Genomic DNA, 61,882 nt, shown 5'->3' on the forward strand with positions numbered 1-61,882 from the left:
TGATCCAACACACTTGAATCAAATTGCTGAATTACCTCCTCAGTATGCAGTCAAGTTCTCCAGAGTCCTGCTAATGACTTCTATATTTGACTCAGGTGTGTTGAAGCAGAGACACATCTAAAACCTGCATGACACCTGCATGACATGAGGCCTGGAGTTGAGGATCCCTGCTGTACACCATCACAATCAAAAAACCTCCAAGGGCGGCACGGCTCGAGCGCACCATGGGTCGACGCGCACCGGGTGCGAGGGCCCAATCATCGCTGCTTGCCACTTTAATTTCTTAAGTTTCTGAGTCAGCAACTGGTAAAAGTGAGATTCTGTTGGTTTAAGGAATTTTATGTCTAAATTTTCCATGACTGAATAACAAAGCAAGTATTCAGCTACTGAAGTTGTTAGTGTCAAGTCTAAACTTTCATTTGATGAATCATACAGGTCTGATCTGGTTCACCTTAAGACTGTGTTTGCCCCAGCTAAGGACCTCCAGCTCAAGACTGAACTGTGCTTTTATGAACCAACTCAAGGCAATGCTGAGTTTTGTTAGTTTGTTTGTTTAAAAAAACTGAAAATGAACTTTGTGTTTCCCAGTCTACCCAGTTAGAGACTATCTCGTATGTTTCTCAGCCAGCTTTGTTAAAGACTGGCTTTTGTTTTGTTCAACACGAAATAACAAGTTCTGCTGATGCTGCTAAGGTGGACTCTAATGCCGCATTTCAATTAGTACCTACTCAGCACAGCTCAACTCGATTTGGCACAGTTTGTAGGCATTTCTATTGGTACCTGGTAGCAGGTACTTTTTTAGTACCCACTCACATAGGGTTCCAAGTGATCCGAGGCAATCCAAAAATGTGACACGGGAGAACAGCATGCCACTGGTTGGCCAGGGAGTGTCATCACTAGCTGAGTCATGAGAGCAACTCCTTCACCAGAATCAACTGCGCCATTTTTAAAACCCGACACCAAGAAAATGGAGGCACGCAAAGCACGGGAAGGCTCGGTTGAATGCTGGGGATTATTTTTTACTCAAAGAATAAAATGACAAATGGTTAAAAGTAAACTCCACTAAATTAATAAACAGTGACTGAACCAAATAATAGACAATTAAATAATACATTAGACAGAGAGTAACAGAACGATAGTGCCGGACCAACTGGTGTTGCTTCTCTTGTCCTTTTAGATTTAGTTCAGCTGTGCACATGATTTCAATTGTGTATTCTGATTGATGGTACTGTGAACATAGTGGCTTTTTCTGACAAGAGACTGAGGTTTCTGCCAACAAAAAAATGGAAAGCTCTCACACACTGACAGCTTTCACTGATATAGTGATATAGTTCGCTCAAATCTTCATGTTTGTCTTGAATAAATATACACTGCTCAAGAAATTTAAGGGAACACTTAAACACTGGCTCCTGATGAATTAAACATTAACATTCATGTACATTACTTTAGTTATTGCCATACATTAGTTACTGATATACATTGTGTAAATCATTGAAAACTGAATCATGTAAAAACAATCAGCATAAACCATAATTGACCTTTTATGGTCTAGATTCAAAATCACACCAAAAAGCTAAAAATTAAATTACACGTAAATTAAAGTTAAAAATTAAAATCACAGGCTCATTCAACTTGTGTCATAATGTTGCTCAGTAGTGTGTATCGCCCCAACATGTATGTATACTCCCAACAATGCCTGGGCATGCTGGGCAGATGGTGTCTTGAGGGATCTCCTATCAAACCTAGATCAGGGCATCAGATGTGACAGAATTGTATGCATGATACATAACATCTGGGAGAACAAGCGGCCCAGTCAATGGCATGTTTGTGCATGTCCGTCTGTCTGTCTAGTTAGTGTAAGATTTCCCAATTTGTGCTGCTGGCCCCATCCAGCTCTGTATACCTTGTTTTCTATCAGCAAATAAACAACGCAACAAGAAACTGACATGAACAAAGAGAATATATACACACCAGGGAATGAGACAATTGGAAACAGCTCGGAAGGAAACACAGGAAGCAAAACTAGACCCAAAGCACAAGAACCAAAGATGCTATCAAAATAAAACAGGAAGTGGCAACACAGAGACCAAGGATAAGACATGTGAACTTGACACAAGACAGGGGGAGATGGATACAAACACACAGAGACCAAGACAAGACATCTAAATAGGAAACAGAGACAGATAATACTCAAAACTGAAACCATGTAAGAATAAGAGCTATAAAACCTACAATAAACTCAAAACGATGGGCAAAAGGCTCAGGGCCATGACTGTTTGGCTACCTTTTGCGTTTGTGCTCTGGCATTTTGTTGTGAAGCACTTTGTGATGTTTACCTTGAAAGGTGATATACAATTAAAATGTTATTTGCATACTTATTTATCCTCTATAATGATTGAACAGCAGTATTCATTCTTTCTTTATATTGGCTGAAAACTAGATGAAAGATGAAATTAACAAAACACACAAAATTTGGGTTTTTGTTGACAACTTAATGCGTTACGCAAGTAAAAAATAGGTTCTTGTTGGCCACTAGTTCATTCGCAGTATTACCAAAGTCTTTCCTGGATACAATAGCAGTCTGACATGAAATGTATTTTAGGCCCTGCCCCTGCTCCCTTTTTTTCCCTGATGGATGGTGTGTAAGATTAATCAACACAGTTAAATAAAAGATGGCAGAGTCATAAAACCAAGTGACTGTGCTCAGAAAATCAGAAAGCTGTCATGTGGTCATTGTTACAAACCAATTTCCTCTTGCTCATTTTGTTGTATTCCTACTTTTCTTCTGCTGTATTCACTTCTTTGTTTCCCTCCTCCTGTCAGTTACAGGGACAATTTCACCTAAATGGGATGCACAAGAGTGGAGATGTCATTCTGGGTGGACTGTTTCCAGTTCATCTTTTTTCAAGTGTTCCTGACCTGTCATTTACCTCAGAACCACAACAGCCTACATGCCAAGGGTAAGTATACAATAGGGAAAAAACTGGGTCAAATCAATGCCAATATGAATGTGTATTTTATATGTAAAATAATTAAAGTTGTTGCATTAATACCATTTCAAAAAATGCATTTATTTTGAATGAAGCATCTTCTTGGTTATTGTTGCATTCAAATATTTGTTTAATTGTTCAGGTTCTTTAATTGTATCACTATTAACTTTGCAACATGTTTTCCAAGTATCCTGTTGTATTTTTAAATAGAACTCTTTTTTTTTTGTTAGTTTTTATGTTCTAGGATTTAAGCTTGCTCAAACCATGGCATTTGCTATTAATGAAATCAACAGAAACTCCAACCTACTGCCTAATGTGACTCTGGGATACACTCTATATGATAACTGTGTCAACCTCGGAATTGGATTCCGTGCAGCATTGTCAATAGCAAGTGGTCGAGAGGAGCAAATTATATTAGATGATACATGTGTTGGAAATCCTCCAGTCCTAGCAATTGTGGGGGATTCTTCCTCTACACCTTCTATTGCTATCTCTAACATCTTAGGTTTGTACAGAGTACCTATGGTAAGTTTTCTGCTTAACCATGTAATAGTCTTCTTGTATTATTTTAATTGCAAATACAATGTAAAAATATACTACAGTCAACTTGAAAAGATTAAAACAGAGAGTAAAGGCTTTGAATATTTGTACAATATTCAGTCTGTATTTTTCACAGGTCAGTTATTTTGCCACATGTTCCTGCCTGAGTGACCGTCAAAAGTATCCATCCTTCTTTAGGACGATCCCAAGTGATGCTTTCCAGGTGAATATGTATCAACAAAATTAAAATGTAAAAGTTAAGGAAGAAAAAAACAATTTTACAACTAAATTCTTAATGATATGAAAATATTAACAAATGTATATTTTGTGTTTTTATACTTTATTTAATTATATATGGTCTCAGAGACCAAAGTTAAATTACAGTGATATTGACATGGTGGGCTGTAAAAGCTGATGAACAGATAATTCAGTGAAGGATTTTTCAAGTCTATACCTTTACCCATTAATCTGTATTCACTTAGGTACGTGCTATGATTCAGATACTAAAACATTTTGGCTGGACTTGGGCAGGGCTGCTCATCAGTGATGATGATTATGGACTTCACGCAACCAGATCATTACAGTCTGAGCTGAATCTGTCTGGTGAAGGTTGCCTGGCTTATGTTGAGGTTTTGCCCTGGGAAAAAAACACTGATGAATTCAGGAGGATTGTGAATGTGATGAGAAAATCCACAGCTCGAGTTGTCATTGTTTTTGCACATGAGAGTCACATGATAAATCTTATGGAAGAGGTTTGGCTTTAAAACAAATTGATTATTACTTCTAGTAGTAAAGATCTGGATCACTATACTTTGTAAAGCATGCTTTTTGTCTCTGTGTGAATGGGTACAGAAAAATAATCATGTACAATTATGTTACAAATTGAGAAACTTGCAATGTAAAAACGGCATCATAATGTCACTAAAGTTGATGCTAGTTATAATGTCACTTTGTACATTTGTTATAATACAATGTACAGGTAGTGAGGCAAAATATAACAGGTCTGCAGTGGATGGCCAGTGAAGCCTGGACAGCAGCTGCTGTACTGCAAACACCTCAGCTTATGCCATACCTGGGTGGTACACTGGGCTTTGCCATTCGTCGAGGAGAAATACCAGGGCTCAGGGAATTCCTGATACAAATACGTCCAATCCTACATCACAACAGTAGCTCTGGAAATAGCATGGTGAGACTTTAGCCTTTTATTATGGTAGCTGCAAGAACATTTTAATTTCTTGTGTAAACACACAAAAAAATATTTTCAATATATTTTAGGTAAATCAGTTTTGGGAATTCACATTTCAGTGCAGATTTGCACCAGCTCCAGCAGGCTGGGTGGAAGGTGGAGGTGCACTATGCACTGGACAGGAAGATCTAGAAAATGTGAACAGTGAGTACTTGGACATTTCCAACCTCCGGCCTGAGTACAATGTGTACAAAGCTGTGTATGCTCTGGCATATTCCCTTGATGACATGCTGCAGTGTAAGCCAGGAAGAGGGCCTTTCAGTGGGAACAGCTGTGCCACTTTGCTAATGCTGGAGCCATGGCAGGTGTGATATCAGTTTGCACTCCTTCTGTGTCTAAATTTTTTCCACTACAACTTTATTCAGAACAGAATTTAGAGTATTATTATTGATGTAGCTTGTTTAAATTTAATGATTTTTTATATTCAGGGATAATACATGTAATATTATGTTTGATTATTTGTTTACACTGTGAAAAGTAATTGTAATTTTTACAATAACTGTAATTTATTTCTTATTTATTCCTTCTGAACAGCTTGTTTATTACTTGGAAAGGGTGAACTTCACCACTCCATTTGGCGATCAAGTGTCATTTGATGAGAATGGTGATGCATTGCCAATTTACGATGTGATGAACTGGTTGTGGCTCCCTGATGGAAGCACTAAAGTTCAGAATGTGGGTGAGGTTAAGAGGTCAGCTTTCAAAGGTGAAGAACTCATACTTGATGAAGACAAAATCTTCTGGAACTTTGAATTCAAGAAGGTTATATATGGTTTTTCAGACTTTTACCTTTGTGACATGTTCAGTATATGTCATTTTAGCAGGTAATATGTAGTTTTGTCCTATAGCCACCTCGATCAGTATGCAGTGAGAGCTGTCCTCCTGGTACCCACATGGTTAGAAAGAAAGGGGAACCTGAATGCTGTTTTGACTGCATTCCTTGTTCAGAGGGGAAAATCACTAATAAAAGCAGTAAGTAATTATGTTTCAGCATGCCATATTTAATTTTGTTTATATTAAATATGTATGTATTTCACCATCTTCCCCCTTTTGTCAGACTCCTTGGAGTGCAACGGTTGTCCAGAAGATTTTTGGTCAAATCCCCAGCGTGACCACTGTGTTCCAAAGAAAATAGAGTTCCTCTCCTACCATGAGCCTCTGGGTATCTGTTTGACAGCAACCTCATTGCTGGGCACATTTATATGTGCTGTTGTTCTTGGGATCTTTATCTACCATCGCAGAACACCCATAATACGTGCCAACAATTCAGAACTTAGTTTCCAGTTATTGCTCTCACTTAAGTTGTGTTTCCTGTGTTCACTGCTGTTCATTGGACGACCCAGGCTGTGGACATGCCAACTCAGACATGCAGCATTTGGGATCAGCTTTGTGCTTTGTGTCTCGTGCATTCTGGTAAAAACCATTGTTGTTCTGGCTGTGTTCAAAGCCTCCAAGCCAGGAGGGGGAGCTAGTCTGAAGTGGTTTGGTGCTATGCAGCAGAGAGCAACAGTTCTGGTTCTTACATCTATTCAGGCAGCCATCTGCACATCCTGGCTTGTCTCATCCTCTCCAGTTCCACATAAAAACACCCAATATCACAATGATAAAATAGTTTATGAGTGTGCAGTTGGGTCCACTGTTGGTTTTGCAGTCTTATTGGGTTATATTGGTTTGCTGGCTTTCCTCAGTTTTCTAATTGCATTCCTGGCAAGGAATCTTCCTGATAGCTTTAATGAGGCCAAGCTCATCACATTCAGCATGCTGATCTTCTGTGCTGTGTGGGTGGCCTTTGTTCCTGTTTATATCAGCTCACCAGGAAACCATGCAGATGCAGTGGAGGTATTTGCCATCCTGGCCTCAAGTTTTGGCCTTCTGGTCACACTGTTTGGACCCAAATGTTACATAATCCTGCTGAGACCAGAGATGAACACAAAGAAGGCCATTATGGGTCGTGGCATCGAATCATAAAAAACATTTACAGCAGAAAACTACATGCAGAAAAATATATAAATATAAATAATGAATGTAAACAACTATATTGAAATTGAAATATTAGCATTGACTGTGTAAGACTTCATGGTGAAATTTTACCTTATATATGATTTAACTATAAAGCACATTGTCTAAATAAACTAACCATTAAATATGGATTAAGCCAGTTCTCTGCATATCCATGTATATTTGGCCTTTCTGGAACTGATGTGTACTGAGAAACATAGTGGCCAGTGTTTATAATGCTTCCACATTTCATAGCCAAGTATACATTTTAAACTATCAAAATAGTACAAAAATGGATGATACTCTTTAAAGGAGGCATTAAGCCATATTTTTAATATAAATGAATTCTATGCAAGATTGTAAAAGAATAAGTATAGAACCAATACAAATGCTGGATGTGATCATAAATGAGACTGAAATTCAGGCATATTTTATTATTGTTGAGCAACCTTTTTAGATCATTACTACACTGTAAAAAAAAAAAAACGTAGATTCTACGGTAAAACGCTGGTAGCTGAGGTTGTCAGAACACCACGTAAAATTACGGGTAAAATGTTTTTTTCTTTCACGGTTGGAAGGCATTGTCACCGTTGTTTTTACGGTTAAAATTGGTGATGGAGTCATTGTTTTATTGTAAAAGCAAAATGTTTTAACTTAAAGAAAAAACAATGTTTTTCTCTAAAACGAACATGAAAACAACCTATAAAACTAAGTTTGTGCCACAAACATCTTTTCCCTGTAAAATTAACTAGTAAAAATAATAAAATACAATTTTATTTGGTAAAAATTCCCAGAATTTATGTGAAAAGTGATTTGCAGTTCCCCTTTTTATTAATAATTATGATTAATAATAATTTAAGATGACATGAAAAACTATCATGAGCTTTTATCAAAGGGTTCACCTGATGAAATATGATCACCTTTTGCTGGTTATTTCACAATGAATTATCAACTACTACCTCATTTCATGCATACAAATAATTTTTAAGTAAAATATTCAGCCTGCTTCGTAGTTCAGTTGCTGTTATCAGATACACTTTTTCAGACTAGAGTTCTTTTAATCAGTCTATTCTGTAAGCTTAATACACAAAGCATTAATTTATTAAAATTTCTAAATGCAACACAAATGTCCACCTTATATTTCCAATAAAGTATTTTATTTACCATCTTTGAAGTTGTGAACATCAATTATTAACATTTTCACTCAAACTACCAAGGATTTTCTCAATGACAGCCAAAGTAAATCAAAGAAGAAATGCTTACAAGTTTTCTTTAAATTGTGCAAAACTAGTATTATAAGCTGAGCATACATTATATTTTACATTAACTGTGGCAGAAAATTTACAAACACCATTACCATAGTGTTATTGGCACTGTTATAACTACAAACATGTTAAAACATGTAAAATGTTCCTTTTCTTTTTTTACATATGCAAATGCAGTTATAGGAAAAGAAACAATTTTTCTATTTCAATAAAATCTGAATTCAAGAAATTCCAGGAACAAGTTTCTATCAACTTATTTTACACACAGAACTGTGCAGTAAAGCTTAAACTGTACATCTTCGAACTGCATCATGTAATAAAAAAAAAATTATTTACACTTCTTTTGAAATCCTTTTGATTGACAAAATGCTAACTAGCGATGTGTATGCAGTGTACCTTTTTACATCATTAGAATGCACAAATCTTTAAAAAGTAGGCAAATTAAAATCAAAGAAACTCCTGGAACTAACAGTGAAGCGAAAAAAATTGAACCGGTACTTTAACAAATCTGATTTAGTAAAACTTCAAATTGTTAAAAACTTTTCGCTGACATTCAGAAATGTAACAATTGTTTCAACAACAAAAACATCTGTAGAATATGTAACACACCTTTATCATCCAAAACAAGAGGGGTAGGACTAGATCCACTCATAGTCAGCAATGTCTGAGATGAGAGTGAGGACTCTGGGATTGACTGAGAACACTTTTTTCTTCTTGGATTCAACCTTGGTGCCTCTCTCAGGATTTAAGGAAAAGAAACACCTTTATGACAAAAAAAAAAAAGAGTGAGAGCGATTGAGAAAATTAATCTTAGATGGGATATCAAATTGATAAATACAAAAAAGAATCCATAAAAACATAAATTTTACCATTGGAGGAACTCCAGTGTTGATCGTAGTTCCACAGGGTAGTGTATGTTAAAGCAGTAATAACTGCCAAACTTCAGGCAGATGGCGGAGGTGAAGGTTGTGATGCGGTCGTTAACGATCTTCTTGTCGATGCTCAACATGAATGTCTCAGCAGCGAAGCAGGAGGAACCTGAGAATAATAATAAAAAGAATAATAATTCAAACGTTTTATTAACAAGGGCTTCAATGTCAGTTATATATACAAATACAGAGATAGTTGAAACAAATTGGAGGCTGGATCCTGCCAACATTGGTAGTAAATACAGAAATTTGAAAAATGGCTTGATAAAGTAATTTCTGTGCCAAATAAGAAAAATATGACATAAGAAGGAAAGTAATTAATAAACAATAGGATTGGAAATACAATGACAGCAATAATAGTGATCATTTTAAATTAAAACTGAAAATGATAAATATTAAATCATGTCAATGTATAATGAAATACATTGGAAAAAAATTTTGGATGCTATATTTGGCACAATCATTTATCAAGCCATTTATTTCTATTTTTATTACCAATTTAGGCAGGATCGGTCTTCAACAGTTGCATCATAGGATGAATTATCTTATCTCTCTGACTGAGTATCTTTGAACCGCAAATGACATTTTCTAAACATTTGTGTTTTCTAGACATATGAGAGATAAATGTAGATTTTACAGAGAACACACTTTGACATCCTATCACTGGGCAACTCACAGGGCGTCCCTCATCTAGGTGTTCCTTTAAGTGAGCAATCAAAGCTGTAGTTCCCTCACACTGGTGTGCACAATGTGAGGCGGTGCAATTTAATACCATAACTGTACTATCATGAGAGACGGCTGCGGTACCAGTGTGGCGGCGGTAGAAGTGAGACTTTAAAGCGGCATATCCAGAAAACACCTGCTTACAACTTGTTTCAACACATTTAAAAATAAACCGGGGTTCATTACGATGCAGTCTGCAATGAAAAACATAGGCTTTCACAGAGTGAACCGATTCTCCACAAATGCTGCAAGAATACATCTTCAAAATGACGCAGCTGTGAAGATAGCTAACTTAAAGCTCCAGCCTGGTATCAAAAATGGCAGGACTATCCAGGCCGCCTTTACTGAGAGGATTAAAATGGAGCTACACTTATAAGACGATTTATATGAACGCACACGTCTCTGAAACATGCAGTACAGGCGTTAGCATGCTGTTTTTAAGTCTAAAGTGGCTAACGTTAATGCTAGGCGGGAGCTAAAGCTAACACAACTTTATCATTTGCTCCTTCGCTGTCTGCAACACAACACTGTTAATAAAAAAGCAACTTAGATTATTTTCTTACCGTAGTAACTGAAGATGGGCTGTGGTTGAAGTTAAATCTATGAAAATAGAAACAACTTAGTGAAAACAAAGATAGCTTGATGCCATATAGTCTGAAGTCAAAATAGTGTGGAGTTGCTGTACAGACATCGTCTGCTTTGGAGCCTGATGCAGTGCGCTGATTGGCCCATTCGAATTCAGGCGCCTTGATGTATGATGCTCCAGACTTCAGGGGGGGGAGCAGTTTTTAGATGAGATACTTTTAAAATCATTCAATTTTATTTTCCATGAAAAACAGATATAATGCTATTTAAGTACAAATAATTAAAACAGATTATTATTTAATGTTTTGGGATCATGATTTCACTCAATAATGTAGTGTGTTTATCATTAGCTGTAGGTCTATCAAGTTGTTGGTTTTGAAATTTAAAGCTAATGGATTTATGAGGTAAACAGAATGTATATTTGAAAGCTACACATCGTGTTCTTTACAAAAAATACATCCAAAACATTGTTTCAAGTATAAAGAAGAAGAATATGCTGTATTAAAAATCACAAAACAAAAGGAAACTGATAAAGACATGAAAAAAATTGAATTTTACTCAAATATGACACTTGAAAAAAAAACTGAAAACATTGTACACTGCTTATTCACAGGTCAACATGAAAATGTGTTAAGGTAGAGTGAATAAAGAATGGATTCAGTGTAAAGTGCTTTTGGTTTCTTGAATAATGCTATTTAATCCATTATTATGTTAACATACTTGCATTCAGCAATTAAAATCTGTATTTTTTCAACAAATAAATGTAAAAATTATAGTGTTTGACTGTTATAAACTTTATGAAAAATTTCCGTTAAAAAAAAACACTCCAAGAGTGCTTCACGGTAGTGTTAAGTATTTTTTTCTGAGAAAAAATGTACAAATTACAGTTTTCACAGATTAATTTATTTACGGCGCATTCAAATCAAATCAACAGTTTTAAATTATTTTATAGTTTACAGATTTTTCCTGTCACAGTTTTACTGTTTATCACTGTTAAATATGCAGATATTTTTTTACAGTGTAAGCGAGACAATGTACATTCAGAATTAGGCTTTTAGATTTTTTTCTTTCTTTCTTTGAATAGTGGTTGGGAAACAAAGCAACACATGCATGCACAGATGATGAAAGCATAATTCAGAATGAAAGACTGAACAAACTAATCAGCAATAACAACACAGTGCAACCACATTTGTACACTTCCCAGAAAATTAAAGGAACACCTTTAAAACACACCAGACCTCTGCACTCTTGTACACATCTGGCTGCAGAACTCCACTCACTACATTATAATAGTTCATCCATATAATATCACAGGTTCTGTGAACAGGCAGTCTGTGCAGTGTGCAGGAGAAGAGGCTGTGTTTGTATAACATAATATGACAGCAATAAGTAGCTCATTGGTCTGATCTGAACCAGTGCCTGATAAAACAGTGATGATTGTTTCTATCATTTTGTGTGAATCTAAATGTTCTTATAACTACAATACACATCATCCTTGTAGCTGCTGTGTGCTCGGTATGCTAAGTTTTTATGGACTGTAGTTATTTCAGTGCAGGTGATTAGCTTTAGTTATGTCTGCTGTAGATCCATCACTGCAGTCATCACACATTTATCTGTCATCCGTTATCGCTGCTAAAACATTTCTTGTACAACATTCTTAATTTTTTGTATTTTAGTTTAATAAGTATATTAAACTACATATATTTGTTTATTTAATTCAATTCAATTCAATTTTATTTATATAGCGCCAAATCACAACAAACTGTCGCCTCAAGGCGCTTTGTACTGTGGGTAAAGACCCTACAATAATACAGAGAAAACCCAACAGTCAAAACGACCCCCTATGAGCAAGCACTTGGCGACAGTGGAAAGGAAAAACTCCCTTTTAACAGGAAGAAACCTCCAGCAGAACCCGGCTCAGGGAGGGGCAGTCATCTGCCGCGACCGGTTGGGCTGAGGGGAGAGAAAAACATGCTGTGGAAGAGAGCCAGAGATTAATATCAATTAATGATTAAATGCAGAGTGGAGTATAAACAAAGTAAATAAGGTGAATGAGAAGAAACAGTGCATTATGTGAACACCCCAGCAGACTAGGCCTATAGAAGCATAACTAAGGGATGGTTCAGGGTCACCTGATCCAGCCCTAACTATAAGCTTTATCATTAAGGAAAGTTTTAAGCCTAATCTTAAAAATAGAGAATCCAAGCTGGAAGCTGGTTCCACAGAAGAGGCGCCTGAAAGCTGAAGGCTCTGCCTCCCATTCTACTCTTAAGTATCCTAGGAACCACAAGTAAGCCAGCAGTCTGAGAGTGAAGTGCTCTATTGGGGTGATATGGTACTATGAGGTCTTTGAGATAAGATGGTGCCTGATTATTCAAGGAGAAGAATTTTAAATTCTATTCTAGATTTAACAGGGAGCCAATGAAGAGAAGCCAATATGGGAGAAATATGCTCTCTCTTTCTAGTCCCTGTCAGTACTCTAGCTGCAGCATTTTGGATCAGCTGAAGGCTTTTCAGGGAGCTTTTAGGACAGCCTGATAATAATGAATTACAATCGTCCACCCTAGAAGTAATAAATGCATGAATTAGCTTTTAAGCATCACTCTGAGAAAGGATGTACAAGGAAATATTGCGCAAATGCAAAAAAGCGGTCCTACATATTTGTTTAATATGTGCATTGAAGGACATATCGTGGTCAAAAATGACTCCAAGATTTCTCACAGTGTTACTGGAGGTCAAAGTAATGCCATCCAGAGTAAGTATCTGGTTAGACACCATGTTTCTAAGATTTGTGGGGCCGAGAACAAGAATTTCAGTTTTATCTGAATTTAGAAGCAGGAAATTACACGTCCTCCAGGCCTTAATATCTTTAAGACATTCCTGCAGTTTAACTAATTGATGTGTGTCATCTGGCTTCATTGATAGGTAAAGCTGAGTATCATCTGCATAACAATGAAAATTGATGCAGTGCTTTCTAATAATACTGCCTAAGGGAAGCATGTATAATGTAAATAAAATTGGTCCTAGCACAGAACCCTGTGGAACTCCATAATTAACCTTAGTGTGTGAAGAAGACTCCCCATTTACATGAACAAATTGGAGTCTATGAGATAAATATGATTCAAACCACTGCAGTGCAGTACCTTTAGTACCTATAGCAAGCTCTAATCTCTGTAATAAAATGTTATGGTCAAGAGTATCAAAAGCTGCACTGAGGTCCAACAGGACAAGTACAGAGATGAGTCCACTGTCAGAGGCTCTAAGAAGATCATTGTAACCTTCACTAATGCTGTTTCTGTACTGTGATGAATTCTGAAACCTGACTGAAACTCTTCAAATAAACCGTCCTCTGCAGATGATCAGTTAGCTGTTTTACAACTACTCTTTCAAGAATCTTTGAGAGAAAAGAAGGTTGGAGATTGGCCTATAATTAGCTAAGACAGCTGGGTCAAGTGATGGCTTTTTACCAACCTAGTGTTCATAAGAGACTAGCAGACCTGGTAGATATTTAGATAAGTGATTATTAGAAAAATGACTGTTTACTGTTTCCAATAAGCAATGAACAAATGAGCTGATCAAATGCTGATTATCAGCTTTTTACAGTTGTGGAGGAAGTATCCTATTCTAAATCCTATACTATATAAATGTAGTAATATTACAGTATAAGTACATTCTATAAAAAATAAACCTTTACTGAAGTAAAAGTACAAATGTTCCGCGTTAAAATATACTTCAAACTCTATATAATTGTTGAATCATTTAAGTGTACACCGCAGCTCGTGCTAATTCACTGTAGCTAAATCAACTATAATTTTACAAAGTAAAACATCACAAAAGATTCCTCACATCCAGCAAATGGACTTATCCATTCATATGAATGTGAAAGTGTGTTCAGAATTTTTTCTGGTACTGTACTTTTATGTAGACACTATTACATAACCTGTGTACATGCTGTATCATATACTCTTTTTTTTATCAGTGCTCAAGCACTTTGGTTAGATGCAATCTGGATTTCGCTGTGCTGTACTTGTGACATATGCAATGACAATGAATTTATTCTAATCTATTTTATTAGTTTATTCATATTTTATATTAATCTAATTCTGCTAAGTAGGATTAATTGCGTTAAATGGAGTTCAAAGTAAAATATTTGCCTTTCTGAGAACTTCAGCATTTTTCCCAGTATTAAGTGAAAGGTAGTTAGCAGCCAACTAGTTCTTATAGCCTCAACACAGTTCTGAAGAATCACTGCCAATTCTTCCAATGTTATTTTTTTTTAACATTCTGTGGAGGAAACGACATATACAGCTGAGTATCATCAGCATAACAATGATATGACACTTTAAATGTGCCCAAAATGTCTCTGAAAGGTAATAAATACAGAGTAAACAAAATAGGTCCCAAGACAGAACCTTGGGGCAAACCACAGGACAAAGCGGCAGATGAGGATGCAAAACTATCAGCAGCAACTGAGAAACTTCTGTTTGAGAGTTAAGAGCAAAATCAATCTAAGGCTGACCCAGAGATGCCCACCCATGTCCTTAACCTGTTAGTTAAAATGTTATAATGACTGTGTCAAACCCTGCCATTAAGTCCAGGAGTACAACAACAGAGTATTCACCTGCATCTCTTTTCATTAAAATATCGTTAGACACTCTAAGAACAGCAGTTTCAGTGGAGTGAACTGGTGTGTATGCGAGTATGTTATATTTAGCTAAAATAACATTTAGCTGTTTGGCCACAACTTTTTCTAGGATTTTTGATATAAAAGGCAACTTTTATATCCAAACACCTTATTGTGGTGGAGGGGTTTGTGTGTCACAGTGATCCCAGGAGCTATGTTGCCTGGGGGCTTGTCCCCCTGGTAGAGTCTCCCATGGCAAACGGGTCCTGGGTGAGGGCCCAGACAAAGAGCGTTTCAGAAGACCCCTATGTGTGTAACAGCAAGGGAACAGTTTACCCTGCCTGGGATAGGGTTACTGGGGCCCCACCCTGGAGCCAGGCCTGGGGAGGGAGCTCGAGGGAGAGGGTCTGGTGGCTGGACATTAGCCTGTGGTGTTTGGCCGGGCACAGCCCAAAGAGATTACATGGGCCCGCCTTCCAGTAGGCCCACCACCCGCAGGAGGCGTCATAGGGGTCGGGTGCAGTGTGTGTGGGCGGTGGCCAAGGGCAGAGGCCCTGGCGGACTGATCCCCGGCTATCGAGACTGGCTATTGGGACATGGAATGTCACCTCTCTGGTGGGGAAGGAGCCTGAATTAGTGTGTGAGGTTGAAAGATACCAGCTAGATATAGTTGGGCTCACCTCAACGCATGGCCCGGGCTCTGGAACCAGTCTTTTCTACTTCCGGCGCCGCGCGAGCAGGCAGCCAGTTTCAGCAGCTCCGCACTAATTCCGTGTTTTTTCTCATTTTGTTAGTATCAGATGTGTTTTGTGTTTCTGTATCTTCTGCTCTTTTTCCTCATGATGGAGCAGACTTTTTTCTGGAAAACTTTGTTTTTTCATTTACCCTTTTTTATGGTGTTTATGTTTGGAGACTGCGAGAGTGGCCACGCTCCTATTGTTTACTCTCGGGACCAGCTGATCTCCATCGGGAGCTCTGCTGTGCCTACTCCTGCTGAACGACTCGATATTCCCCGCGAACTGAGAAGGAAGAGACGCGGGAGACGTGCGGGCATAGGTCGTCGTTGCCAGGGGAGAAGGTACAGCCCGTCATCCCGTCCATCATCATGGGAAACGTGAGATCTCTTCCCAACAAAGTGGACGAGCTGGCGGCGCTAACGCGACATCAAAGGAGCTACCGGGAGAGCAGCCTCATGTGCCTGACGGAGACGTGGCTAACCGAGCTAACCCCGGACTCACACATAAACATGGACGGCTTTCATTTGATCCGTGCCGACAGAACCAAGGAGAGTGGTAAGAAGAGGGGCGGGGGTCTGGCTGTGTTTGTAAACGATAGATGGTGCAACTCCAGACATCTAACCATCAAAGAGACGCTCTGCAGTAAGGACATTGAACTGCTCGCTGTTAGTATGAGACCGCACTATCTTCCTCGGGAGTTTTCACATGTTATTGTGATAACTGTGTATGTGCCGCCCTCTGCTAACGCTGCTGCAGCCTGCGATGTCCTCCATGCTACTACCAGCAGACTCCAAACACAGCACCCACAGGCCCTCTTTCTGATCTCAGGGGACTTTAACCACGTCTCCCTGTCCTCCACTCTCCCCACCTTCACCCGGTATGTCACCTGCCACACCAGGAATACCAACACACTGGATCTACTGTATGCCAACATCAAGGAGGCATACAGCTCATCACCTCTGCCTCCCCTGGGGGGCTCAGATCACAACCTGGTTCATCTCCAGCCTGTGTACAAATCCTTGGTACACAGAGAACCAGTTGTGACACACACAGTGAAGAAATGGTCTGAGGAGACTGAAGAAGCTCTGAGAGACTGCTTTAGCTCCACTGTGTGGGAAGAGCTTTGTGCCCCTCATGGGGAGGACATCGACAGCATCACGGACTGCATCACTGAGTACATAAATTTCTGCGTGGAAAACACTGTGCCCACCAGGAGGGTACGGTGTTTTTCAAACAACAAACCCTGGATCAACTCTGAAATAAAGGCTCTCCTGAAGGAGAAGAAGAGAGCCTTTAGATCAGGAAATAAGGAGGAGCTGAGAGCCGTGCAGAAGGATCTGAGAAGGAAAATCAGGGATGGAAAAAACATCTACAGGAAGAAGATGGAGGACCAGCTACAGCAGAGCAACATCAGTGGGGTTTGGAGGAGTTTGAACTCAATTTCAGGCCACAAACCAAGCCCTAGGGTTGTGGGAGACTTAGAGTGGGTTAACAACCTGAACCAGTTCTTTAACAGGTTTGACCAGCCACCCACCCCTCCCCCAGCCCAGTCCCCCCTGCTGTCAGCCCCACCATCTTTAATGACTGCCAACCTTTCTTCTTCTTGGGACCTCACACCTCTCAGCTCTCAGCCATCACCCACCCCCTTCACTTCTGAGGACTCCATCACAACCCCCATCCTTCACTTCTGAGGACTCCATCTCACAACCCCCATCCCCCACCTCCATCTTGTCCCTCTCAACTCATCATGCGAGGAAGGAGCTACGTAAGATCAAGGTGCGAAAGGCTGCTGGTCCAGACGGCATCAGCTCCAGGCTCCTGAGTGCTGCGCAGATCAGCTGTGTGGCATCATGGGATACATGTTCAACCTGAGCTTGAAGCTGGGGAAAGTACCACAACTGTGGAAGACCTCCTGTGTGGTACCGGTACCAAAGACCAAACATCCAAAGGATCTTAGCAGCTACAGGCCGGTAGCCCTGACATCGCATCTAATGAAGACCCTCGAGAGGCTGGTCCTCAACCATCTACGCCTCATGGTGTCGTCTTCGTTGGACCCGCTGCAGTTCGCCTACCGGCCTGGCATCGGGGTGGATGACGCCATCATCTACCTCCTGCACCGAGCTCTGACCCACCTGGAGAAGCCTGGAAGCACTGTGAGGATCATGTTCTTTGATTTCTCCAGTGCTTTTAACACCATCCAGCCAGGACTTCTGAGAGACAAGCTGGAACTGTCAGGAGTGGACCACCACATCTCCGAGTGGATACTGGACTACCTCACTGACCGCCCACAGTACGTGAGGACACAGGGCTGTGTCTCTGACAGGCTGGTCTGCAGTACGGGGGCCCCACAGGGAACTGTGCTGGCACCGTTCCTCTTCACCCTCTACACTGCAGACTTCTCCATCAACTCCCCACGCTGCCATCCATGCAGAGTTCTCTGACGACTCTGCCATAGTTGGCCCCATCACAGGTGAGGATGACTCAGAGTACAGCCAGTGGACTCAGGACTTTGTGGACTGGTGCCAGCGGAACCACCTCCTGATCAACGCCGCTAAAACCAAGGAGCTGGTGGTGGATTTCCGCAGGTGCAGACCCACCACACGGACACCGGTGAACATCCAGGGAGTGGACATTGAGATAGTGGACTCTTATAAGTACCTGGGTGTTCACCTAAACAATAAACTGGACTGGACTCATAACACTGATGCGCTCTACAGGAAGGGTCAGAGCAGACTCTACCTGCTGAGAAGGCTGAGGTCTTTTGGAGTGCAGGGGACACTCCTGAAGACCTTCTATGACTCTGTGGTGGCATCAGCCATCTTCTATGCAGCAGTATGTTGGAGCAGCAGCTTGTCTACAGCTGAGAGGAAGAGGATAGACAAGCTCATCAGGAAAGCCAGCTCTGTCCTAGGATGTCCTCTCGACTCAGTGCAGGTGGTGGGAGACAGAAGGACTCTGACCAAAATAACATCACTGATGGACAAGGTCTCCCATCCCATGCATGAAACTGTTGCTGAGCTGGAGAGCTCCTTCAGTGACAGACTGCTGCATCCTAAATGCACAAAGGAGCGTTACCGCAGATCCTTCCTCCCAGCAGCTGTAAGACTTTATAACCATCACTGCTCCCAACAAAAAACACAATAGCCTACACAATGTAGGACAATATAATATACTGTAAATAGTCCGGCCTGTTAAGGTTCAACACACAGGCACATCATGTACATTGTATATAGTGTTATTATTAGTAGTATTAAGGTTAATATTGTTGTTGATTTTATATATATTCTTTTCTTAATAGTGTGAATTATTATATCTTTATTTATATTTATGATAACTGCGGCTGCTGTTACACCCAAATTTCCCCTCTGTGGGACAATAAAGGCTGTTTCTTCTTCTTCTTCTTCTTCTTCTTCTCCTGGAGAAGGGCTGGACTCCTTCCAGTCTGGAGTTGCCCTCGTGAGAGGCGGCGAGCTGGGGTGGGTATTCTTGTATCCCCCCGGCTTGCTGCCTGTACGTCGGAGTTTTCACCGATGGACGAGAGGGTTGTTTCCCTGCGCCTTCAGGCTGAGGAATGGGTCCTGACTGTTGTTTGAGCTTATGTGCCGAATGATAGTTCAGACTTCAATGCTCACGTGGGCAATGACAGTGAAACCTGGAGAGGCATGATTGGGAGGAACGGCCTGCCCAATCTGAACATGAATGGTGTTTCGTTATTGGACTTCTGTGCAAACTACAGTTTATCCATAACGAACATCATGTTCGAACATAAGGATGTCCATAAGTGGCACCAGGACACCCTAGGTCGCAGGTCGATAATCGATTTTGGAATCGTATCATCAGATCTGCGGCCATATGTTCTGGACACTCAGGTGAAGAGAGGAGCTGAGCTGTCAACTGATCACCACCTGGTAGTGAGTTGGATCAGGTGGCGGGGGAAGATGCTGGACAGACCTGGCGCACCTAAACGTATTGTGAGGGTGCGCTGGGAACGCCTGGCAGAGCCCCAGTCCGGGGGATCTTCAACTCCCGCCTCCGGCAGAACTTCGACAGCATTCCGAGGGAGGCTGAGGACATTGATTCCGAATGGACCATGTTCCGCACCTCCATTGTTGTGGCTGCTGCTCAGAGCTGTGGCTGCAAGGTGGTTGGTGCCTGTCGTGGTGGTAACCCTCGAACCAGATGGTGGTCACCGGAGGTGAAGGGAACCATCAAGCTGAAGAAAGTCCTATCGGGCTTGGTTAGCCTGTGGGACTCTGGAGGCAGCTGACAAGTAGGCTTCATTCCGCTTGGCAGGCCAAGCGGAATGAAGCTTGGGCAGTGGCCGAAGCAAAAACTCGGGTGTGGGAGGAGTTCAGTGAGGCCATGGAAAAAGACTTTAGGATGGCATCAAAACGAGTCTGGCAAACCGTCAGGCGACTCAGGAGGGGAAAGCAGTGCTCCACTCACATGGTTCATAGTGCGGGTGGGGTGCTGCTGACTTCAACTGAGGCTATAGTCAGACGGTGGAAGGAATACTTCGAGGACCTCCTGAATCCCACTGACATGCCTTCTGTAGTGGAAGCAGAGTCTGGGGACAAGGGAGATGACTTGACCATCACTGGGGGTGAGGTCACTGAGGCAGTTAAACAACTCCTTGGTGGAAGGGCCCCTGGGGTGGACAAGATTCGCCCTGAGTTCCTGAAGGCTCTGGATGTTGTAAGGCTGTCTTGGTTGACACGCCTCTGCAACATCGCGTGGAGATCTGGGGCAGTGCCATTGGATTGGCAGACCAGGGTGGTGGTCCCCATCTTCAAGAAGGGAGACCGGAGGGTGTGGTCCAACTTTCGGGGGATCACACTCCTCAGCCTCCCCGGTAAGGTCTATGCCAGGGTGCTGGAAAGGAGGGTCCGTCCGTTAGTCGAACCTTGGATTCAGGAGGAACAATGTGGTTTTCGTCCTGGTCGCGGAACGCTGGACCAGCTCTTTATCCTCTCAAGGAAGTGTGCGTGGAAGTTTGCCCAACCAGTCTACATGTGCTTTGTGGACTTGGAGAAGGCATTTGACTGTGTCCCTCGGGGTATCCTTTGGGAGGTCCTGCGGGAGTATGGGGTGTCTGGCCCGTTGTTGCGGGCCATTCAGTCTCTGTACAACCGCAGTGAGAGCTTGGTCCGTATAGCCAGTAATAAGTCGGATTCATTTCCTGTGGGTGTTGGACTCTGTCAGGGCTGCCCTTTGTCACCGATTCTGTTCATGATTTTTATGGACAGAATTTCTAGGCATAGCCAGGTGGCGGAAGGCTTCTTCCTTGGTGGCCTCAGAGTCTCATCTCTGCTATTTGCAGATGATGTGGTCCTGTTGGCTTCATCAGGGGGTGGCCTCCAGCTCACAGTGGAACGGTTTGCAGCCGAGTGTGAAGCGGACGGCATGAGAATCAGCACCTCTAAGTCTGAGGCCATAGTCCACAGCCAGAAAAGGGTGGAGTGCCCTCTCCGGCTCAGGAACGAATCCTTGCCCCAAGTGGAGGAGTTCAAGTATCTCGGGGTCTTGTTCACGAGTGACGGGAGAAGGGAGCGGGAGATCGACAGACAGATCGGGGCTGCTTCTGCAGTGATGCGGACGCTGCATCGGTCTGTTGTGGTGAAGAGAGAGCTTAGTGTAAAAGCGAAGCTCTCGATTTACCGGTCGATCTACGTTCCTACCCTCACCTATGGTCACGAGCTTTGGGTAGTGACCAAAAGAATAAGATCGCGAATACAAGCGGCAGAGATGAGTTTCCTTCGAAGGGTGGCTGGCCTCTCCCTTAGAGATAAGGTGAGGAGTGCGCCTATCCGGCAGGGGCTCAGAGTAGAGCTGCTGCTCCTCCACATCGAAAGGAGCCAGTTGAGGTGGCTCGGGCATCTGATTAGGATGCCTCCTGGCCACCTCTTGGGTGAGGTTTCTGGGCATGTCCCACTGGGAGGAGGCCCCGTGGTGACCAGGACACGCTAGAGAGATTTATATCTCTCGGCTGGCCTGGGAACACCTTGGGGTCCCTCCTGATGAGCTGGAGGAGGTGGCTGGGGAGAGGGAAGCCTGGGCTTCTCTGCTTAGGCTCCTACCTCCGCGACCCGGCCCCGGATAAGGGGAAGAGAATTGATGGATGGATGGATGGATGGATGGATGGATGGATGGATGGATGGATGGATGGATGGATTGAGTTTAATATATTTCAAGCCTAGAGAGTCTTGCATAAGGGTTCTCTGCCTGCCACAGCAGATCGTGACACACTGTCACCAAGTGCTATCTCAAAGGGGCTCCTTTGATTGTTGGATTCTTTACCTTAGAACAGGGGTATTCAACTCCAGGCCTCGAGGGTCAGTGTCCTGCAGGTTTTAGATGTGTCCCTGATCCAACACACCTGAATCAAATGGCTGAATTACCTCTTCAGTATACAGTCAAGTTCTCCAGAGTCCTGCTAATGACTTCTATATTTGACTTGGGTGTGTTGAAGCAGAGACACATCTAAAACCTGCAGGACACCGGCCATCGAGGCCTGGAGTTGAATACCCTTGCTTTCGAATATAAAGTGTCTTGAGGCAACTGTTGCTTTGATTTGGTGATGTGTAAAGAAAACAAAATAGAAATGAACTGAATTGAATGTATTCAACTTTTAAACTGAAATTACAAAGCTGAAAGAAAATGTACAGGGAAAATGGGAACAGATACTTTAACACATGCACACTGAAGTCCAAAGAGTGTGGCATTCAGAATATGGAAACTTTACAGTCAGAGTCGGTGAGATTTTGACTCAAAACCGTTTCACCTTGTGCATTGGTTGAATTAAAAGAATATTTATTCTTCATATATATGGGTTTAAAGATATAAAACAAGAAATTAAGAAAACATAAAATACTGACTTCTTGTTGATAACCAATTCAAGCAGAATAAAATGGTTGGATGCCCTGCTTCTACTTTTTCCCTGATGGGTGGTGTGCAAGAATAAGCACCACAACATGTCAATAAAAAGGAATGGCAAAGCAATTAAACCCAATGAGTAGGCTCAGAAAATCAGAAAGTTGTCATGTGGTCATTGTTACAAACCAATTTCCTCTTGCTCATTTTGCTGTATTCCTACTTTTCTTCTGCAGTATTCACTTTATTGTTTCCCTCCTCTTGTCAGTTACAGGGACAATTTCACCTAAATGGGATGCACAAGAGTGGAGATGTCATTCTGGGTGGACTGTTTCCATTCCATCTTTTTTCAGCTGTTCCTGATCTGTCATTTACCTCAGAACCACAACAGTCTACATGCCAAGGGTGAGTATACAATAGGGAAAAGGCAGAAAAAACTGGGTCAAATCAATGCCAATATAAATATGTATTTTATATAATAAAATAATTACAGTTGCTGCATTAATACCATTTCAAAAAATGCATTATCTTGAATGAAACATCTTCTTGATTATTGTTGCATCTAAATATTTCTTTAATTGTTGTTCAGTTTACTTAATTGTTTGTATCACTAGTAACTTTGCAACATTTTCCAAGTATCTTGTTGTATTTTTAAAATTAAGCACTTTTGTTTTTTAGTTTTTATGTTCTAGGATTTAAGCTCGCTCAAACCATGGCCTTTGCTATTAATGAGATCAACAGAAACTCCAACCTACTGCCTAATGTGACTCTGGGATACACTGTATATGATAACTGTGTCAACCTCGGAATTGGATTACGTGCAGCATTGTCATTAGCAAGTGGTCAAGAGGAACAAATTATATTAGATAATACATGTCTTGGAAATCCTCCAATCATAGGAATTGTGGGTGACTCTTATTCTACATCTTCTATTGCTATCTCTAACATCTTAGGTTTGTACAGAGTACCTATGGTAAGTTTTCTGCATAATCATGTAATAGTCTGCCTGTATTATTTTAATTGCAAATATAGTGTAAAAAAACACTACAATCAATCTGAAAAGGTTAAAACACAGAGCAAAGGCTTTGAATATTCATACAATATTCAGTCAGTATTTTTCACAGGTGAGTTACTTTGCCACATGTTCCTGCCTGAGTGACCATCGAAAGTATCCATCCTTCTTTAGGACGATCCCAAGTGATGCTTTCCAGGTGAAAATATATCAGCAAAACTAAAATGGAAAAGTGTTTTATGAGGAAGAAATCCCAGTTTTACAATTAAATTTTTAATTTGAAAATATTAACAAATATAATATTGTGAGTTTTTACACTCTAATTGCTGTGTGGTCTTAGAGAACAAAGCTAAATTACAATGATAGTGATGTGGTGTGCTGTAAAAGCTGATGAACAGATCATTCAATGAAGGATTTTTCAAGTCTATACCCTTACCCATTAATCTGTATTCACTTAGGTACGTGCTATGATTCAGATTCTTAAACATTTCGACTGGACTTGGGCAGGTCTGCTCATCAGTGATGATGATTATGGACTTCATGCAGCCAGATGCTTCCAATCTGAGCTGAATCTGTCTGGTGAAGGCTGCCTGGCTTACTTTGAGGTTTTGCCCTCGGAAAAAAACACAGATGAATTCAGAAGGATTGTGGATGTGATGAAAAAATCCACAGCTCGAGTTGTTATTGTCTTTGCACATGAGAGTGAGATGATAAATCTTATGGAAGAGGTTTGATTATTACTACTAGTAGTAAAGATCTGGATCACTATACTTTGTAAGGCATGCTTTTTGTCTCTGTGTGAATGGGTACAGAAAAATCATCATGTACAATTATGTTACAAATTGAGAAACTTGCAATGTAAAAATGGCATAATGTCACTAGTTGCTAGTTATAATGTCACTTTGTACATTTGTTATAATACAATGTACAGGTAGTGCGGCAGAATCTAACAGGTCTGCAGTGGATGGCCAGTGAAGCCTGGACAGCAGCTGCTGTGCTGCAAACACCTCAGCTTATGCCATACCTGGGTGGTACACTGGGCATCACCATTCGTCGAGGAGAAATACCAGGGCTCAGAGAATTCCTGTTACAAATACGTCCGATCCGACATCACAACAGTAGCTATGGAAATAGCATGGTGAGAGTTTAACATTAAACGAGGCTACTTGCAAGAAATATGCATCCTTAACTGTGGTAGTTACAAGTATTTATTGTCATTGTTTCTAACAAAGAGGTTTCAATATATTTTAGGTAAATCAGTTTTGGGAATTCACATTTCAGTGCAGATTTGCACCTGCTCCAGCAGGCTGGGTGGAAGGTGGAGGTGCACTATGCACTGGACAAGAAGATCTAGAAAATGTGAACAGTGAGTACTTGGACATTTCCAACCTCCGGCCTGAGTACAATGTGTACAAAGCTGTGTATGCTCTGGCATATTCCCTTGATGACATGCTGCAGTGTAAGCCAGGAAGAGGGCCTTTCAGTGGGGACAGCTGTGCCACTTTGCTAAAGCTGGAGCCATGGCAGGTATGATATCAGTTTGCACTCCTTCTGTGTCTAAACTGTTTGCACTACAACTTTATTCAGAACAGAATTTAGCCTGTAGGATTAAATATGATGCCATGAGATTAACTATGAAAAAGATAGAGTGAGCTCAAAGCATTTTTTTTTGTACTCCAGCGCAAAAGTGGTTAATATAAGATCAGAGAGCTCATTAAATGGTATATATATATATAAAGTATTATTAATGATGTACCTTGTTTAAATGTAATGATTTTTTATAGTCAGGTATAATATGTGTAATATTATATTTGATTATTTGTTTACACTGTGAAAAGTAATTGTAATTTTTACAATGACTGTAATTTATTTCTTATATATCCCTTCTGAACAGCTTGTTTATTACTTGGAAAGGGTGAACTTCACCACTCCATTTGGTGATCAAGTATCATTTGATGAGAATGGTGATGTATTGCCAATTTACGATGTGATGAACTGGTTGTGGCTCCCTGATGGAAGCACTAAAGTTCAGAATGTGGGTGAGGTTAAGAGGTCAGCTTTCAAAGATGAAGAACTCATACTTGATGAAGACAAAATCTTCTGGAACTTTGAATTCAATAAGGTTATATATGGTTTTTCAGACTTTTACCTTTTGTAATATGTACAGTATAGGTCATTGTAGCAGGTAATATGTAGTTTTGTCCTATAGCCACCTCGATCAATATGCAGTGAGAGCTGTCCTCCTGGTACCCACATGGTTAGAAAGAAAGGGGAACCTGAATGCTGTTTTGACTGCATCCCTTGTTCAGAGGGAAAAATCACTAATAAAAGCAGTAAGTAATTATGTTTCAGCATGCCATATTTAATTTAATTTACATTAAATATAGTATGCATCTTCCCCTTTTGTTAGACTCCTTGGAGTGCACCAGTTGTCCAGAGGATTTTTGGTCAAACCCCCGGCGTGACCACTGTGTTCCTAAGAGGACAGAATTCCTCTCCTACCATGAGCCTCTGGGTATCAGTTTGACAGCAACCTCATTGCTGGGCACATTAATATGTGCTGTTGTTCTTGGGATCTTTATCTACCATTGCAGAACACCTATAATACGTGCCAACAATTCAGAGCTTAGTTTCCAGCTATTGCTCTCACTTAAGTTGTGTTTCCTGTGTTCCCTGCTGTTCATCGGACGACCCAGGCTCTGGACATGCCAACTCAGGCATGCAGCATTTGGGATCAGCTTTGTGCTTTGTGTCTCATGCATCCTGGTAAAAACCATGGTTGTTCTGGCTGTGTTCAAAGCCTCCAAGCCAGGAGGGGGAGCCAGTCTGAAGTGGTTTGGTGCTATGCAGCAGAGAGGAACAGTTCTGGTTCTTACATCTGTTCAGGCAGCCATCTGCACTACCTGGCTTGTCTCTTCCTCTCCAGTTCCACATAAAAACACCCAATATCACAATGATAAAATAGTTTATGAGTGTGCAGTTGGGTCCACTGTTGGTTTTGCAGTCTTATTGGGTTATATTGGTTTGCTGGCTTTCCTCAGTTTTCTAATTGCATTCCTGGCAAGGAATCTTCCTGATAGCTTTAATGAGGCCAAGCTCATCACATTCAGCATGCTGATCTTCTGTGCTGTGTGGGTGGCCTTTGTTCCTGTTTATATCAGCTCACCAGGAAACCATGCAGATGCAGTGGAGGTATTTGCCATCCTGGCCTCAAGTTTTGGCCTTCTGGTCACACTGTTTGGACCCAAATGTTACATAATCCTGTTGAGACCAGAGATGAACACAAAGAAGGCCATTATGGGTCGTGGCATCGAATCATAAAAAACATTTACAGCAGAAAACTACATGCAGAAAAATATATAAATATAAATAATGAATGTAAACAACTATATTGAAATTGAAATATTAGCATTGACTCTGTAAGACTTCATGATGAAATTTTACCTTAAATATAATTTAACTATAAAGCAAAATATACATGGATATGCATTCAGAGAACTGGCTTAATCCATATTTAATGGTTTAAGCCAGTTCTCTGAATGCATATCCATGTATATTTGGCCTTTCTATAACTGATGTGTACTGAGAAACATTGTGGCCAGTGTTTATAATGATTCCACATTTCATAGCCAAGAATGCATTTTAAACTATCAAAATAGTACAAAAATGGATGATACTCTTTAAAAGAAGCATTAAGCCATATTTTTAATATAAATGAATTCTATGCAAGATTGTTAAAAGAATAAGTATAGAACCAATACAAATGCTGGATGTGATCATAAATGAGACTGAAATTCAGGCATGTTTTATTATTGTTGAGCAACCTTTTTAGATCAGTAGTAAGTGAGACAATGTACATTCAGAATTAGGCTTTTAGATTTCTTTCTTTCTTTCTTTGACTAGTGGTTGGGAAACAAAGCAACACATGCATGCACAGATGATGAAAGCATAATTCAGAATGAAAGACTGAACAAACTAATCAGCAATAACAACACAGTGCAACCACATTTGTACACTTCTCAGAAAATTAAAGGAACACCTTTAAAACACACCAGACCTCTGCACTCTTGTACACATCTGGCTGCAGAGCTCCACTCACTACACTATAATAGTTCATCCATATAATATCACAGGTTCTGTGAACAGGCAGTCTGTGCAGTGCGCAGGAGAAGAGGCTGTGTTTGTATAACATAATATGACAGCAATAAGTAGCTCATTGGTCTGATGTGAACCAGTGCCTGACAAAACAGTGATGATTGTTTCCATCATTTTGTGTGAATCTAAATGTTCTTATAAGTACAATACACATCATCCTTGTAGCTGCTGTGTGCTCGGTATGCTAAGTTTTTAAGGACTGTAGTTATTTCAGTGCAGGTGATTAGCTTTAGTTATGTCTGCTGTAGATCCATCACTGCGGTCATCACACATTTATCTGTCACCCGTTATCACTGCTAAAACATTTCTTGTACAACATTCTTAATTGTTTTGTATTTTAGTTTAATAAGTCCATATATTTGTTTATTTACCAACCTAGTGTTCATAAAGAGACTAGCAGACCTGGTAGATATTTAGATAAGTGATTATTAGAAAAATAACTGTTCACTGTTTCCATAAGCAATGAACAAATGAGCTGATCAAATGCTGATTATCAACTTTTTACAGTTGTGGATGAAGTATCCTATTCTAAATCCTATACTTATATAAATGTAGTAATATTACAGTATAAGTACATTCTATAAAAAATAAACCTTTACTGAAGTAAAAGTACAAATGTTCTGCATGAAAATATACTTCAAACTCTATATAATTGTTGAATCATTTAAGTGTACACCGCAGTTCGTGCTAATTCACTGTAGCTAAATCAAACTATAATTTTACAAAAGTAAAACATCACAAAAAATTCCTCACATCCAGCAAATGGACTTATCCATTCATATGAATGGGAAAGTGTGTTCAAACTTTTGACTGGTACTGTACTTTTATGTAGACTCTATTACATAACCTGTGTACATGCTGTATCATATACTCTTTTTTATCAGTGCTCAAGCACTTTTGGTTAGATGCAGTCTGGATTTCGCTGTGCTGTACTTGTGACATATGCAATGACAATGAATTTAATCTAATCTATTTTATTAGTTTATTCATATTTTATATTAATCTAATTCTGCTAAGTAGGATTAATGCGTTAAATGGAGTTCAAAGTAAAATATTTGCCTTTCTGAGAACTTCAGCATTTTTCCCAGTATTAAGTGAAAGGTAGTTAGCAGCCAACTAGTTCTTTATAGCCTCAACACAGTTCTCAAGAATCACTGCCAATTCTTCCAATGTTATTTTTTTTTTAACATTCTGGGAGAAAACGACATATACAGCTGAGTATCATCAGCATAACAATGATATGACACTTTAAATGTGCCCAAAATGTCTCTGAAAGGTAATAAATACAGAGTAAACAAAATAGGTCCCAAGACAGAACCTTGGGGCAAACCACAGGACAAAGCGGCAGATGAGGATGCAAAACTATCAGCAGCAACTGAGAAACTTCTGTTTGAGAGTTAAGAGCAAAATCAATCTAAGGCTGACCCAGAGATGCCCACCCATGTCCTTAACCTGTTAGTTAAAATGTTATAATTGACTGTGTCAAACCCTGCCATTAAGTCCAGGAGTACAACAACAGAGTATTCACCTGCATCTCTTTTCATTAAAATATCATTAGACACTCTAAGAAGAGCAGTGAAACGAGTGTGTATGCGAGTATGTTATATTTAGCTAAAATAACATTTAGCTGTTTGGCCACAACTTTTTCTAGGATTTTTGATATAAAAGGCAACTTTTATATCAAAAATGGGAGAGAAGGATCAGCATTAGGCTTTTTTAATAGGGGATGAATAACAGCCTGTTTAAGATATTGGGGGACAGATCCAGTAACCAGTGACCTGTTAATTATTGTTAACACACATGGCGCAATGGTGCTGAAAGCTTACTTAGAAATGTGGGTAAAAAAAAATCAATTGAGCAAGAGGAAGGTTTCATGCTATCAACCACATTTAGGAGATCTTTTAAGGATATTGGTGAAAAGTTCTCCAGGATTGAAGGCCGAGTGGGAAGTAAAGCAGAAGAAGATACAGAGGGATTTATGTTAGCTCTGATATCGTTAACTTTCCCAATGAAAAAGGATAAGAAGTTTTCACAGTCATCATTAGACTGAATGACTGTAGTAGGAGAAGCAGGTGTAACAATCTGTTTGATTGTGTCAAATAGCATTTTTGGATTTTGTCTACTGTTAGAAATCAACCGAGAGAAATAAGCAGCTCTTGCATCCTTCACCATGTTATTAAAAGAAAATATAAGTTCCTTTAAATCAGTGATTCTCAAATCCAGGCCTTGTGGCCCAGTGTCCTGTAGGATCAGGGACGCAGGACACCAGGCCACGAGGCCACGAGGCCACGAGGCCTGGATTTGAGAATCACTGCTTTAAATGAATTAGGTGAACTTGGAGCTTTGTTATTTTCCATAGACACTCCAGTTTCTGACAGGTTTGTTTCAAAAAGCGAATACTGTCATTCAGCCAAGGGGAGATTTGCTAAAAGTAGCCTTTGTCATTTTAAAAATGACCTGATCACTGACATTGGAGGTAAACCCTCTGTCTCTTTCCTTGCCTGCAATGTGCGGGGAAAAGGCGGATTGGTGGGACATATACGGGAGAAGATGCAGAGGGAGACCTGCACAGGTGAGCTGACAGTGCATCACTGCGTCACACAGCAGGAAATGTCCTGAAGACAGAACACGCCGTAAGCACCGTAACACAGACAGTGAACTTTTTAAGAGGCAAGGGTTTAAATCACCGGCAGTTTCAGTCTTTTCTGGAGGAAATAACTGCTGAATTTGGTGACATGGTTTATCACAGAGGTGTGACAAGCTACCTGAGGAAATCTGTCAAGTTCATGAAAAGTAAAGTATAAGACTCAGCGGGGCTCCGGGATGAAAAGTGGCTGTGTGAGTCGACTTTTCTCACGAAGCATCTTAATGCATCGCTGCAACTTTGGGGACAGGACCACGTGATTACGCGTGTCTCAGCCACTGTGTTTGCAGCTGCGCTCTTTGCTGATAAGCTGGAAACTGTACAGTTTACACAGCACTTTTCTGACTGTGAAGTGCAGAAATTCACATTACAGTTTTTACCTGAAAAACTTGAAATATATTCATTTTTCCTGATGTGACTTTTGAAGAAAAATATAATTTTATATTATTTAATGTGTTGAGGAAAAAGTTGGTGTATGCTGGCCGTTTAAATTCATATTACTGATTACTGATTTTTTTTTTTTTAAATCCTGTTCAGCCCGCGACTCAGACTGTGTCTTCAATTTTGGCCTGTTCTGTGACTGATTTTGACACCCCTGAGATAGACAATCAAAATTAAGAGACAAATTAAAAAGAACACAAACATGATCAGAAATAAAAAAAAATATCCTCAGAATAAAGAGAATCAATATTTAAACCAGGAGTAAAAACAAGATCTAAAACATGTCCTTTGTTATGTGTATGGCTAGACACATGTTGGGTCAGATTGAAAGATTCCATCAGATTGATAAATTTTGCAGCATGTTTATCTGACGTATCATCAACATAAAAGTTAAAATCTCCAATAATAAGGAGTCTTGTCAGTTTCAGTGTGGAGGACAAAAAGTCACTAAATTTCTTCAAGAAGGACGTGCATGGGCCAGGTGGACGGTAGATTAGAACACAATAAAATGATTTAAGGTCTCACTACTGCCGGGCCAAATCCACCTCTAACATCTTAGATGTGACCCGTTACATCCTCGTGCTGAAGAGACGATTTTACATGTGCCACTGCAGTTGCCGGGGTCCACTTTCTCCCTGTGATGAGGATTGGAGTGACCCTTCTCACACTGGATCCTGAGCCTCTTTGATAGTCATTTCCAGTCTTGCCTTGGTGCACTTGAACTCCTCCACCAGGCTGGAGGTAGGCAGTGATAGTGCTCCATTCCCTTAGAAACTTATACTACTTAGGCACCTTGGTAAGCCAAGCCACTTCCTCACTTGTGCATTTACGAGCTTTTCCAGTCGACTGGCCTGAGACAGCGTGACCTCATATATGGAAATCGGCCACATAAGTCGAGGCAGCAGACCAAACTGGAAGCACCAGAGCTTGAGCTTCCCTGGGAGGGCAGTGCTGTTGATCTGCTCGAGCCCACTGATGGTGTCCTGCCTAAGCTGCTCAACTTGCTGGGTATCTCTAACATCTGCAGTATACCATCTACCAAGGCTTTTAATGGGCTTCTTCAGGACAGTTGGCATTGCCTCATCATTAATGTAGAAGTTTTCCTGGGAGAGCTGGCCTTTAACAATGGAAATACTGCAAGACTTGCTGGGTTTAATTTCCATTCAAGCCCATGTGATGGTTCCTTGGAATATGTCCAGGAGGCATTTGATACATGCCTTTGTTGTTGTTAACGTTGTCATATCATCCATGTATGCTCGTATTGGAGAAAGCTACAGCTGATTGTCCAAGCGTTGACCACCAACCACCACTTTGACTTTGACAATGATGAGTTCCATCACCATTGTAAAAGCTAACAATGAGATTGTGCAGCCCGCCATTATGCCTTTCTAAAGATGCTGCCATCTGATGGTATAATTCTGAGTTATTATGCAAAACTCCAGGTCTTGGAAGTATGTTTTAGGTGAGTGATGTTTTCAGGGGCATGGAAGCAGTGTTAATTTTGACAGCAAATTTTGATTTAGTTTTAGTCATAGTCTTTTGACGAAAATGTAATTTAGTTTTAGTCATAATTTAGTCATCTGAATAGTTTTAGTTTTAGTCTAGTTTTAGTCCACGAAATTATCGTAAGAATATAGTCGACTAAATCTACAGTCGATTTAGTTGACCAAAATATAAGGAGTGTAAAATGTAAATGCCTTTTCTTCAGTTCCCTTGAATTAGTCATTATACACACTTACACAAAATTAAACATTTATTAAAAGTTATTGAATATTATTAATAATATTAACATTAGTGTTTCACCTGCTTCCCACACACTTACTGACATAATATGAGCGTTTTACAGCAGGACATGCTCTGAAAGGTACAGGGCAGGGTTCAGGACTAAATTAGGAAAGGCTAATCCACCGCTGTGTGGAGATTTTCTCTAAACACAAAAACACTTTACCCTGCATGACATTAAAATGCTTACCTTTGCATGGAGATCTGGGTGGCTGGTTTGCTGATGTTGTTTAAGATTTGTCGTGTTTTTGCCCGAGATCGTTGCCCCACATGGTTTACACATTGTTTTGTTTGTCACACTATCAAAGGACAAATGTGTCCATACATCAGCTCTTCTTTCTCCCTGCTGACATTGTTTACATAACTTACTTCTATGGACATAAAGACAAATCACAGGCTAGTTTGGTCTTCCCGGGTTTAGAGCAAATTTGCGCTACTGTGCGTTTGATTGGATGTTTTCCTACCTTGTCCCGCCCTGTCACAAAATTAAATCAGTTCTGATTGGATTTTGTCCCCACCAAGCATTTTCGTCTCGTTTTCATTCGTTGACGAAAGTGTCAATTAATTTCGTTATCATTTTTATCATTTTAGGTAGTTTTTATTTAGTTATCGTCTCGTTATCGTCATGAAAAAAAGGGTTGTCAACGAAAACTATGACGAAAATATTTCGTCAACGAAATTAACACTGCATGGAAGAACTTGAAAGCTTGCCACATCATTTGATGGAAATGCAAATTATGATGAACGCAGGGCCCACTACACCTGACAATGGGTATGACAATTGCATTCTGCTTCTTAACAGCAGTCATGGTACCTTTGGAAGGTCTGTGCAACCTATCAGAGAGATAGCAAAAATTTTAGGACTGGACAAAGCAAGAACCGAAAGGCCAGATAAGACTTTGGCAGAAAACATCTAAAACAGCCTGCCCAGTTCTTAAAAAATATTTGAACAGATAAAACCAAGTCAACTTGCAACAGAATCATAGGAAAAGAAAAGTATGGAGAAGGAAAGGTAAAACCTCATGAACCAATGCATCCCACCTTTTCTGTTAAGCATATTTGAGGCAATGTTATGGCATTGACATGTGTGACTTCTAATGGAACCAGGTCCCTCATTTTTATTGATGATATGACTGCTGATAGAAGTAGCAGGACCAATTTGATCTTATGGCTCTTTCTTCCACAGTCGATCACCCAACTAATTTAAACATAGCTATACTTCCCAATAGACTCCTCTGCACTCTGTCTGCATTCATAGGATATACCATTGCACATAATGTCTTCATTATCATCTTTCACATTAATCAGTGTGACACTAGTGGTTTTATATACTGGTCACAGTCCTGCTGACAATTGCTCTAAGGCAGAAATGTCCAAAGTCTGACCCATGGGCCAATCACTGCCTGAGCTCGGATTTTATATGGCCTGCCCATTTTGTCTAAAATTTGTTATTTTTGGGCCACCAGCACAAACAATGAACATTATTCTGCATGCAGATCCTCTTTTTAACTCATGGAGGCAGCATCGTGTAACAGATGTCTCCTACCTGCCATAAAACCTCAAAAAGAAGAAGTTGGGGTTTAGTTGGGGGTCATAGGTGACACAGAGGGCTCTGCTGGTGTAAGTTGCTGATTCCACACTAAACTGGCCAACTATCATGGCTAAAGCAAGTAAAAAAAAAAGAAAGTTGATGATGAAGTCTGCCACCTCCAGGAAATAAGGAAATTACAATTTCTTTGTTTCACTGAAAACTAAAATAACTGTCTGCCTGATTTGCCATGGGACCGTTGCCTTGTTTGAGGAACATAATGTGAAGAGACACTACGAGACAAAACCATGCTAATACATATGACAAACTATCAAACAGTGACCATGCTGAAAAGTGAAGCAACTCCAGGACTGCTGAGCCGAAATGGTATGCAGTGGTCATTGTATCCCTTGCTGGTGAGTTCAACAACCACTTTCAGAATTTTGCCACAATATTTTAATATCTGCAGGTTGCTCAGAGGTTCTGACTGAGACTTTCATTTATATGTCACAACCTTTCTGACACAGCTACACAGGCTTCGTTTAGATTCAGAGTCCAATCTAAGATTATGGTTTTGGCTTTTAGAGTTATGCATGGACAAGCACCAGTTTACATCTGTGAACTTTTACATTTTACATCCATACGTCCTCAGCAGGTCCCTGAGGTCATGTGATCAAGGCCTGCTGCTTGTGCTTCATATGAGGCTGAAAGCTAAGGAAACAGAGCTGTTGCAATAAAATTTAATTTACTTACTTAGTTATACTGTATGTTGGTTGAACAACAATATTCATTCTTTCTTTATTTTGACTGAAAAGTATAAATATGAAATTAACAAAACACAAAATGTGGGTTCTTGTTGACAACTTATTCACTGGCAGTGTTACTCAAGTAAAAAAATAGGTTCTTGTTGGCCACTCGTTCACATCGCAGTATTACATAAATCTTTCCTGGATACAATAGCAGTCTAACATGAAATGTATTTTAGGCCCTGCCCCTGCTCCTTCTTTTTCCCTAATGGGTGGTGTGTAAGTTTAATCAACACAGTTAAATAAAAGATGGCAGAGTCATAAAACCGAATGACTGTGCTCAGAAAATCAGAACGCCGTCATGTGGTTATTGTTACAAACCAGTTTCCTCTTGCTCATTTTGTTGTATTCCTACTTTTTTCTGCTGTCTCCTCTTCTCTGTTTCCCTCCTCTTGTCAGTTACAGGGACAATTTCATCTAATGGGATGCACAAGAGTGGAGATGTCATTCTGGGTGGACTGTTTCAAGTTCACTTTTTTTCAAGTGTTCCTGACCTGTCTTTTACCTCACAACCACAACAGCCTACTTGCCATGGGTAAGTATGTCAGGGAAAAAAAAGAAGAAAAAAAGGGAAACAGGTAGTCAACGCCAATATGAATATGTATTTTTTTTTATCTTAAGTAATTGCATTAATGTGCATTAATACCATTCAAAAGTAAATGCATGTATCTTGAACGAAGGATCTTCTTTGAAAATTTTCTCTCGAATTGTTGGTAATATTAGTAGTTTTGCAACATGTTATTCTGTTGTATCTTTCGATAATATATATATATATATTTTTGCTAGTTTTTATGACCTAGGATTTAGGCAGGCACAAACCATGGTCTTTGCTATTGATGAGATCAACAGAAACTCCAACCTACTACCTAATGTGACACTGGGATATACTCTGTATGATAACTGCATCAAACTTGGAATTGGTTTCCGTGCAGCATTGTCATTAGCCACTGGTCAAGAGGAGCAAATTATATTAGACGATACATGTGTTGGAAATCCTCCAGTCCTGGGGATTGTGGGTGATTCTTCCTCTACACATTCTATTGCAATCTCCACCATTTTAGGTTTGTACAGAGTACCCATGGTAAGTTTGAAGCCACTTTTAAAAAAACAAACAAACAAACAAAATAAAATCACTTAACATGAAAAAGTTAATACAAGACTTTGGATACTTGTCAAATAAACAGTCTGTTTGTTTCTGGAGCTTGAAAAAGGCGACTGGACTTCTTTTTGTTTCTTGAAGACGTTTCACCTCTCATCCGAAAGGCTTCTTCAGTTCTCAACCAAATGGTGGAGAGACCCAGGTATTTAAACCCCTATGGGCGTAGTCCCCTGGAGGTGGTTATGACCCTCTATTGATCATGTGCGTGAACACATGTGCCCAGAACAGAAGCCTTTCGGATGAGAGGTGAAACGTCTTCAAGAAACAAAAAGAAGTCCAGTCGCCTTTTTCAAGCTCCAGAGACTACTATGACCTGGATGACTGAGAATCTACACAGACAGTCTGTTTGTTTGTATTATTTTTTTCACAGGTGAGTTATTTTGCCACATGTTCCTGCCTGAGTGACCGTCAAAAGTATCCATCCTTCTTTAGGACGATTCCAAGTGATGCTTTCCAGGTGAAAATCACAAAAATTTAAAAAGAAAAATGAAGGTTTTGCAACAGAATTCACACAAACACACACACACACACACACACACACACACACACACACACACACACACACACACACACACACACACACACGAGTTTGACACTACTTTCTTTATGGTCTCAAAGAAAAAGGCTAAAGTGCAATGATTCTGACGTGGTGTGCTGTGGAAGATAATTATCAGATATTCCAGTGAAAGATTTTGAGTCTATGCACTTACCCTTCAAACTGTGTTCACTTAGGTACGTGCTATGGTTCAGATTCTAAAACACTTCGGCTGGACTTGGGTAGGTCTGCTCGTCAGTGATGATGATTATGGACTTCATGCAGCCAGATCATTACAATCTGAGCTCAGTCTGTGGGGTGAAGGTTGCCTGGCTTACGTCGAGGTTTTGCCCTGGGACAAAGACACAAATGAAATCAGGAGGATTGTGAACGTGATGAAAAAATCCACAGCTCGAGTTGTCATTGTCTTTGCACATCATAGTCGCATACTAATCCTTATGGAAGAGGTTTGGGTTTTAAACAATTTGATTATTACTAATTCTCAATCAGTCTACTGTGTTAAATATGTTTCATGTCTTTGTTTGAATGAGTGCAGAAAACTAATCATGTAGAATTAATTTGTAGGATGAGCATGTACTTTAATGGTATTATAATGTCACAAAACTAGTTGCTAGCTACAATATCACTTGGCATAATACAATGTACAGGTACTGAAGCAAAATGTAACAGGTCTGCAGTGGATGGCCAGTGAAGCTTGGACAGAAGCTACTGTGCTCCAAACACCTCAGCTTATGACATACCTGGGTGGTACACTGGGCATCGCCATTCGTCGAGGTGAAATACCAGGGCTCAGGGAATTCCTGTTACAAATACGTCCTGACCTACATCACAACAGTAACTATGGGAATAGCATGGTGAGAGTTTAACCTTTTATTATGATAGCTGCAAGAATATTTTTATTTCTTATAAAAACATTTTCAATATATTTCAGGTTAATCAGTTTTGGGAATTCACATTTCAGTGCAGATTTGCACCAGCTCCAGCAGGCTGGGTGGAAGGTGGAGGTGCACTATGCACTGGACAGGAAAATCTAGAAAATGTGAACAGTGACTTCTTGGACACTTCCAGCCTCAGGCCTGAGTACAATGTGTACAAAGCTGTGCATGCGCTGGCATATTCCCTTGATAACATGCTGCAGTGCAAGCCAGGAAAAGGGCCTTTCAGTGGGAACAGCTGTGCCACTTTGCAAACACTGGAACCCTGGCAGGTGTGATATCAGTTTACACTCCACCTATGACTACATTTTTTGCTATGTTATTGCATTCAGAAAAGAATTTAGGCTCTAGGATCCACTACAATGCCAAGACATTAAAAAAAAAAAAAAAAAAAAAAAGCGAAATAGATTTTCTTTACTCATTAGATCTAATTACATCGATCCCAGAGGTTAATGTAATTAGATCAGAAAGATCATTAACCTATGTATGTATACAGCATCACTGATTGTCACTTTTTTTTTAGTTAAAATTTAATGAATTTATATATGCAAGTATAATGTTTTACATTAGATTATAGAATACAGAGTGTCACTGTTTATGCTGTAAAAAGTAATGTATTTCTTATGCATCCCTTTTTAAACAGCTTGTTTATTACTTGGAAAGGGTGAACTTCACCACTCCATTCGGCGATCAAGTGTCATTTGATGAGAATGGTGATGTAGTGCCAATTTATGATGTGATGAACTGGTTGTGGCTCCCTGATGGAAGCAGTAAAGTTCAGAATGTGGGTGAGGTTAAGAGGTCAGCTTTCAAAGGTGAAGAACTCATACTTGATGAAGACAAAATCTTTTGGAACTTTGAATCCAAAAAGGTTATATATGGTTTTTCAGACTTTTACCTTTTGTACCATGTACAGTACATGTCATTCTAGCAGGTAATATTTAATTTTATCCCATAGGCACCTCGATCAGTATGCAGTGAGAGCTGTCGTCCTGGTACCCACATGGTTAGAAAGAAGGGGGAACCTGAATGCTGTTTTGACTGCATTCCTTGTTCTGAGGGAAAAGTCACTAATAGGAGCAGTAGGTGTTTCAGCATGGTATATTTCATTTCATATATATTAAATATAGTATGCATTTCACCATCTTCCCCCTTTCTGTCAGACTCCTTGGAGTGCACCAGCTGTCCAGAGGATTTTGGTCAAACCCCCAGCGTGACCACTGTGTACCTAAGAAGACAGAGTTCCTCTCCTACCATGATCCTCTGGGTATTTGTTTGACAGCAACCTCATTGCTGGGCACATTTATATGTGCTGTTGTTCTAGGGATCTTCATCTACCATCGGAAAACACCCATAATACGTGCCAATAATTCAGAACTTAGTTTCCAGCTATTGCTGTCACTTAAGTTGTGTTTCCTGTGTTCACTGCTGTTCATTGGACGACCCCGCCTGTGGACATGCCAACTCAGGCATGCAGCATTTGGGATCAGTTTTGTACTTTGTGTCTCGTGCATCTTGGTAAAAACCATGGTTGTTCTGGCTGTCTTCAAAGCCTCCAAGCCAGGAGGGGGAGCTAGTCTGAAGTGGTTTGGTACTATGCAGCAGAGAGGAACAGTTCTGGTTCTTACATCTATTCAGGCAGCCATCTGCACTGCCTGGCTTGTCTCTTCCTCTCCAGTTCCACATAAAAACACCCAATATCACAATGATAAGATAGTTTATGAGTGTGCAGTTGGGTCCACTGTTGGTTTTGCAGTCTTATTGGGTTATATTGGTTTGCTGGCTTTCCTCAGTTTTCTAATTGCATTCCTGGCAAGGAATCTTCCTCAAATTTTTAATGAGGCCAAGCTCATCACATTCAGCATGCTGATCTTCTGTGCTGTGTGGGTGGCCTTTGTTCCTGTTTATATCAGCTCACCAGGAAACCATGCAGATGCAGTGGAGGTATTTGCCATCCTGGCCTCAAGTTTTGGACTCTTGATCACACTGTTTGGACCCAAATGTTACATAATCTTGTTGAGACCAGAACTGAACACAAAAAAAGTTATAATAGGTCGTCGAATTGAATCATAAAAAGTTTTGCATATAGAGTAAAAAACTGCACAGTAAATAAATTAATAAAAGTTAAACAACTAAACTGGGAAAAAAAAACTTTCTGATAGCGCCATAATAATTGAGAACATATAAATACTGTTAGCTATTCTGCTTTTATGTGTATGCTTCATTTTGTTAATCAAAATGCCACTAAAATTTAAATCACTTTTTAAATGCTAGTATTGACTCTGGGAAACTTCATGGTGAAATATATCCTTATGCATAATTTAACTGTAAAAGACATAGACTGAATAAACCTTCTCTAAGCATTAAATATGGATTCATGCTGGAATCTTACTGTATGTCTGCTGGCCTCTCTGGAACTCGTGTACTGACAGACATATTGACTAGTGCTTATACTGGTTCCACATTACACAACAAAGTACATGAGTTTTACAGTGTCTAAAAGGGAACAGAAATGGTTAGTAACTTCAAAATATATAGCATTAATCCATAGTTTTTTATAGTATAAAATTTATACTATAAAAAACTATGGATTAATGCTGCAACGGGCTGCAACGATTCATCGATTAAATCATTTCTAAAAAATTACTGTGTACTGTGTCGATGCTTCGTTTAAACTCTGCAGCGCTCAGCTGTCTCGGTGTAAGCGGCACTCCTCACTAGTATTAGCAGCATTAGTGCACCATCGTCTTTTGGGTTTATTGGTGGCTGGCAAACCAACATAGAACTGCATTACCGCCACCTACTGGACTGGAGTGTGAATCACACACACACACACACACACACACATTCTAAAAAGCTCTCCGTCGCTGCGAAGGATTCCCTTTAACACAGAGTGGATCATCGCTAGAGTTGCCACCTGTCTCGTAAAATACAGAACCCCGTATGTTACGGGACTCCGTGGAATACGGCTCCGTACTTTACGGGACGGGTGGCAACTATCGCTGACGTGCATTTCCACGCCTCCACTGCTCTCTGTGTGTCTGTGTGTGTTGTGCTCGCTGAGAATTTCAGCTGTTATTTTATTTTTGTCCTGGGAGCCCCCCAGGACCGAGGGGCTCCGTCAAAATATATATTTTTTAATCCCTTATTAGTGACTAAATATAGACCTGCAGCAGAAACGTATTTTCGAGAATGCTTGTGAATACAAAGCATTACAACTTTACTCACACATGTGCCATAGCTCCCGCAGCCACTAGTTTTTCAAATCACTCATAGCAGGCAGCGATTTTAACTGCGCAAGCGCAAAGAGACGGTGAGTTCAAGTAGTGCAAAATGAAACGTTTTTCCAGCCTCCAAAACAGCAGCTTTTTCTTTTAGTAACCACGATTAAAATCTTTACTGGGAAACAGCTGGAGGTCCTTCATCAAGCACATAATCAGCAAGTGTTAATGTGAAGAAAAGAGAACTTAGTAGCTGCTCCATCCACCGCTGTTTGTTCACGCAGCGAAAAACTGCAGTACGGAAGTTAAAATATGCTGTTAATAAAAAAAGTATTTCTTATCCGATTACTCGATTAATCGATGGAATACTCGATTACTAAAATAATCGTTTTATGCAGCCCTAGTATAAATTAATTCTATTCAAAATTATTAGAATTATAATGTATATAAAGTATGCAAATATATATAACCAGATAACCATAAGTGAGTTTTGAAAGAAAAAAAAAAAGTTTTATTCTAATCCCATCTAATCCCACAATGCAACCCAAAATGGAGTGCAGGCTGATAATTTAATTTGGCTATAATTAATGGCCCACCAGTAAATAGTGCTCCCACCACTTATACTGCAAGTCACACTATACACTCCAACAGCTGCTGCGCAGGTCAAGACCTGTGCACTAACTAATTTTCTCACATTGCCAATGACACATTGATCAGTGGTCAGCGGATAAGAAGATTGGTCTGCACTTTTACTGTGACATTTATGCTAGCCTGACCCCAAAAAGTGGAATTTGAAAACAGATGGGAGGCAGAGGACCTGTTCGCTGACATCGGAGGCAAATCCCGGTCTCTTTTCCCCGCCTTTGATGTGCAAGGAAAAGAGTGAAATTGTGGGGCGGATGCGGGCGAAGATGCAGAGCGAGACCTGAACAGGTGATCTGACAGTGCATCACTGCATCACACACCAGGAAATGCTGCACAGCAAAGTCTTGAAGACAGAACATGTCATAAGCACCGTAACACAGACACTGAATTTTATAAGAGGCAAAGGTTTAAATCACTGGCAGTTTCAGTCTTTTCTGGAGGAAATACCTTCTGAATTTGGTAACCTTACTTTTCACAGAGGTGCGATGAGCTGCCTGAGGAAATTTTTCAGCTCATGGAAAGTAAGAAGGAAATGAAATAAGAGAGAAAATTAAATGGCTTCCTGTTTCTGGTTTCTGTATATCACATCAAAAAATAAATTTCTCATTTTCCATGATATTATTTTTGAAAAAAAATATTATGTATTTTTTAATGTGTTGAGGAAAAAGTTGCTGTATTATGGCCATTCAAATTCAAATGCTGATTAAAATATTTTGTAGTTTTAGACTGTTGAATAAAGGTTAATCATGCTTGACCCATGACTTAGACTGTATTTTATATTTTTGGCCATCTCTGTGACTTCACCTTAGCTAGAGTGCTCAGAGCCAGAGAGTCCCACCCCACCTGAGCCAGAGTGTCCAGAGCCAGAGTCCCGCACTGCCTAAGCCAGACTGTCCACAGCCAGATGGTCCCAAGCTGCCTGAACCTGAAACTAAGCTCAAGGGACCCCAGCTACCTGAAATTGAGCATGAGCCCATGGGTCCCAGGCTGCCTGAACCGAAGTGTGAGCCTCCAGAGGTATCCTGTCACAGTGTGATGTCACCTAGCCAAGCCACCAGAGCTGTCCTATCACCTCCTCCAACACCAGCCTCTGGAGGGTGTCCGTTGAGAAATCCCAGAGGGTCTTTTTCACTATCACTGGCTTTGTGTCATGCCACCAGAGGGTCTTTATCAGATATCTGCCAAACTACCTGTGAGACTTCTTTGCTGACTTCGGACACCTGCCAGGCCTCTGGAGCGTCTCTGCCACTGGCCACGTGGCCAGCCCCCCTGAACAGCTTCATCTTTGCTGCTGGCCACCCAGCCGGCCTCCAGGGCTTTGTCTTCGCTACTGGTTTTGCAGCCAGCTCGAGTTACTTTGTCCCAGCCATTTTCCTCCTGACTGGCTTCGTGTCTGTCATGACCCTCAGCCCCCAGACCTTGTCTCATGGCCTGGGCGGCCCCTAGAGTTGTTTTTGTTTTGAACTCTCCCTGGTGCTCCCTGTTTTCTTTTGTTTTTGAGTTTCACTTTGAATTATGCCTATCATCTGTGCATGCATGTGTGGCTTTGTTATCTACCACTATTCATTTAATAAAAGAAAGAATAAAAGAAAGAAAATGGCTCACTTGATATATCTGAATGCCCAGCTGTGCAGGCCATTCCACTTGAACAGATTGGGACTGCGCAGTTTGTTCCAGTGGCTTGGAAAGTGCAGTGGCAGATGGCTCTGAAGACTGACATGGAGGGGCTGCAGCAGTAGGCTTTGAAGACTGTGGCGGCGGAGTGGAAGTCACGTCCTATGACAACTGGTGCTGCTTTGCAGGGCATGCAGCCATCTGCCCTGATGACTGGGACTGCTTAGGAGGGCTCACTGCTGCTTTCTGAGGTTGAAGTTTCAGCTGGTCCCTGGCTGACCCACCCACGGAACAGCTATGGGTGCAGGAGCGGACTGGAATTTGGTCACTTTCACTCGGAGAACAGGAACAGGTGCAGGGTCAGACAGAGGCCTCACAACCCCTACCTGAGGAGCAGGTTTGGGTACAGGGTGCTTACGCACAGAGGAAGCTTCAAGAGAAGCAACAGTCTTTGAAGTACAGGTATAGAAAGAAGAAGAAGAAGAAGAAACAGCCTTTATTGTCCCACAGAGGGGAAATTTGGGTGTAACAGCAGCCGCAGTTATTATAAATATAAATAAAGATATAATAATTCACACTATTAAGAAAAGTCACATTGCACATATATTGCACATGGTCTTAGAGTCCACCTTAGCAGCACCAACAAGCCTTGTTATTTTGTGCTGAACAAACAAAAGTCAGTCTTTAACAAAGCTGGCTAAAAAACATAAGAGATAGTCTCTGACTGGGGAAGCTGAAGAACAGGCTGTCTGCAGTGGTGAGGATTTAAAATTATCCGGGAGCTGTGGTGGTGGAGGATGAGCCACCCGTAGTGAGATCGTGGAAACTATAAAGTCTTTTAAAAAAAGTCAGGCAACTGATCCACATTGTCCAGGTGGTCAGACACCACCTGAATTAGCTGGGTCCATATAGACTGCTTCTTTTCTGGGGTGAAGGAAACAAGCCATTGTCCATCTAATTCCACAATGCAACCCAAAATGGAGTGCATAGGTGATGAACATGAATTATGATTGATAAAAATGACAGACAGAAAGGAAGACTTGATACAGGGAGGCAGGCATCTATGGGAAAATAAACTATGGTAACTGAAACCATAAACAGAACCAGACAAGAGCACATTTTTGTTTTGTTTTTTTTTTCTTTATTTTTGATACATCAAAAATAAAATACATGTTTTTATATTAATGTGTATACACTGTTAAAAAAAAAGAACAAATAAAGGTAAACTTTTAAATCAGAGACTAGCATCAAGTCAATAATACTTCTGTGATATTGAGCTGGTCAGTTAAGTAGCAGAGGGGATTGTTATTCTGTTTCAGCTGTTTTGGTGTTAATTAAATTAACAACAAGTACTGACAGGTAAACAGGTTTTTTATGAAGGAAGACACCTGAAACACTTTAATTAAAACAGTAAGACATTTAATATGTAATGTGTATAAAGCAGTAATACACGCACTCACTACTCTCGATCCTAAAGGAGGAGTAAAGGTGAGATGAAATCAAACAATTGCTAATAAGTAAACAAAGCCAGCATTTATTCAACAACCAAATAGAGTACCAAAATTAATAATTTCTTTCTTTTCCTGTAACCCTTTGTTCAGTTCTTATAGTTCAGTCCTTACACTTTATATAATCAAAGTTCAAGATGGCGGCACGTGCAGACGCAGCGGCTCGATGCTCTCCGTACCTTTGTGGGTTTTTTTCTTGTTTCATGTTTGTTAGTACATGTACAAGTAGCAGTGAGCTGCTCATACACTCAAGCACAACTCATCTGTATCAGTGAACAGTACAAGGAGTTCACTTTTAACTCAGGAAACATTCCACCGGAGATACAGGAAGCAGAAGCGGGGGAAGCGAGCCAGGCTACGTGCCAGGTTATAAGTTAACCCTGTAACCAGCCGTTCCGAGTCTTCTTCTGGCCAACACCAGGTCCCTTATCAACAAGATGGATGAGATCAGACTCCGGATTACCTCACACAATAAAAACAACTGTGTGATGATCATTACAGAAACCTGTACTCCAGGACTCCGGGAAGCGCAAAGGTGGAGGTGTGTGCATCTACATCCATAACAGCTGGTGCACAGACACGGACATTACAGTGACACACTGCTCACCGGATCTGGAGTTTTTAACACTGCGATGCAGACTGTTCTTCTTCTGAGGGGATTCACCGCGGATATAATCATGGCAGTATACATTTTTCCGCAAGCTAATGTTAAGCTAGCGCTGAGCAGGCTTTATGATGCTGTAAACAACCAGCTGACAGAACATCTGGACGGAATTGTTATTGTGGCAGGGGACTTTAACCACGCAGACCTGAAATCAGTAATGCCGAAGTTCCACAAATGTGTCCATTTTCCCACGAGAGAAAGAAACATTCTGGATTAGGGCTGCAACTAACGACTAGGGTTTAATCCCGGGATCCGGGATTCCCGGGAAATGCGATCAGAACCATTTCCCGTTTCCCGGGAAACGTTAGACGGGAAACCGGGAAAAAAGTCGCGCGCGTCGATTTGACTTTCAGAAAGAAAAGAAAGCTTCAGAATGTTAAATTTAAGGAAATACTGAGAGAAGGGTTTGTTTAATGCGAAAAGCATTACTCTTCATTTCAGGCACGTTCAGCCTCCGCTTAAGGCTTCAGCCTTCATCTCAAGCGTTTTAATAGAGGTATTACACAGTTGTACTTTTTTCCTCTTTAATTTGTTGAAATCGTAGGCAATGTGTTTACCCTAAGGTATTTTGTATTATATAATTTTATATTATATATTGTTATATTGCATTATATAGCCTATAAAATATGCCTGCCCTGAACAATAAAGAAATATCTGTTTAACTTCGAGTGTTTCTTTTCCTCGTTTGCAGCCGCTTACTAACAATCATGAATTAGGATACGGGCCTAATGTGTGAAGAAATTATCATGAAATAGATTACTTTAACATATTTTGCTTTTAAAATGGAGTTGAGTAAAATGTATTTTTTTTAGGCAATAAGGATCGGCCAGTTTTTCAAAAGACGATTCACAACGAACCTACTTTAACCCTCAGACACGGTGTTATAAATTTGCTGTTGCCAGAATGGCAATGACCAAGTCGTGGTGCATTACTCAAGGCCCTGTGTTATGTCATATTATAGTGTAGTACGGTAGTTAACTTTTCAATGACTATTACAGCGTTCCACTGGTGGAGATATAGCGCAACAGATGTTGCCACGACAGCGTGGCTGAGCCTTTATCAATGCTGTGGAGATGAACCGTATTATTTTGCACCAGCAGTTGTAAAATAGCTTGGTATAATTCCATGTACAATGGAGGAATATTCGAATTATATTTGTTAAGGGAGTGTTGAGGAACGATACAACACCGCATAGCTCGAGCACTCCAATGTCGAGATGTAGGTTTTATTGCGTTAATCAAGCCGACGTTGCCCCCTACTGGGCATAACAGGACATAGCTGGAAACCTACCTCTACAATATCACAGTAGGTTAAGGCCGACACAGGCTACAGAAGGCCTAATTAAAATAAAAAAATAAATAAACTTTTTCCCGGGATTCCCGGGAAATGGCTCGTCATTTCCCGGGATTTGATTCATGTCATTTTCGGGAAAAATATTAAACCCTACTAACGACTATTTTGATAGTCGATTAGTCATCGACTATTAAAACGATTAGTCGACTAATCGGATTATGAATCACATAATTATGAAATTGCACTTATTTAGCTATCAGCTTTTACATTTCGCATAAAGTTATTTAAAATGTGGTAGTAACACATACTTCATTCAAAACCTTTAATCAGGTTTGCTGCTGATATAACTAATGGTCCATTTTTCCAACCATAAAAAGAAAATATATAGTACTTTTTTGTCCCTGTAAAACAAAGTTTGCACAGTTTTACCAGTATCCCCCATCACTAAACGTGCGGCTGAATGCTATCCGGTCTTTCACTCTGACGTCGTATCTGGGTCCAAATGATTCTAAATAAACAGCAACGGTATAACTCAGGGATCGGCAACCTGCGGCTCCGGAGCCGCATGCGGCTCATCCAGGCTTAATGTGCAGTACAAATAAGTATCCAGTTGAAGTGCATTTTGTTTTTCTCAGTTCGGTTTTTGTTGTAGTTTTAAATTGGAACATTAGTGTGATCTTGAAATATTAAAATAAAATCATTTTATTTATTTATTTTAGTTTCTCAATATATGCGTCACTCGCGGCAACCTCTACTGGCTTCCGCTAGTATTTGCGGCTTTTCCGTGTAAACCGGGTTCAAATGGCTCTTTCCGGATTACGGGTTGCCGACCCCTGGACTATAACCAATGACTGGTCACTATTAAAGATGATTGTAACATACCTTATCAACTGCAGCTATTTCCGCTTCTCTTTCTCATCGGTAAAATCACAGCTGAGTGTGGTTTTTTTCGAGTTAAAACAACCAGGGACACAGCATTGCAGCAACTTGATCACGTGACAGTTTGGACCAGGAAATGGAATTCTACGTCATCACTTAACAACCGAATTGCCCATGTGTGAAGCTCGCCAGAGAAAGACGGACAGGAAGATGTCTCACTACGTTAAAAAAAAAAATCACCAGTAATAATAAACGACTATTGTCGACAATTAAATTCGTCAGCGACTATTTTTATTGTCGATTATTGTCGACTATGTCGACTAATCGTTGCAGCCCTATTCTGGATCAGGTGTACATAAACATTCCACATGCATACAAAGCTAAAGCATCTGCACACCTCAGACTGGACCACATCACACTGAACCTGACCCCAGTGTACAAACCTCTGATCTGCAGGACTCGACCAACAATCAAAACTGTGCAGGTATGGAGCGAGGAAACAATCTTAATACTGCAGGACTGTTTTGACAACACAGATTGGGATTTGTTTACACAGGGGGCAGATTTGGAGGAATATGCATCATCAGTCATGGGGTACATAAACTTTTGCACTGAGAATGCACTCACTACAAAAACAATAAAAGTGTTCCCTAATCAGAAGCCATGGTTAAACAGGAACGTACAGACTCTGATTAAAAGACGTGATACAGCATTTAGGACTGGTGACAGACAGGCTTATTCAATATCTCGAAGGAACCTCAAAAAAGGCATCAAGGAGGCCAAGCGCAGATACAAACAGCGTATCAAGGAGCACTTCGAGAACAACAACCCCCGCAGTATGTGGAATGGAATTAAAACACTGACGGACTACAAGTCCAACACCCTGCAGGATAGTGACGACACCAGTCTACCTGATGTGTTAAATCAGTTCTTCGCTCGCTTTGATCAGCAAAACAGCGGACCTGCCTCTCACACCACATCACCTGTTAAGGAGCAGACACTGTTCTAAAGCGTCATCAGGTGAGAACCACCCAGCGGAGAGTGGACCCCAACAAAGCAGTGGGCCCAGATGGAAGGACACTTAAGGTCTGTGCCAACCAAGTAGCAGAGGTTTTTACAAATATATTTAAGCTATCGCTAAAACAAGTTGCTGTCCCGACATGCTTTAAAACCTCCACAGTTATACCAGTATCCAAAATATCTGCAGTCAATGACCTCGTACTTAACACCTCTAAGACAAACGAGATCATTGTGGACTTCAGGAGAACAAAGAGGTCAGAACATCACCCCCTTCACATCTCCGGAGAACTAGTGGAATGTGTGGAGAGTGTGAAATTCCTTGGGGTCCACATATCCAACAATCTGAAATGGACACAGAACACCTCGTACCTGATCATGAGAGCACATCAAAGACTGTATTTTCTGAGGAAGTTAAAACAAGCTCAGCTTCCTCAAAAACTCCTGGTGAATTTACCGCAGCACCATCGAGAGTGTCCTCACCAACTGTATGACTGTGTGGTACTCCAGCTGCACAGCCTTAGAGAGGAAGGACCTATGTAGGGTGGTCAGAGCGGCAGAACGTATCATCGGGACCGAACTCCGCAACCTGGACAGTGTATATAACAGCCATCTACAGAACAAGGCTGACAGCATCAGGAAGGATGTAACACATCCTGGGAACTATCTGTTTTCTCTGTTACCATCTGGGAGGCGCTATAGAGCTATTCATGCTCACACGAATAGACTGAGAAACAGCTTCTTCCCTAGAGCTGTGGCCTCCATTACCCCTCTCAACATCTGATAGACTGTAAACTTGAACATTGCGTATTTGCACATCTCAACACCTCATAGACTGTAAACTTGGACACTGTATATTTGCACATCTTCATACAACCATTTCACCCATAATTTATTTTATTATTTATCTTGCAATCCATACTTTTAAAATTGTACTGTTTTATTGTGTAAATATCCATATGCTTATGTAGATATGTTTGCTTCTTCTTAAATATCCATATGCTTATGTAAATACTTTTGCTTCTTTTTTTATCTTTTGGAGAGTGTCAAACTAAATTTTGTTGTATGCAAGTATAATGACAATAAAGGTTCTTCTTCTTATCGCTATGTATTGTCCTTTAAATCTCTCTTTACATTTGTTTCAGTCTTTTACTCAAGAAAAAAAAGAGGATCCAAAAATGGATTATAAAATGTCCATAAAATGATAAAAAAAAACAGCTCAGAGCTCCAAAAAATTCAAAACTACCTGCGTAGTATGATTTCGTGCACAATATTTCAAGCTTATCTGTCAGTGATGAGGGCTGGAATATGAATGGGTCCACTGTGGAGAAGTTTAAGGGCATCCAGTATGTCTGCGGCTCGCCGACAGTCGTAGCTCCACGTTTAACCAGTCTCAACTTGAATCAGGTAAACAAAAAAAAGAAAAAACAACCTGCACAAGCAGGGGAACATTAACATCAATGTCACTTATTTCAGACAAAAAATAATAACACCAGATCTGGTAAAACTCATTCACAACTGCAATAATCTATGCAGCAGCTTACAGGTCATTATGCAGTACTATACTACTGCGTCACATATCACACTAGCATGTCACACGGTAGTGTAACTGCCTGCTTATGATCATTTCTTGTCCTCAAGTTCTGTCCTACACATAGTTTCACACTTTCTCCGATTGGTTTTAAGTAATCATTTCACAATATAATGCAAACAAATACAATTACATTAAAACTTGTGGTATGGAGACGCAAGTCACCATAGCATTGCTAGCTTGGTTTACTAATCACAGCACTCTAATACACAAGTCACATACAACACTCACCGGAGAATAGAAATCAAAAGAACTGGACAAATCCTCGATCTTCGGTACCTCTTTGGATCAGGTATATCATTGAATGTCAAAAACTACCACTCTGATAACATTTTTCTTTACAACAAATTCATCCCTCTGTACACAGTGCTCTCTTTCGTCAGTACTGCCTTGGTCTGACGTTTTTTCAAGATGGCGGTGTGTCAGTAGCACATAGATCCCATCTACTGGTGAAACACTACACCATGAAACAAAGAAAATAACTTTAGAACTATAATGCATAAACTTAGGTGGGTTACAAATATATTAAAGAATCAGAAAAAATGGCCATGGCCAAAAAATGGCCCCACATGGCCATGTGGGGACTCATAGTAAGAGTGTGCACTCTGTCCGAGCCCGTGTTCCTGTTTAACCATAACATCTTTGTACTTCTTCTTATCTAAACATAATCTGTGGGTGCTACCAGTGTTGCCAACTTAGCGACTTTGTCGCTAGATTTAGCAGTTTTTCAGTGAGTTTTTTTCCAAAAAGCGAATAGCAACAAATTTAGCACGTTTTCGCGGTGACGTCAGTGACTTTTGGAGAGTTTTTTGTTAACCTGAAATCCTCCGCTAGCACCGTGGTTTGTGTACATACAGCCTTCGTACTGCGTCCGTTCATATGCTTTGGCATCGCCCGGACCCCCAATAGTACCTGGCTGTTGGTATGTACTGTGAGTCACGTGACCTTAATAGCGGAAGTGGGTCTGTTCGTGTCGTGATCAGTGTTGCCAAGTCCGCTTATTATAAGCGACTTTGGGGTTGTTTTTTTCTAAAGTCGCTTGCAAATCTCGTGAGTCGCGGGTTGCGGTTTTTTGAGCTTGTTTTTGAACATGGAGTTGCTTATTTGGGCTTGACTTTCTTTCCGAGTGAAACTCCTTGAATATCTCTCGGCGCCCTATAATAAAGTAAAAGACGAGTGGTAGGTAGTTTGTTCTTTCCAAGCCCCCGTATCCTGTTTATCGCTCCTGCCCAAGTTGACCGGGTGCACACTCAAACAAACACTCATAACAGCCCAGAGTGAGGAGGCAGCGCAAGAATGAGCTCCAGTAAGCGGGGAAAATATAGAAAAAAATATAATAAAGAGTGGGAGAAAGAGAGCGTACTTAAAGAATGGATCCGAGCTCAGAGGGGAGACAGTGGCGCTAAAAGTGGGTATGCATAGGGGCGCCTCACAAGAGGGCTGTGCCAAAACGATGCGACGAAATAATTTCTCTAGTCGCATTTTCTGTATTTAACAGCTGTGCAAATGAAATGATCGGTAACAGAGGAACGGCACTGATTAGGCACCCCTGTGCTCCTTCACCTCCCCCCCAGAAAAAAAAAAAGTGTCGGCATACACCTCTGAAAGTAGCTGAGGTCCTAATGGGAGATGTACCAAAGGCATTCCCCAGATTTTGCAAGTGTGAAATATGTGCTCACCATGCTGATTTAGTTCAGCATGCTAATACGGAGAAACACACATACACACAAAAAAAAACTGTGCACCCTTCTGTTCTATGAGGCTAAGAACCATGGGTTTCACTGCTCCAAAACACAATGAGATAAAACAAAGAAGTGAGCTATACTACTACAGAGCTATAGCTACTGTTTAAAAGTGGCCTCAGTTTTACACAGTGTTGTGGGTTGCCAGTTGGGCTTCTTTTGGGCTTGTTTTCATAGAGCTGGTTGCTTGTTTCTGTCGCGAGATCTGGCAATACTGGTCGTGATGCAGCCGGTGGATACGACGCCGCATTGAGTGGATGGGCCTGTTGTGATCGGTCAGTGTATGGATTTACTGAGCTGGAAATCCTGCTGACTGAAGGATGGACGTTTGTTCATTCAGTCTGTTTACATATTTTGTTATCTTACACAGGAGGAAGCACTTTGCTTAAGTCTACTTCACTGCAGACTGGCTTTTTAAAGAATCAGTCAGCCTTTTGCTATTTTATATATTTCTGTATCTTTTCTGTTTACATTTTAATAGCACAGCTGCGAGTCTTTTTTTATGGAGAAAAAAACATTATTTAAATATGCCAGTGGTTTATTTTTTATTTTTAGCAATTTCCTATGTACATCTACAGCTGAATGTTAATAAAAGTGTCTGTGTGACATTTGGGACATGTAGCTTTGACTTAGAAGTGCCTTTTTGTTTATTCCTTTGGGAAGAAAAAAATATCAAGATATATTTCGTATATCACCATTAAGGTAAAAATTATCGAGATATTATTTTGTCCATATTCCCCAGCCCTAGTAGTTCTAAACATATTTAGGGTCTTTTTTACTTCACTTTTTGTCTCTCCGAAGGTGTTATTCCTCTCTCCTACAGCCTCGATTGCAACTAAATAACCAATTATGCAAATTAGGTGATGACGTCATACAGAGACTTCTGGCGACTTTTAGGACAGCCAATAGCTAATTTCAATAGCCAATTTCCTTGCTAAGGAGTTGGCAACAGTGGGCGCTACGAGTTGACCTTTGTCACTCAATCTTGTTCAAGCTGGTTTTTGTGACTCAGATTCCTCTCATCACCATTGGCGCCTGCACGTCTTCTCTCCTGATGTTTTAATTATACGTCCTTGTGGCCAAGCCTCAAGATAAGATGCACTGAGTTAGAGAAGTTAGTTTAGCACTTTCTGTTGCTCTCTGTCTGTAATGTATTATTTAATTGTTTATTATTTGGTTGATCCACTGTTTATTAATTAATTTACTTAATTATCTTAATTTACTTAATTAACTAATTTACTTTAAACATTTGTCCTTTATTCACTGAGTAAAAAATAATCCCTAACAGTACACTAGAGACAACCTCCATATCAGGAATGTTTGACTGACATTTTCCTCCTCCTTATCTTTTCTGACTATTTTTTCACTAGTTTTGCATTTCGCTTGGGTCAGTGTCACTACTGGTAGCATCAGGTGATACCTGGACCCTACAGAAGCTTCACAGTTAGTCTAACTCCTCTGATAGACTAACTAGTAACTTGTAACTAGTAACTCGGTCTAAAGCAGTAAGTAACCAATCACATTAGGCTCTAAAGGTTCCGCCCACATGGTGAAAAGGCAGTTTATTCACAGCCACACGTCAAGTTTCCTCACGAGAGTGTTCAACTGCAGATGTGCACGCACAGCAGACACTTGCATGCGCAATGCTTCTTCTGAGTTCTACGTATGAGAGCAGTCGAATTTACTCTTGAAGATGAATACCCGAGGTATTGGTTCTATACTTATTGTTTTAACAGTCTTGCATAGAATTCATTTAAATTTAAAAAATATGGCTTAATGCTTCTTTTAAATAAAGTATCCATTTTTGTACTATTTTGATTGTTTAAAATAATTTTTTGGTTATGGAATGTGGAAGCATTATAAATACTGGCCACTATGTTTCTCAGTATACATCAGTTACAGAAAGGCCAAATATGCATGGATATGCATTAAGAGTACTGGATTAATACATATTTAATGGTTAGTTTATTTAAACAATGCATTTTATAGTTAAATCATATAAAGTTAAATATCACAATAAAGTGTTACAGAGTCAATACAAATATTTGAAAAGTATGTGATTCATATTTTAACTGCATTCTGAAAAAAAAAAAACATGCACAGAAATGCAGAATAAATATCGGGGTTTACATGTTCTCATCCCATGACACCAGTGGAGAACTTTTTTATTTCAATATTTAAAATGTCAATACAGTTGACATTTATTATTTATATATATTTTTTTCTACGTATAGTTTTTTGTTATAAATGTAAAAGCTTTTAAGATTCAGTGACGTGACCCATTATAGCTTTTTTCGTGTTCAGCTCTGGTCTCAGCAGGATTATGTAACATTTGGGTCCAAACAGTGTGATCAAGAGTCCAAAACTTGAGGCCAGGATGGCAAATACCTCCACTGCATCTGCATAGTTTCCTGGTGAGCTGACATAAACAGGAACAAAGGCCACCCACACAGCACAGAAGATCAGCATGCTGATTGTGATGAGCTTGGCTTCATTAAAACTATCAGGAAGATTCCTTGCCAGGAATGCAATTAGAAAACTGAGGAAAGCCAGCAAACCAATATAACCCAATAAGACTGCAAAACCAACAGTGGACCCAACTGCACACTCATAAACTATCTTATCATTGTGATATTGGGTGTTTTTATGTGGAACTGGAGAGGACGAGACAAGCCAGGTAGTGCAGATGGCTGCCTGAACAGATGTAAGAACCAGAACTGTTCCTCTCTGCTGCATAGCACCAAACCACTTCAGACTGGCTCCCCCTCCTGGCTTGGAGGCTTTGAACACAGCCAGAACAACCATGGTTTTTACCAGGATGCACGAGACACAAAGCACAAAGCTGATGCCAAATGTTGCATGCCTGAGTTGGCATGTCCACAAGCGAGGTCGTCCAATGAACAGCAGTGAACACAGGAAACACAACTTAAGTGAGAGCAATAGCTGGAAACTAAGTTCTGAATTGTTGGCACGTATTATAGGTGTACTGCGATGGTAGATAAAGATCCCAAGAACAATAGCACATATAAATGTTCCCAGCAATGAGGTTGCTGTCAAACAGATACCCAGAGGATCATGGTAGGAGAGGAATTCTGCACTCTTGGGAACACATTGGTCACGCTGGGGGTTTGACCAAAAATCCTCTGGACAGCTGGTGCACTCCAAGGAGTCTGACAAAAGGGGGAAGATTGTGACATGCTTACTATATTTAATATAAATGAAATTAAATATGGCATGCTGAAACATAAACACCTACTGCTCTTATTAGTGACTTTTCCCTCAGAGCAAGGAATGCAGTCAAAACAGCATTTGGGTTCCCCCTTCTTTCTAACCATGCGGGTACCAGGAGGACAGCTCTCACTGCATACTGATCGAGGTGCCTATAGGACAGAACTAAATATTACCTGATACAATGACATACAGGTGCTGGTCATAAAATTAGAATATCGTGAAAAAGTTGATTTATTTCAGTAATTCCATTCAAAAAGTGAAAGTTGTATATTATATTCATTCATTACACACAGACTGATATATTTTAAATGTTTATTTCTTTTAATTTTGATGATTATAACTGACAGCTATTGAAAACCCCAAATTCAGTATCTTAGAAAATTAGAATATTGTGAAAAGGTTCAACATTGAAGACACCTGGTGCCACACTCTAATCAGCTAATTAACTCAAAACACCTGCAAAGGCTTTTAAATGGTCTCTCAGTCTAGTTCTGTAGGCTACACAATCATGGGGAAGACTGCTGACTTGACAGTTGTCGAAAAGACGACCATTGACACCTTGCACAAGAAGGGCAAGACACAAAAGGTCATTGCTAAAGATGCTGGCACATTAATAGAGAGGCGAAGGGAAGGAAAAGATGTGGTAGAAAAAAGTGTACAAGCAATAGGGATAACCACACCCTGGAGAGGATTGTGAAACAAAAGTCATTGAAAAATGTGGTGGAGATTCACAAAGACTGGACTGCAGCTGGAGTCAGTGCTTCAAGGATTACCACAAACAGATGTATGCAAGACATGGGTTTCAGCTGTCGCATTCCTTGTATCAAGCCACGCTTGAACAAGAGACAGCGTCAGAAGCGTCTCACCTGGGCTAAAGACAAAAAGGACCAGACTGCTGCTGAGTGTTCCAAAGTTATGTTCTCTGATGAAAGTAAATTTTCCCTTTCCTTTGGAAATCAGGGTCCCAGAGTCTGGAGGAAGAGAGGAGAGGCACAGAATCCACATTGCTTGAGGTCCAGTGTAAAGTTTCGACAGTCAGTGATGGTTTGGGGTGCCGTGTCATCTGCTGGTGTTGGTCCACTGTGTTTTCTGAGGTCCAAGGTCAACGCAGCCATCTACCAGGAAGTTTTAGAGCATTTCATGCTTCCTGCTGCTGGCCAACTTTATAGAGATGCAGATTTCATTTTCCAACAGGACTTGGCACGTGCACACAGTGCCAAAGCTACCAGTACCTGGATTAAGGACCATGGTATCCCTATTCTTAATTGGCCAGCAAATTCGCTTGACCTTAACACCTGAGCAGTGTCACAGACTGATCAACTCCATGTCACGCTGCATTGCTGCAGTAATGCAGGCAAAACAAGCCCCAACTAAGTATTGAGTGCTGAACATGCTCATACTTTTCAGCTGGCCAACATTTCTAAAAATCCTTTTTTTTTGTATTGTCTTAAGTAATGTTTTAATTTTCTGAGATACTGAATTTGGGGTTTTCATTAGTTGTCAGTTATAGTCATCAAAATTAATAGAAACAAACATTTGAAATGTCAGTATGTGTGTAATTCATTAATAAAATATACAACTTTCACTTTTTGAATGGAATTACTGAAATAAATCAACTTTTTCATGATATTCTAATTTTATGACCAGTACCTATATATTGCATGTGGTATAAAAGGCAAAAATCTCAAAAAACCATATATAACCTTCTTGGATTCAAAATTCCAGAAGATTTTTTCTTCATCAAGTATGAGTTCTTGACCTTGGAAAGCTGACCTCTTAACCTCACCCACATGCTGAACTTTAGTGCTTCCATCTGGGAGCCACAACCAGTTCATCACATCATAAATTGGTAGTACATCACCATTCTCATCAAATGACACTTGATCACCAAATGGAGTGGTGAAGTTCACCCTTTCCAAGTAATAAACAAGCTATTTGGAAGGGGTGTACAAGAAATAAATTACAGTTATTGCAAAAAATTACAATTACTTTTCACAGTGCAAACTGTAGATATTATATAATCAACTATAATATTACACGTATTATACCTGAGCATAAAAAATTATAAAATTTAAACAACAATGTTCTATACGTATACAGTTTAATGATCTCTCTGATGTTACATTAACCACTTCTTTTGTGCTGGAATACAAAAAATGCTTTGAGCTCACTATCTTATGGCATTGTATTTAATTTCACAGGCTAAATTCTGTTCTGAACGTATAGAGTAAAAAAACATTAGCCATACATGGAATGTAAACTGATATCATACCTGCCATGGCTCCAGCATTTGCAAAGTGGCACAGCTGTTCCCACTGAAAGGCCCTCTTCCTGGCTTGCACCGCAGCATGTCATCAAGGGAATATGCCAGAGCATACACAGCTTTGTACACATTGTACTCAGTCCGGAGAGTAGAAATGTCCAAGTACTCAGTGTTCACATTTTCTAGCTCTTCCTGTCCAGTGCATAGTGCACCTCCACCTTCCGCCCAGCCTAATGGAGCGGGTGAAAATCTGCACTGAAATGTGAATTCCCAAAACTGATTTACCTAAAATATATTGAAAAGTGTTTGTTAGAAACAGTGACAATAAATACTTTTAACTACCACAGTTAAGGTTGCATATTTCTTGCAAGTACCATTGTTTAATGTTAAACTCTCACCATGCTATTTCCATAGCTACTGTTGTGATGTAGGATTGGACGTATTTGTAACAGGAATTCTCTGAGCCCTGGTATTTCTCCTTGACGAATGGCGATGGCCAGTGTACCACCCAGGTATGGCATAAGCTGAGGTGTTTGCAGCACAGTAGCTGCTGTCCAGGCTTCACTGGCCATCCACTGCAGACCTGTTAGATTCTGCCTCACTACCTGTGGATTGTATTGTACCAAAATAATAGATTGATAGTATAACTATCAACTACTTTAGTGCACTTGTCATGCCATTAATGTAGTTGCTCATCTTGCCAGGTAATCCTATGTACTCATTCAAACAAATGCATAATACATGTTTTACATGCTATTATAACTGGCAACTGCTTTAGTAACATTATCCTGCTATTGGTATATTGCAACTTGAGAAACTTGCAATTTCTCATTCACACAGAGACAACAAAGCATGTTTTACACAGTATAGTGATCCAGATCTTTATAACTACTAATAATCAAATAGTTTTAAAGTCAAACCTCTTCCATAAGATTTATCACGCGACTCTCATATGCAAAAACAATAACAACTCGAGCTGTGGATTTTCTCATCACATTCACAATCCTCCTGAATTCATCTGCGTTTTTTTCCCAGGGCAAAACCTCAATGTAAGCCAGGCAGCCTTCACCGGACAGGCTCAGCTCAGACTGGAAGGATCTGGCTGCGTGAAGTCCATAATCATCATCACTAATGAGCAGGCCTGCCCAAGTCCAGCCGAAATGTTTAAGAATATGAATCATAGCACGTACCTAAGTGAACACAGATTAGTGGGTAAGAGTATAGACTCAAAAAATCCTTAATCGGATTAGCTGTTCATCAGCTTTTACAGCAGGGTTAGGGGGGTTAGGGTGTATTTAATTTTTTTTTCCATATTTCTTCGTGGTAATAAGGCTTAAACTTTTCCATTTTAATTTTTCTGATACATATTCACCTGGAAAGCATCACTTGGGATCGTCCTAAAGAAGGATGGATACTTTTGACGGTCGCTCAGGCAGGAACATGTTGCAAAATAACTCACCTGTGAAAAATACAGACTGAATATTGTATGAATATTCAAAGCCTTTACTCTCTCTTTTAACCTTTTCAGGCTGACTGCAGTGTATTTTTACACCATATTTGCAATTAAAATAATGTAATTAGACTATTACATGGTTAAGCAGAAAACTTACCATAGGTACTCTGTACGAACCTAAGATGTTAGAGACAGCAATAGAAGATGTAGAGGAAGAATCACCCACAATTGCTAGGACTGGAGGATTTCCAACACATGTATTATCTAATATAATTTGCCTCTCTCGACCACTTGCTAATGACAATGCTCCACGGAATCCAATTCCGAGGTTGACACAGTTATCATATACAGTGTATCCCAGAGTCACATTAGGCAGTAGGTTGGAGTTTCTGTTGATCTCATTAATAGCAAAGACCATGGTTTGAACGAGCTTAAATCCTAGGACATAAAAACTAACAAAAAAAAGTGCTTGGTTGAAAAAGGCAACAGGATACTTGGAAAACATGTTCCAAAGTTAATAATGATAAAAATTATGTAACCTAAACCTAAACCTAAACCTAAACAATTAAAGCAGCATCTGAATGAAAAAATAAAAATCTTTCATTGAAGATAAATGCATTTTTTGAAATGGTATTAATGCACCAACTATAATTACTTTAGATATAAAAAACATATTTATATTGGCATTGATTTGAGTTTTTGTTTTCCTTTCTTCCTATTGTATAGTTACCCTTGGCATGTAGGCTGTTGTGGTTCCGAGGTAAAAGACAGGTCAGGAACACTTGTATAAAGGTGGACTGGAAACATTCCACCCAGAATGACATCTCCACTGTTCTGCATCCCATTTAGATGAAACTGTCCCAGTAACTGACAGGAGGTGGTAAGCAAAGAAAATGATACAGCAGAAGAAAAGTAGGAATACAGCAAATTGAGCAAGAGCAAATTCATTCGTAAAAATGACCACATGACAGCTTCGTGATTTTCTGAGCCTACTCATTAGGTTTCATTGCTTTGCCATTCCCTTTTATTGACGTGTTGTTTTGCTTATTCATGCAGACCACCCATCAGGGAAGAAGAAGGAGCAGAGCATCCAACCATTTTCTTCTGCTTGAATTAGTTATCAAGAAGAACTCAGCATTTTGTGAATTTCATATTTTATATCTTTCAAACCACATATAGGAAGAGTAAATATTCTTGTCATTCAACCAGTGAACAAGGTGGAAATATTTAGAGTCCAAATCTCACTGAATGTGACTATAAATTTTCCATATTATCAGAATATTTTCATTTTTTCACGATTTTTTACACATCACCAAATCACAACAACAGTTGCCTCAAGGCACTTTATATGGTAAGGTAAAAAACCCAGACATACTTTAAATAAATAAATGCAGTGTGGTGTATAAGCATATAGAGTGAGGAGAGGTGAGTAAAAAAGAAGTACTCAGACCAGACAAAAGATATGTTGTGGAAGAGAGTCAGAGATTAATAACTAATGTTTTTATTATTGTTGTATATAAACACATAGCGACTGAAAAAAGCTGAGTGAAGAAGATACACTCAGTGAATAATGGCAAGCTCCCAGCACCTCAGGCCTATTGCAGTGTAACTACGTGAGAGCTGAGAGTCACCTGATCCAGCCCAAACTATAAGCTTGATCAAACTATAAGCTTGAACAAAATGAAAGTTTTGAGTTGTTGTTGTTCCAGGAATCTGCTGAAGCGTCTCTCCCAGTTGGGGGTCACTGCCCCGAGTGTTCCGATTACCACGGGGACCACGGTTACCTTCATCTTCCACAGCCTTTCTAGCTCTTTTCTGAGCCCTTGGTATTAATCGAGTTTCTCGTGTTCCTTCTTCCTGATGTTGCCGTCACTTGGTATTGCAACATCTAGCGCTACGGCCTTCTTCCTATGTTTGCCCACCACTACGATGTCTGATTGGTTAGCATCACAAGTTTCTCTGTCTCTATCTGCAAGTCCCACAGGATCTTAGCTTTGTTATTCTCAACCATCCTTGAGGGAGTATCCCATTTTGATCTCAGGACTTCCAGGTCATACTTGGCACAGAAGTTCCTGTATACTATGCCAGGCAATTGGTTATGGTGTTCTATGTATGCCCTGCCATCTTGCACCCTGCTGTTATGTGCTGGATTGTCTCAGGGGCTTCTTTGCACAGCCTGCACCTGGGGTCTTGCCTGGTGTGGTAGACCCCAGTCTCTATTGATCTTGTGCTTAGAGCTTGTTCTTGTGCTGCTATCATTAGTGCCTCTGCGCTGTCTGTCAGTCCAGCTTTGTCCAGCCTTTGGTAGGATTTTTCTATTTCTTCTTCCACTTCTTCGATCTGCCAGTGGTACATGTCATGCAGAGGCCTGTCCTTCCATGTTGGTTCCTGTTCTTCCTCAGGTTTCTGCTGCCTGAGGTACTCACTAAGCACATGATCTTTTGTGTCCATCTTCCTGATGTATTCGTGGATCTTCATTATTTTGTCTAGGATAGTGGTTCTGATGCCTACTAGTCCTTGGTCTCCTTCCTTCCGCTTAGCATACAGTCTCAGGGTACTGGATTTGGGAAACCCTCAATGCATGGTAAAGAGCTTTCTTGTCTTGACATCAGTGGATTCTATTGTTTCCTTTGACCAGCTTATTAGCCCAGCAGGGTATCTGACAACCAGCAGGGTGTAGGTGTTGACTGCCTGGCTCGTTCTTCCCATTCAGCTGACTCTTTAGAACTTGCCTTACTCTCTGCAGATACTTGGAGGTTGCAGCTTTCCTAGCGGCCTCTACATGGTTCCCATTTGCCTGAGGGATTCCAAGGTACTTTAGCTGTCTTCAGTGTCTGCAATGTTGCCATCTGGTAGTGCAATCCCCTCAGTTCTGACTACCTTCCCTCTTTTACCACTACACTTCTCCAGTCCGAATGACATTCCGATATCCTTGCTGTAGAGCCGTGTAGTGTGGATCAGTGAATCGATGTCTCGTTCACTCCTGGCATACAGCTTGATGTCATCCATGTACAAGAGGTGGCTGATGGTTGCACTATTTTGTAGTCAGTATCTGTTGCCAATTTTGTCAGTGATCTGGCTGAAGGGATTCAGGCCTATGCAGAACAGCAGTGGGGACAGAGCTTTTCCTTGATAAATCAGGCACTTGATGGTGACTTGTGCAATGGGCTTCAAGTTGGCCTCTTGTGTTGCTCTCCACATTCCCATTGAGTTCTTGATGAAGGCTCTTAGGGTCC

The 61,882-nt window shown here is 40.3% G+C and overlaps 3 protein-coding genes, 1 long non-coding RNA gene and 1 pseudogene across 4 annotated transcripts; 3 read left to right on the top strand and 2 right to left on the bottom strand.

Annotated features, from left to right (window-relative positions):
• Positions 1 to 2,724: 2,724 nt before the first annotated feature.
• Positions 2,725 to 6,744, top strand: LOC115790436 (extracellular calcium-sensing receptor-like). The gene is made up of 9 exons (XM_030744254.1): positions 2,725 to 2,960; positions 3,221 to 3,515; positions 3,667 to 3,753; positions 4,013 to 4,282; positions 4,510 to 4,716; positions 4,806 to 5,081; positions 5,311 to 5,538; positions 5,625 to 5,748; positions 5,861 to 6,744. Exons 1-9 carry the CDS (start codon positions 2,725 to 2,727, stop codon positions 6,742 to 6,744), a joined length of 2,607 nt encoding a protein of 868 aa, XP_030600114.1.
• Positions 6,745 to 8,396: 1,652 nt separating this feature from the next.
• On the bottom strand, positions 8,397 to 10,389 carry LOC115790890 (uncharacterized). The gene is made up of 3 exons (XR_004020822.1): positions 10,255 to 10,389; positions 8,909 to 9,077; positions 8,397 to 8,801 (listed from the first exon to the last, which is right to left on the bottom strand). It is a non-coding gene; the product is annotated as an uncharacterized LOC115790890 (long non-coding RNA).
• A 4,244-nt stretch (positions 10,390 to 14,633) lies between these two features.
• LOC115790437 (extracellular calcium-sensing receptor-like) lies at positions 14,634 to 26,840 on the top strand. Its single transcript, XM_030744255.1, has 10 exons — positions 14,634 to 14,646; positions 22,744 to 22,912; positions 23,186 to 23,480; positions 23,632 to 23,718; positions 23,978 to 24,247; positions 24,451 to 24,663; positions 24,771 to 25,046; positions 25,414 to 25,641; positions 25,729 to 25,852; positions 25,930 to 26,840. The coding sequence occupies exons 1-10, from the start codon at positions 14,634 to 14,636 to the stop codon at positions 26,838 to 26,840; spliced, it is 2,586 nt and encodes an 861-aa protein (XP_030600115.1).
• An 8,383-nt stretch (positions 26,841 to 35,223) lies between these two features.
• On the top strand, positions 35,224 to 39,598 carry LOC115790438 (extracellular calcium-sensing receptor-like; annotated as a pseudogene).
• A 14,360-nt stretch (positions 39,599 to 53,958) lies between these two features.
• On the bottom strand, positions 53,959 to 59,549 carry LOC115790439 (extracellular calcium-sensing receptor-like). The gene is made up of 9 exons (XM_030744256.1): positions 59,377 to 59,549; positions 58,804 to 59,098; positions 58,566 to 58,652; positions 58,114 to 58,383; positions 57,592 to 57,798; positions 57,203 to 57,478; positions 56,634 to 56,861; positions 54,956 to 55,079; positions 53,959 to 54,869 (listed from the first exon to the last, which is right to left on the bottom strand). The coding sequence occupies exons 1-9, from the start codon at positions 59,484 to 59,486 to the stop codon at positions 53,959 to 53,961; spliced, it is 2,508 nt and encodes an 835-aa protein (XP_030600116.1). The 5' UTR covers positions 59,487 to 59,549.
• Positions 59,550 to 61,882: the final 2,333 nt, after the last annotated feature.

Source organism: Archocentrus centrarchus, chromosome 13 (genome assembly GCF_007364275.1).
Source record: "Archocentrus centrarchus isolate MPI-CPG fArcCen1 chromosome 13, fArcCen1, whole genome shotgun sequence".
NCBI lineage: Eukaryota > Metazoa > Chordata > Actinopteri > Cichliformes > Cichlidae > Archocentrus > Archocentrus centrarchus.

Excerpts from the sequence above, each read along its gene's own strand:
- LOC115790439 (XM_030744256.1), bottom strand. The coding sequence starts at position 59,486 with ATGCAGAACAGTGGAGATGTCATTCTGGGTGGAATGTTTCCAGTCCAC. Across the intron at positions 59,099-59,376 it reads CAACAGCCTACATGCCAAGG|TTTTTATGTCCTAGGATTTA; the intron begins GTAACTATACAA and ends TTTTTTTGTTAG. Across the intron at positions 58,384-58,565 it reads TCCCAAGTGATGCTTTCCAG|GTACGTGCTATGATTCATAT; the intron begins GTGAATATGTAT and ends GTGTTCACTTAG.
- LOC115790437 (XM_030744255.1), top strand. Across the intron at positions 22,913-23,185 it reads CAACAGTCTACATGCCAAGG|TTTTTATGTTCTAGGATTTA; the intron begins GTGAGTATACAA and ends TTTGTTTTTTAG. Across the intron at positions 23,481-23,631 it reads GTTTGTACAGAGTACCTATG|GTGAGTTACTTTGCCACATG; the intron begins GTAAGTTTTCTG and ends TATTTTTCACAG.
- LOC115790436 (XM_030744254.1), top strand. The coding sequence starts at position 2,725 with ATGTGGTCATTGTTACAAACCAATTTCCTCTTGCTCATTTTGTTGTAT. Across the intron at positions 4,717-4,805 it reads GTAGCTCTGGAAATAGCATG|GTAAATCAGTTTTGGGAATT; the intron begins GTGAGACTTTAG and ends AATATATTTTAG. Across the intron at positions 5,749-5,860 it reads GAAAATCACTAATAAAAGCA|AAGATTTTTGGTCAAATCCC; the intron begins GTAAGTAATTAT and ends ACGGTTGTCCAG.